The 72089-nt window shown below is 42.8% G+C and overlaps 2 protein-coding genes and 1 pseudogene across 4 annotated transcripts in view; all 3 read left to right on the forward strand.

Moving 5' to 3' along the window:
- Positions 1-176, forward strand: part of LOC147904594 (pentatricopeptide repeat-containing protein At2g33680-like) — a 5639-nt gene extending 5463 nt beyond the window's left edge. For all 3 annotated transcript variants that reach the window (XM_087387512.1, XM_087387520.1, XM_087387528.1), the window contains exon 3: positions 1-176. This exon is cut by the window's left edge and continues 4825 nt beyond it. The gene's annotated coding sequence lies outside the window, so the exon portion shown is untranslated.
- An 11392-nt stretch (positions 177-11568) lies between these two features.
- On the forward strand, positions 11569-36483 carry LOC147904595 (mitochondrial ATP-independent inner membrane protease subunit 2-like). Its single transcript, XM_087394906.1, has 5 exons — positions 11569-11718; positions 17555-17727; positions 18978-19161; positions 35717-35823; positions 35944-36483. Exons 1-5 carry the CDS (start codon positions 11647-11649, stop codon positions 36023-36025), a joined length of 618 nt encoding a protein of 205 aa, XP_087251032.1. The 5' UTR covers positions 11569-11646; the 3' UTR covers positions 36026-36483.
- A 29380-nt stretch (positions 36484-65863) lies between these two features.
- Positions 65864-69113, forward strand: LOC147904596 (ABC transporter B family member 19-like; annotated as a pseudogene).
- Positions 69114-72089: the final 2976 nt, after the last annotated feature.

The following is a 72089-nucleotide window of genomic DNA, read 5'->3' on the forward strand; positions in this document are numbered from 1 at the left end:
AAGTATAGGAAAGAACCACCTTGTGAAGAATCCCAACAAAGTAAGGGGATTTGGAAGTTCTCAAAGTTTGCTCAATGATCATTGCACAAGCATCTAGGTGACGACGAGAAATTATAGCAGCTAAATAATGGCACAAGGTTCTTTAAGCCTTTGTGTCAGTCAATTGGGTGGCTAAAAGATGTTTTTTCCTCATGTTGAGATGAATGACTATTGAGATCTCCAAGAAAACAAATGTACTCAAGGGATATTGCAAGTTATCAAAAAAATATCAAAGATGTCTTTGCTAAAAGTAATGACTATTAGACACTAGCCATTCACTGAGGTAGAATGTTTGTGCTAATGTATAGCATATTGTGCTAACATGAGGATATCCACGATCTTCTACTAAGGTACTAAAGGATTTTCCTTTCATATGCACCAAGGTAAGAAGTTTCCTTTTGAGACAAATTCCAAAAGAATACTTGTAGGTTTAGTAGTTGAACATGCATCTTAGTGGTACAGGGCATCCATACATATGAACCCAAGGGATAAAGTTTTGCTAAAGAAAGTGTTGAAAATAGGTGTTCATACTTGGAATATTCCTTGGTGTTAGGGAGACCAAGTTATATCCCTTTCTGGCAAAGATGACTATGAGTTTTCGGCTGAAATTGAAACATTGGGCCACACAACAAGCATTAGCACATTGTTAGATTTCTTACAATTACTCTAACCATGAGACAAAACCTCTGTGTAGAAAAACATGATGTTTTATAAAGCCTAAATGAGATGCTACATAAGAGTTAAGTACTAAACATGGAAATACGCAAATTCATTATTAATTGTGCTATCTCCTTTTCAAATCCTAGCATCAATCGGGTGCAACACCTCTCAAATACATGAGCATTATGAGCTTTAAATTTGTGGAAATCTTAAAGGTTCTCTATCTAGTATTTAACTTAAGGGTTCTCCTCTCTAGTATTTGTGGAAACTTTGAATGTTATCCTCTCTAGTATTTCTAGAAACTTCAAAGGTTCTCCTCTCTAGTATTTAGCTACACTTCCTAGTATTTAGGTTGCGTCCATCCATACAATCCAATTGCATCAATACCGGTACTTTGTTGTTCAGGTGGTGTCTATCCATATAAGCCAATTGCACTAATAGGGTACTTTTTTATTCAAGGTGTGTCCATCCATACAAGCCAATCACACTAATGGGATACTTTGGTGTTCAAGCTATGTCCATCCATACAAACCTTAAAGGTTTTCCTATGGGTGCAACATCACCTATTAGATGCTCTTAATCTTTTTTTAACATAACACTCTAAATGCCATTCTCAACCATGACTGGCTGAGATCAAACATTTCTTAGATCCTTCTTGGCTTTCCTTTTCTTGCTCTTGAGGTGATCTATGGCTGCTATGAGATGCATTAGGAGTTGTCTCCTTTCAAGCATTTTGCTTATCTTGGGAGTTGTTTGTCTCTTGAATATGCGTTCTCTCTAGCAATGTTTAGGTTTCTTGTTAACTACCTTGGTTAACATTGTCACATTTTCCACCTTCCTGTGTACTCTTGTAAATATGCGCAATGCACTCATGGATTTTATTAGGAGTTGCCTTGGAGCCATAGCAACCCAAGAGAACTATAAATACTAGGAACAAGAGCCTAGAAAAGATAGGAAGAGAATGAGAGCATAGGGTTGGCAATCCCTTCAAAAGGTGACATGTATAAAAGGCCAAAAGTTTGACTTTGGTCTTCAGTTGTTGGATGTAAGTTTTGAGGAATAGAAGCTCTCTCTTTCTCCAAGAGTTGTGTCTTGTGTTCTTGCTTCTTTCCCTTTGTGAATGCCACTCATCCCCATTCCCCTTCTCTTACCTCTTGCTTGCCATCCCCTCTCCCTTCTCCTCTCCCTTAATTCCTCCCTTCTCCCCTTGCTTCTCATGTGTATTCACACTCACAACAACTCTGGGAGCCATTTGAGTGACACTTATGGACCGTTCATGCTTGCATAGCTCCCACAAGAAGTAGCTTGCAGTAGGAGGCTCCATTGGCACCCTTCCAAGATCCCCATGACATATTGATGAGAGAAACCAGAGGACCATGGGTGACCTTTATGATAGGCCTCTAATACACAAACATACATCGAGCTAGACCGGAGTCTTCCTTGTTTATGAGAGCGTTCTTTGTGCTAGACCGGAGTCTTCCTTGTGTATGAGAGCGTCCTTTGATCATTGTTCTTATTTGCAAAAGCAAAAACTAATAGTGTGGGTTGTAGAAAGATGTGTTGATGAAATAGATGAGTTGTCGTCCCCTTTCTAGTGCACAAAGTAGGAGCACCACCATCTTCCAATCCCAAGGCACTCACAACTTCCTCTACTACTCAAAAAAAAAAAGGTCGTGTGTCATAGAGCTTGATCCAAAAGGCGGTTCCTGATGTAATGCTAAGGATCCTCATTTATCTTCATCAAGAATCTCAATTCAGGCACCTCTACCTCAATAGGTAGCAAGGGTTCAACTCTGTAGATAAGGTGGAAAGGAGAGAATATGGTTCTTCCTTTCATTGCAATCCTATAAGCCCATAGTGCACAAGGAAGCTCCAAATTCCATGTTTTCTCATGAGTTTGAGTCATCTTGCTAAGCATAATTTTAATTTACCGTTGAAATTTTCATTCATTCCATTGCATTGTGGATAGTAAAGCGTGGATACATGTGTTTGATTTTCAACTTTTCATATAAAAGATCCATCATCTCACTCCAAAATCCGGGTCCCCTATTTGTCAAGAGCTCCAATGGTACTCTAAAACAGTAGCAAACTTTGCTATACACGAACTTGCATACCTCCTTTGCATTCACTACTTTTACTGCGTTAGCTTCTACCCATCTGGATAAGTAATCAATGGCTGTAATTATGTAGCATTTCCCACGAGCTCTCATAGGCAATGGTCTAATGGCATGTATCCCCCACCTTTCAAAAAGGTTATAAGCAAGCATCTGACATCGAGAACAGGATCTACACCAATGTTGCACATACTTTTGAATAGAAGGCCACACAACCTTCCAACAATATTTTATGCAATATGATTTTAATAGCAAAATGTCCTCCACATACTCCCTCATGATTGGTTTCCAATACATGATAAATCTCATCTTTCCAAAGCACCCTTCTCAATACCAAATTTGGTCCTTTCATGAAAAGAGCATCATCGATAATACAAATTTTTTTCACAAATTGATACTTCTCTTGTTTTATCATACTTGAAGGTGCTCTTCCCATCATCAGAAATGCTTCCTCCCTGGCAAGATACTCCCTCCCACGATATAATGCTCCATCCACCTTGGCTTCAAATAACATCCCTACAATGGCTTGCTGAGCTACTTCATGTGCATCATGGTTCTGTTCTCTATTTTTGTGTTGAATGCTCCAAGCTTCCAAGCGTCCTAACATCCTATTTACCTCTCAAACCCAAGCTTTGAGATGCATATGCTTTGCTCGCCATACTCCTAATACCTACTTCACTATCAACAAAGCATCCCCTTTAATGATAAATCTTTGGATTCCAAGTTTGAGGCATACCTTGAGACTTTGACACAAAGCTAAATACTCTTCTTCATTGTTACTTTTGGGACCAAGTGGAAATCCCTGCGTTTGCATCTCCTTCCTACATAGAGCTCCCATAGATCATAGACTACCATCCCTCTAGAGTCATGATGATTGAAAACCTCCTCCAACACCCACATGCAAACGAGCCGTGTCAGCCTCCATTCTCCATTTTTGCCTCATCGTGCCATTGCCAAGCCATCACTTCTTACATAGCTTCATATCCCTCAAACCCTTTGTTTTCTTCACAATATAGAAGCCATGTGATAGATATGATAGGGCTAGGTTTTCACAAGGGCTAGGTTTTCACAAGGGACACATGGCATAGCTACTCCTTCACTACTCGACAGACATCTACATCAAGAATTAAATGCTTTAATGTCTCTTGATAGAATATTGATGTGGAAGTGAAATGTGGCAATTGTTGACATGAAAATCATAATGTGGAGGGCTATGAAGCGGAAGCCTATGTGGAGGTGGAAGAAGTTGGTGGAGTGGGTTGGGAAAATTAAGATATGTTTTTAGGGGGGAATGAAGTGGGCAGTCAATACTAGTGGAGGGGTGCAGCAAGTGGGACGTGTCAGGATGTGCAATGGAGTTAAAAATGGCTATAGTTATAGCAAATTCTTCTTTGGTTAGTTGTGTGGGCTAGGCCACATGCTCAGCTGAATCCTTCATCGAGCATGTGCTGCACTGGCTCCAGCACTTGATTGTATAGGATAAGGATACTCGAGGGATGATACTGAGTGACATTGTTTTGTAGCATATAGTTTCTAGTTCTTTTAACTTCCTCTCAATCGCATTCTCGCAGTCACTTGAGTTCTTTGGCCATGGAATGTGGATTGCAAGCCCACGACATGAGATTGCTTGGTTTAGTCAACTCTAGTATTCCTATTTCAATGGGAAAAACTAAGGGCTCTTGAATACATCGAAACTAACTCCTAAAATTGAGGATAATTGGGTGAAGTGGAAGGTGTCTAATGTCAATGTCCTCTAAAAATTGGAGGTCGCCACCACTGAAGAAATCCATTGCCAAAATTTGGTGTGCATGTTTAGAGGGGTGGTAGAGAATGTCTAGAATATAACTAGGCAACAGCTAGTTAGTAAGATCTATTGATACTAGGCAGAGGCTATCTTCAAAATGTTAAATAAAAGTTCCAAAGCTTAAGTGCTCTCTTTTGTTGTCCCCTCTATTCTCCCAAATAAAATGTGATTTTTTGCATTTTCTCCCCTTTGTCTTTTTGGTCGTGTGTTCTCATCTCCAATTTCTACTCCATGTTAACCTTAGCAATCCTTGTTCTATGTTTATGCCCATTCTTTTGCTCCATGTTGATTAGTGTGGCATACCCCTTTTATATCTTGTTTTACATAGAGAGCATTTTTCAAGCCATTTCATTAATGGTGTCCTTTAGCTTCTTAACCTATTGTAAAAGCATATTATTTTCATTCTACATCCTTACCATTGCCTCATACCTCTGCTGTTTAGATGTCATGTTTGAAAAATTCCCTAACCTTTTCATCACATCTTATGAGGAAATAAGGGGATTTTCAAGGGAACCTTTTAGGTTAGAGTTGAATAAAGGTGCAAGGCTAGTGTTTCAAAAGTTGAGAAATGAGACTCGAAGAAAAGCAAGTGCTCAAGGAAGAGGTAGAGAAACTTATGAAGGCGGATTTTATTTATCAGGTAGTGAATGCTGATTGGGGAAATCTAGCGGTAATTATTGTTTTTGGGCAAAGAGTAGTTATATTAACCTTGAAAATCTTTGTACATCATCAAAGTTTATCCATGGGAGTTCATGTAGTCCAACAGAGGATTTGGAGAGGGGGACTGAGTGGAAGGACTAGCAGCCACTTTGCTTTGGATAGTAGAGTGTTGAACCCTAACATGGGATGGAGGCTTCCTCTGAAGATACTGGGGTAGCTTGCCATGTTCTTCTACTAAGGTACATCTACTCTTGTGCTCTGCTAGGTCTGCACTCAACCTTGTGTGTTCAAGATTATCGGCATATATTTGAAATTCCACCTTCTTTTTTCATGTCCCACCATGTAGCAAACAAGGCATCAATATACATTTCAACATCATTAAACTGAAAATTGTTTCTAGAGATCCAGATAAACAATAAAGCATGTGCCCTTATTTGGAGCCAAAGCTCCGGCTTGGTTTTGAATGCATGCCCTAGTAATATCGCTTCCACTTGATTGGCTCACCACATTCAATCTGGATTACATGAAGGGTGTCAAGGAGATGTGCATCTGCTTTGGTAGAGGAGACATGCGTGTACTTGGGTACACAGATGCAGACTATGCAGGGCATGTGGATAGTAGGAGATCCACTTCTAGTTATGTGTTCACCTTTGCAGGTGGTGCAATTTCATGGATGTCTTGTGCACAGAAGTGCATTGCTTTGTCTACCACAGAGGCTGAGTATGTTGTAGCCACAATGGCTTGATCGGCTAGTGGGAGATTTGGGGATTCATACAGGTGTACCAACATTGCATAGTGATTCTATAAGTGCTATTCAGCTAGCACGGAATCCCATCTTTCATGCAAAGACCAAACACATTGAGGTCAGGTACCATTTCATCAGGGAGGTACTTGAGGACAAGCGCATAGAGCTTGTCAAGGTTCATACAGATGATAACCCTGCAGATATGCTGACGAAGAGTCTACCTAGTCAGCCGTTTGAGTATTGCCGTTGTGTGCCAAAGAAAACTGTTCATCAGTGAGTTGGGAGTTTTTGAAGATAGCTGAGACCCAAATGGAATCATTAGCCATAATGACTCCTTTACTAGAAAACTATAAAAGCACTTTTAGCTCCTCAAAAGCTCTCCAAATAGATTACCACAAGGAACTACCCTTAGTCTTACAGGGTTCAGGATTACAAACAACAAAAATTAAGGGATAGTTCTTCCATTTGGGGGCCTTAACTAGCCGAGTCTGTTTCATGTTCCTCAGCAAAAGTTGAGCCTAGCCACACTCTAGATTTAGAATAGCTTTAATGAACCAAGTTGCAGATATTGCAGATAGCTTTCTAGCTGCCATAGCATTATCTGTGACCCCTAGCCATCCTTCTTTTTTAGTCTTAGTACAATAATACCATCTTACTTTATAGATTTTTTATCTACCTCCCCATAGAAAAGACCTACAGACTCTAATAAATCTATCTAGACCAGACTTAGATGGAGCCCAACAAGAAAGGTAAAAAATAGAGATGGGATATATGCAATGGTTGAGAACCAATCCCCTTCCTGCCAAACTGGCCTGAAATCCCCTCCACTTGTCAACCCTCTTCAGAAACCTATCCATAAACCAATCCAAGTGGATGTCAAAACCCATTGGAATTCCCAAGAGCCTAAAAATTGTACGCTTTTTAATTCTGTGGCATCCCACATTCTGCAAATATAACTGCTCCTTACCACCGAGAGTGTCATACCCTATTTTTGTATGATTAATTCTAGAGCCTGATGCTTTACAGAAGATACAGTCTATTATGCAACTAACATCCTGCTAAGTATTTCTGGGGGTAAGGGTAGGGTCATCAGCAATTTGCTGACACACTAATTGCTTGCAAGTCATGAGTTCAATCCTTTAAGGTTACCTTCCTAAATCTGACTCGTAAGAAGCCACCCAAGAGAGTCAGCTGCTGCTATTGCAAAGAGGAGAGGGGCAAGAGGGCAATCTTGCTAGTTGACCTCTTCAAAAGAAAGGGGGCACTCATGTATCCATCGACACATACCTTGGCTAAATCATTAGTGAGTAGTAGCTTAACATAAGAAATAAAAGGAGAGACTAGACCCATGTCTTGCAAAGATTGTAAGAGAAAATCCCATTCCAACCTGTCATAGGTGTTGTCAAAATCTATCTTGAGGAATAATATATCTTGTTTAGTCTCCTTGGCATACTCACACCCCTCCCAAATATTTATAATTGCCTCCAAAAGGTGACATCCCTTTATAAAGCCTTTCTTTTCTTGAAGAATCCAGTCCATCTTTCTTTGAATCTTGAGAGCTAGAGCCTTAGCAAATATCTTGTAACTGCAGTTAAGCATTGTAAGAGGTCTCCAGTTTCTAAGCTCATCTTTGGAGCCTTCCTTGGGGATGAGCTTGATGATTCCTCAATTAACATGAGGGGGGAGAGCACTTTTTGTTGTACTTTCTTACCACAACAACAGCAAGTAAGGTCATACCAGGTCCCAAAATACCTTATACAATTCAATGGGAAGACCATCCTCTCCTGGTGTTTTACCATTTGCCATCACTGTGACTGCTTCCTTCAGCTCTTCAATGGTAAAAGGCTTCTCTAAATAGACCATGTCGGATCTCTCTAGTGCTTTGTCTCTTACAACTTGACATAACTCTCAAGCGCTCTGAACCTCTTCATCTTGAATTACTGCAGAAGAGAGGAGTGCGTGGAAGTGACTGTGTATCAACTTGATATTCTCCTTTGTGGATGAAACCAAAGTGCCATTAGCCTTTTTTAGAAGAGGGATGTCCTCATTGACTCTTTTTCTTCTGATAAGCTTGAAGGTTTCCTTTGTAGGCCTATCAATCTTACCTGCCCACCAATCTCTAAAGTACACCTTGGTGTCATTGAATCTAATTTATTCTTGTTTTTTGAGCTTTTTTTTGGCAGTTAACAAATCCCCTTGAGTATCTAGAATCACCTGATCTGGCCTGCTACTCTAAACGCTCAATTTTGTTCTAAATCAAATCCATTCTCTCAGTTCTTACTTTGTCTCTATGCTTTCTAGCTATCTTGAGAATTTTTTGAGTATTCTCAACTGCAACAGCCCAAGCATCTACAACAGACTTGCCCTCAGCAAAAGCATTTTCCCAAGCTGTCTTTATCGTGGCTTGAAAGCTCTTCAAAACAATTTTGGGTCAACTTTGAACCAAGAGGTTCCTCTGTGTCCAGACCCATAATCACAGCATAGAAAGATAGGCTTATGGTATGACAAAGCTAGGGAGGAGAGAGCCTTAGTCTTCAAAGAGCTAAGATTATTCAGAAGACCCTAGGAAAGTTAAAATTTGTCTAATATAGCTTCTCTCTAGTACTCACCCAATTCACTGTTCCACCAAGTGAGATCTCCATCTGGACATGCATCCACCATCTACCAATGCTCTTTGAGTTCCTCCCAAGCATCCAGTTCAGATCCTCTGATGACAGTGCCCTTTTCCAACCAGTCTATCCCTCTTCATCTCTATCATAAAAGAAGGCAATCTAAAGCTATCACTACCCAAGGGTTGATGGAACCTGGAAGAGGAGAAGAGATACCTCACTAGTTGAGGGCTAACTCTCTCTCCCCTACTTTTCTAACATTACAAGAGGTCAAGGCTTGTGGTATTATACTTCCCATGTGGAAGGCAAGGGAGGGACTGCTACTGGAGTCCTCTCTCACTAAAATGCTTTATCAAAGGGATTTGCAATAATCTCTATGTATGCAGTAGAAAGAAAGCTATTATGGGAATCTGGTGATAATTAAGCCAAAGAAGGATGGTATATGGTGGTGGGTGTGTGTGGAATGTAAGCCATTAATTGCAACAATTAAGAGGAATCACTATCCATTGTCTTTTCTTGATGAAATCTTAGATAAAGTTGCAGGCCATGAATGATATAGCATATGTGATGCATATTCAAGATGTTTTCGCTATTTCTCAAGAAGATCAAGAGAAGACAACATTTACTACACTCTGGGGCTGTTTCTATTTTAGATTCATACCATTTAATGTGACAATGGTCCATCTGTTTACCAACAGCATCCCAATGAGGTACTTGCTCCTTTTCTTGATCATTTTGTTAAGATGATATTTGTGTTTGTAGTTCAATGAAGGAGCATTGTGGAAAGATAGATTAGGTTCTCCAAAGGTTGGAATCAGGGATGGGCAGCTAAACCTGAAGAAATGTTTATTTGTTGCCTAGAATTCATCTTCTTGGGCATGTTGTGTCAAAGAATGGGATAGAGGCTGATCCAGACAAAGTGAAAGCACTAATTTTATTGCCCTCTCTTACTTCCACTAAGCAGCTCCATACATTCATTCAAAAGGTGAAATGTATGTCCAGGTTTATGCTTTATCCACTTCAATAGGTAGTCAAGAAGGATCCTCTTTAGTGGGATGAAGAGTGTGACGAGTTGTTTGTCAAAGAGACACTTGAGAGATTTCAAGTGTGAAAGATCCTAAGTTTGACAAAATATTCTATGTTAACCCTTCCATATGGTGAGATGCAATCGAGGCAATTCTCTTGCCACAACAAGGAAATGAATCCAGATATATGAGACGAGTGTACTATGCTAGTAACAACAACTGAGGCAAAAAGGAAGTACACAAAGGCAAAGTATTATCAAGTTTGGTTTATGCATGCATGAGATTTAGAGCTTATTTGCTGCCCAAACCATTTGTCGTATAGACCAGCTACACACTTTTACCCTTGCTTCTCAAAACTACTAATCTATCCAAAAGCATGATAAAGTGGATAATTGAGTTGCAAGAATTGGACTTCACATTCTTGATTGAGGAGTCCACCTAAGCTTTTATAGCTGTCTCACGTACAAGGAAGGCCCTATCTTGGTGAAGGAGGTCGAACAACAAAGTGGAAGCAAGGAGGTCACCCAACTCACAAATGCTCATGTTCTTCGGTTTGATGGTTCTTTCAAGAGGAGTCCTTAACAGCTACATCAACGAGTCTCCTCCTCATCCTTCACCATGCAGCTGCCATCACCATGCCTAAGCTTTCTTTTGTGTTTTCTCCTTTGATTGATGCACAATTGGTGCTTGTTGGCTTGCAATCATTGTTCTCTTCATGCTCTTTCTATGATTCCCTTCGCTATGAATTGCTTCATTCTTTACCTACTATTACTTTCTTTCCTTGCATGGGTCATCATCTTCACCATTGTATGTTTTCTCTTACATTTGTGTCGCCCACCACTAGTGATGATGTTGTTTTGAGGTAGCAACTCTCGTTTGTTACTATCATAGGAAGAACGTTCTTTTGTTGTATTGTCTTTCATTTTCATTGTTTGGCAGATCCTTGCCTACCCCTTGGCATTCCTCCTCACTCCTCCTCTTCCTCCTCCTCCTCCTCCCTCCTCTCTCCTTCTCCTACTACCACCTCGCCCCTGCCCTCCTCCTCCTCCTCTTCCTCCTCTTCCTCCGGGCCTTCTTCTCACCCTTGTTCTCTCCTCTTGAATGCCTAGCCCCATGAATCTAGGAAGGAGATCAACTCTCTACTCTTCAACCCTGAAACTCTTATCATCCTAAACCCTACAACTCTTGACCTTAAACCCCTAGTTAGATTTCTCAACCCTATCCTCCTAAACCCTACAATCCTCCTAACCCCTTGAACCCCTATGGAGGTGAGAACTTCCATCAAACCTTGTGATACATATTTCTTTCCCACGTCAACAATTGACATAAGGATTTTGAGGCTCAAGTAGTTTTCATGTGTGTCCAAAGGTTCTTAGGGATTCATTGTTAAGATAGTTTGAAGAGAGAGCTAAATTATCGACTTGGTCTAGTCAAGGGAAACCATTTCATCTTTCCAATCATTGAAGGGTAATTTTTTTCGTCCCCATGCACACACCCACACGACATATAATTGCTCGTGGCCGACACTGACAGGCAGCACGGGTCTGCCCGAGGGAATCGAACGCGGGAAGTGAGCTCAGGTGGACAAACACTAATTTCATCTTTTTAGTCATTGAAGGGTAAAGCTGGTGCTACAATCTGTCTTCTTCTCGCTCGTGGAGCACCTATAGGGCTACACCCACAAATTTTTGGTTTGTCCCCAAGCACACACCCACACACACATGACACACAGACAGGCGATACAGGAGGGAATCGAACGTGGGCAGAAAGCTGAGGCGGAGAAACGACCCAAAACATGTGAGCACGACTGCCCACCCCAAAATTTATTTATTAAAAAAAAAAAAAAAACATAAGCAACAGGTGAGTACAAGTATAAAAGGAAGAATTGAACAATAGTTTCTTTCCCGTGTCGGTGTATTGTGTATTGAGTTTCCCTCTGCTGGAGCAGCATCATCATCATCATCGTCGTCATCATCATCAGAAGAGCTGAATGGCGTCTTCCTTCTACTGGCTTCGCTACTTGTTCACCAAAGCAGGCGACTCTCTCTCCACCGGACTCAAGGTTAGCGGTTTCTCCTTCTCCTCCCCCCCGCCCCCCCCGGCCTAACTTTGACCTAAGAATATCGCTTGCCTCCCCGCATTTCCCGTTTCAGCGATCACCATAAGCTCATCCGTTGTTTTGCCGAGAAAATGACGATTTTTTACGCAAAAGCTTTCATTTCCAAACCCCCCTACCCATTTTTGTGAGGCAACCTTTTCAAGCGGTCGCTCAGGCACCATGTAGGGCTCCCAAGATCCTTTTCTGTGCGAGTCGTGATTTCAGTTTGGGCTTCTTCTCATCATTCACCGCTGCACGGTGCACGCTGCCAAATTTTTAACCGGGAATATTGAAATGATGACATTATGGCAGTGCTTGTTAATGTGCGTGTTTCAATCCCCCTTTTTGGCTATTCCTCCTCGTTTTGGTCTGACGGGAATTTTAATATAGTCACTGAACTCGTCCAAGGTAGTACTCTTTATGTACCTGCAATGCAATTATGCTAAATCCTATCATGAGTTAATAGGCAGGTAGAAATAGACTAATAAGCTCCACTTGTTCTATTGGAAACAGATGTCAACATCTCATTTTGTGGGCTTTGTTCCTCCTTATCTCGCAGTCCCAGATGTGTGCCTTTCTTTCCGCATCTGTTTTGGAGTCTGAAACACAGTTCACTCCTCCCCGAGGACTATTTTCACCACATTTTTTGAACTCGAATCCCAGTTATTTGTATGTTTTGGTTACCTCAAGCTTTGGTACGTCCCATTAATAACGATCTTTGTTTTTGGCCATATATATCCCTATTCCCTAAGACTCGCAGAAGATGCTCAATACATTCACATGTCGCTGGAAGGCTGGCTCGTTTCTTACAAAGACATGCATCGTGTGCATATAGTAGCAAGAGAAGAGTTTAGTTTGAAATTTGGCTCCAGCATTTGCATCCAATTTTGTGTTCGACGCCAATATTTCTCCTTATGTGGACCATCTCATCTAGGTCCAAGTGATGGAACAATGGTCCTGCTAATTCAGCTATTACCTTCGTGTATAGTCTGAGTAGGGCATCTCTCACTTCTTGTGGAATACTTAGCTTTGTTACTATGCCCCAAAACTTTTATCTTGGCATTGTGTCAAAAACCTTTTTGAAACCGGCAAAGCAACAATGTAAACTTTTGTTATTGCCATTATAAACTGAGGAGAGATTCTTCACTACTGGTGGAAATGCACAAGCTGCCTCCTCAACTTTGGATAATTGGATATTGTGTTTGGTCCTCTTTGCTAAATCATAGTAGCTAGTCCCTACTATGTTGTTAGAAAAGACTCAACAGAGGGTACGCACAGCGGAAGACTTATAGCTCACACTGTGTGCGTGTGGGGTGTGGAATCACAAACTTCTTTACTTAATGTGCGTCACATAGATTAGATGTGCAGACTCATCAATAGACAATGAACGAGCTAGATAGAGAAACCACCAAAATATATTTCCGTCCAAAACTATGGACATAATACAAAACATATAGATCCAGAGTCCCACCAATGGTGTGGTCCTCTGATCTTACCACAAGGTCCTTCTCCTATCAGCCAGTTATCTCTAGACTCAAGTCTGCGTGCTCCACCTCGAGCTTCTGAATCCGTCCAAATCCCTTCCACCTTACTGTCTTTGCACCAGCCTAGGTGGGCGGCTCTCTCAGCTCTTAGTCTGCAGCTCCTTGTGCTCCCTTCACCTCCTGAACATAGGCCCAAGGGAAGCTCCTTTGCTGCTCCTATCTGCTGGCTGTTTGCTGCTGCAAGTGATGATGATCTCAGCACCTTGCTGCCCTAGAAGACAGCCAAGGTCCAGCCCTTCCTGGCTAAGTCTGCAGCCCTTCAAGCACCCTCTCACCTCCTGGATATAGGTCCAGAGAATGGCTTCCTGCTGCTCCTTTCTGCCTCCTGGATTGCTGGCTGCTGGATAATGAAATGAGGCAAGTGCCTCTCCTTTTATAGGCCCAGGGGCCTGTCATAAAAACCGACCAGTCAGCTTCATACTGGCCGAGCAGTCTGCTGCTGGTCCAGCCCTTCAAGGGCTCTAAAACCGGGGCCTCTTGGCCCACACTTCTAGGGCCTTTGGCCCTCCAATTAAGGCAAGGGCCCAGTCCTATATAAGGCATGCCACTGCCCACTAGCAGCCCCATTTGCTGCTGCTGGAGACCCTATTGCAGGCACCATGTCCTTCCTGTACACATCTGTACTATTGCTGACGTCATTGTGCCTTTTACCTGGGACACCCTGCCATGTCTGCTGTTCCAGATCCACCTCTTCCAGGCCAGATCCTGATGCCGAATGCCTCGCCATTTGCTCCTGTTGTTGGCGCCATCTGTTGCAGCCACCTTGACTACAGGTGTGTTCCCTTTCTCTGGACATACCTTGCCCTAGGTCTCCCTCCCCCATGCTCTCCTCATTTGGGGGCTTACAGATGGGGAGGTGACCTTTCCAACATATGCATGATGGAGATTATGGTTTTCAACCTTGGGACTGTCATGAGATTGGAATTGCACTATGTGATGTGTTTTCAAGGACAATTTTGGACATGTTCTTGGATTCATCTAGATATAGATGTTGTGTTTGGTCCCTTGACAAGTGTGCAATGATAGAAGTAGGACTTCATTGAATTTGATGTTAAAGCTTGCAAAAGTACACAGCCCATGTGATAGGAAAGTATTTGGCATCTTTCAACCTCGAAAATGGGCAAACAATGAATGTCATAAGCAGCTCACTTTGTCTTTTAAGGCCCATACTCTACCTGACGTTGGGGCAAATTAATAGTTCTGTATGGATGCCAAGCTGGAGCCTCAGGATTCACCAAAAAGAGTGTAAGTGCAAAAGAGATTCATTATAGTAAAAGCTTGGGTTTAAGGTGCAAATAGTATACCCCATAATTAGCAGAAACATGTATGATACCTTTTGAAGGGGAAGCACTATGCCAACAAATTCAATACCTCAATTGGTTTGCACAATTGGATATGAAGGATATCATCTCATAAAGCAATGAAGGAATCAAACAAAGGGCTGCTACAAAGCAGGAGTAGAATGGGTAGAATACAAGCTTTGCAGGGATTCACAAGAGAAGATGTCATTTTACAAGAGACATCAACCCCATGCTAGTGTATGGAAGACAAGATTATCTTAAGGAGAATTGCTGCATATTGAACGGCAGCTCACATTCAAGTTTAGAACCAGCTCACATGAACCTGACGTGGAGATAGGCAGGTGGGAATGTATCTCTAGGGAAAAGAGGACCTGCAAGATATGTTTTGAGGACAACATAGAGGATGAAACTAATGCATGCTCCAGTACCAAGCATATTGGCACATCAGGGAGAAATGCGACATGCAAACACTAGTAGCGAGAGATCTACATAACCTTGCTAGATAGCCAGCCAAACAAGTGGGATCATACCTAAGAGCTGTTCTCGATCACCGCAAAAAGAGTCCTATACAGGGTACATGCAATAGCCAAGCTAGTTTTGGAAACACAAAATGTGACATAAAACAATTGCTGGGTTGCAATAATCAACAAGCTATTTCTGGTGTCCCATAGAACTTGTTGGGTTTACTGTAGATCCCATAGTTCCTGAAGGGTCCCAAGTGGTGCTGTGACCCCTTTGTGAGCCCTTGTCCAGGGACAGTCAGGCACAAGCTACGTAAGTCAGTCTCTCAGCCTTAGGTCAAGTTAGAAGATCAGTCCTTGTTCACTAGTACCCACTGGAGAACCGTAGGGTAGTGTTTCTGTCTTAGGTTTAGGGATAGGTTTAGGTCCAGCCTAGGATAGGAGCCCTTTTGGGCCCCCCTCAGGGCTGGAACAAGTGAAGAGAATGGCAGGGGAACGGCTGCCTTTATAGGCTACCCTGCACCCCTCCTTAGGGCTGGCATTTATGGGGCCAGCCAACCAGCCCCAAAAGCCCTATAAATAGGGGGCCTCCAGGCCCTATTTCCTCATTCAGTTCTCCCAGCACTTCAGCCTCCTACAGCTCCTCCTCAGCCCCCTCTGAACAGCCTGACACTCACCCCGAGTGGCCCTCTGACCAGCCTCAGCCTTTGGCATCAGTTCAGCCCTCTGGGAAGGTGTTCACGCAGCGCATCAGACGGGGAGTCGGGACAGCGAACGGAGTAAGGTTTGGGGTCTGTTTCAGCAGCTCTTTTCAGTTATCTCTTACAATTTTACACGGATCATTCTCAGCTCTTTATTTTAGTCACCTCTCAGCTCTCATAGGATCTATCACTCCTAGCTTTCACTCTCTCACTCACGCAGTAACCCTGCATCCCGGTGGACAGCACAAGCCTCTTCCTTGCCTTGCAGAAGTGTCCTACATCGTCAGTGTGGATAGTATCAAGGTCTCGGTATTGGTTGACATTGCCTCTCAGGTCTTTGGGTCTACTATATGTTTGCACAGTGAGCTCTTCAAAAGCGTGTTCCATGCTCTCTCGAAGAGTGTTCTTTGCATTTCTCAGTTCTCCAAGTATAAAGCAAATTCTCCCCTGATTGGGGGAGGGGGTCCTCAGTGGGTACAGGGACCCAATCGGTTGTCGACTCTACTCTCTCTCTACCCTCATCTCCTTTCTCTCTTTATGATAAACAACACTAATTCCTCGCTAAAGGTTTAAAGATGGTCTTGCTATGAATTACACGATCAGATTGCCGTTGCATGTTACACACACACACACGTGTGTGTGTGTGTGCTTTGCTTGCTAAGTATCTCTTCCTTTTGCTTTTCGTAAGTGTTTTTGTTTACCTCTTTTTTCTTCTCTTTCATTATCTCTTTTATTTTCTGTGTAGTTTTTTGATCTTTAGAACAACAAAAAATCTAAATTTGTATGATTGGACTTATTCTAATCTTACAAAGGTATATATACACACACACACACACACACACACACACACATACATATGTATATATATGCATTTACACACACACACACACACACACACACACACACACACACACATATAGATAGATAGATAGATAGATCCAGGACATCTTTGCAGCCCATTGGAGAGCCACCACAACGTTGGGTTTTGGATCTTGAGTTTCATTTTTGAGTTTGAGCTCTTTAGCTCTTTAGCTTAGCATAGCACTCAGTAGCCCACAAGGCTTGTATAAGTTTCTTCTCTTGATGTACTTTGTCCCATAGGCCCGTGAGGCCTTCCGAGGGCGGTAATATACCCCCCCCCCCCCCCTCTTTCCCGTCCCCCGCTAAAAAGCTTCTGAAGACATTAGATTGAATATTTTCCAATCATATGAATGTATGTATTATAGGGTTTCGTAAACCGTTGTTCTTTCTTGATTCTGCTTGTGGCATTTATTGCCTCTACATGTACAAAGTTTTTTTCTACGTCATCTCTAGATGTTGGGATCTTAGAGGATTCCTGAGAGGTGGGCGTGTTTTTGCAAGGCTTGCCTTGCATGTATTCACAGGGCGAGGCATTTGCTGGATGTATAGTTCCCCACCCTGGGGTTGTTGGCCCTTGTTTCAGACTTCCCTAGGCAGTGAGCTTGGGTAACTCTGAAAACAGGCTGATTGACAGCCAGTGTTTTCCTTTTTGTTTTCTTCAGCAATCAATGCCACACGAATTGCTCATTTTGTATGGTTGGTTTTTTAAGCATTAATAGAAAATTATTTTCTCTGGAAAAAAAGCTATTTTTCTACGTCAGGCTGTGTTTTTTGTTTTTTTCCCCCATCTTGTGTTTCCTCCCCTCCCCTTCACAAAGCCTGATGGTTAGGTAAAGGAAGCAAGTTACAGTTTGACACTACAAATGCATGTGGGATGTGCTAGTTTGTGGTTAGCGGCTGTCAGCCTGAGCTTGCCCTGATTTGATGCACAGAGTTACCAGGTTGGCCAAATCTCTGGGAAGGAACTTCGAGACAGGTTATGGAAAGACATTTTTCAAGAACGTATGACCTTTCCTAGAATGGTGAAAGGGGAAGAGATGGAACCTACATTCTCTGCGCAAGGAGAGGCCATACTTGTCCGGAAAATAGCTTCTCCCTGTTCTAGGTATGTATGATTTTACGGGTTTTTCTTCAGGAAACTGTGGGTTTTAGCATTACGTCTCGTGCTGCTTGCGACTCCCCTGATTTCTGGATGCTATATTCAATATTTCTCCACTTTTGTGTTTCCTTGAAAGTAGACTATTTTCTTCAGTGAATTGTGATAGACAAAGATCTCTTTTTTCTGTTGCACTCACAGTATTGACGAGATTGGTGTGCTCTGCCTTGAACCTAATCTTTAAATCCTTCTGGATTGACTGATTTGATTCATCATTTGTGGTTTGGGAAATTCGTGTTTGAGCTCGCGATACCGTATATTTAAGAAGGATGTAGTCACGAGGACAAGAAAGTAAAGAACGATTTGAACCATGTGGCTATGGCACATGCCTGATCAGGCTGCAAGATATCATTTTGACCTTCTTGTTGACCACTAGTAGTAACATGATTTTGTAGGCAGAATGGTGTGTTGAGATTTTTTCTTTGTTCATGATTCAGACAAACAACATTTCTACGAATTCAAAGGCTTATCGTGTATGGTTGCAGACAGATTGGATGGTTTGTGTTCCAGTTTTGTGTGCCTGATTGCATGCATGAATTTGCAAATGTGAATATTTTCAAAGGGAATTCAACCTCAGCAATATACTTGTGCTGCATTATCCTTCTGGAATGCTCTGGGCTGATACTTGCTTCTTTGAAGTGGTTGATCCATGCATGCCAAGCATAATGATTAAAAATTGGCCACACTCTTTACAACTCCACTTATGTACATACTCTTGAATATGAAAGTAAATCTTTGGTCAAAGTGACCACACTTAATCTGTCTCATACTGAGGTTTTGTCCCTGCTCCCTGTCATGATGATTGGGGGTGTGGTATATCAGCCCTGGAAATGACTTATCTTGAACCAAGCATTTGTTCCAAAATATGACTGAAATATCCAGATTTGGGGGTAAGCACTAGGTTTGCCAAAGAGACTCCGCGGGTCTTTAGAAACCCAGTATAGCTGCTTATGCTTGGGCATTGATGATGACATAAGTGTTGCTTTGCTTGCTAAGTATGTCTTCCTTTTGTTTTTCATAAAAGTTTTTGTTTACCTCTTTTTTCTTCTCTTTCATTTTCTCTTTTATTTTCTGTGTAGATTTTTGGTCTTTAGAACAACAAAAAATCTAAATTTGTATGATTGGACTTATTCTAGTCTTACAAAGGTATATATATTTCTTTAGTTTATGCGCAATTGAATCTGATTTGTCTTCAACAGATCCATTTTTGTAGGGGACGTGGTCATGCTCAAAGATCCTAGGGATCCACAGAATGAGCAAGTACGTAGAGTTGCAGCGATGGAGGGTGAGGAGATGGTGTCAACAGTTGAGACTGATATACCATTTGCATTAGAGCAAGGTTCTTGTTGGGTTGTCTGCGACAATGGGTCTGTACCACCTAAGGTAATTCGAAAGCTATGCTGCTTTGTGACCTTGGATGCTCTTAAATATTTTGCCATTGCATTTATGATCAAAGTTTATAAGTATATTGTGTAGTTTCAATTCTGCTTTTTCCAAATATAATAGTCTTTAGTCTTTGTGGCAAAATATCTATTCAAGGTAGGAGGGACATCGGGCTTATTTTAGTGGTGTGCATGTCTCTGGATTGTCTTACTGATATTCACAGTTTTGGATGAGAAAACAGAGAGAGAAGGTATGATGGCATAAGAGCCTATGGGCCAGGCAACTTCTAGCTACTGACAGTGGAAGAACTGCATAGACTCAAAGCAACTGAGACAGAGTAGGAGAGGGGGGGGGGGGGCGGGGGCGGGAGAGATTTATGCTTTTGATAATGAGTAGAATTCGGGATGACTGGCCAACAAGCACAGCCCTGAGGTATGCGAATGGGGCTCACACAAAATAATATGTTAGAAATTGTAACTGGCCCACCTCCATAGTGACTCCGGTAGATATTAGAACCGTATAGGATGAGAGTAACATGCCTATATATGAGGGTTGTGTGGTTTGTTTGGACATCAAACTATGGGCAAATGTAGGCCTCCATTGGGAGCAGACCAGGCCCTAGATTTGTTTTGTGTTTCTTGGGCCTCCCTGCTGCTGTATGTCAGAGATGGAGTGGAAATATGCGAAAGGTGTGGGATGATCCACAAAAGTGTCAAAAGTATGAATATCCACCTATAGATGCTGTCCGCATTGGATCATACACATTACTGTAAACTAAATGCAACTTGCAGGATGCACCAATGTCCATCTTGAGGGAAGGAAAACCGATGCATCTTTAGGATGAGTTTGGGCATTTCCTGGACTCATCTAGGTATATGCATTTTTCCAAGCAAGGATCCCTCACAAACATGTTTGGATATACTGCACACATCTTGGGGAGATCAACATTGTCAATGTAACCTGACCAAACTGCCATAGGTTAGATATCCAAAGCGCTCATGCCACAAGTGAGTATCTGCAATAATAGAATCCTCTACTGTAAGTGCTTGTGTGACTGTCTCTCAGGTCTGTAAATACCTCTATTCAAGATAATAACAGTGTTGCCATTTCTGAAATCATAAAGATACAAGGTTAACCATAAAAAATAACTCTATATGGAAATGTAGTAATAGCTGAAATGGATATGAGATCCTTTTTAATTCCTAGAACATTACAACATCATGAACAGTCACGGGATGCTGAAGTAAGCCCAAGTTTGCCAGTACCTTTCGTGGCATAAGAAGCATTATTGACACAAGTCAGTGCCCCCCTTGGGTGCATCATTCAAAGAAAGAAACAACTCCATAACAACTTTTTGCATGGAGTTATGTGCTTAGAAGCACCAATATCAAAGTACCTATTACCTAGTACGAAATGCAGCATTAAAAAGTACGAAAACAAGAGAGTTCTGAGAGCTGCTGCTCCTCCCCGCTCCCTTGCTGCCCCCTCTCCTTCAGCCCCTCCCTCAGCCCCCTCCCCCTCCCTCGCCCTCAGTCCCTCCCCCTCCCCCTCCCCCTCCCCCTCCCTCAGCCTCTCCCTTCCTTCCCCTCCTCTCCCTCTCAGCCTGCCCCCTCTCCTCTCACCCCGCTTCCTCCCCTCTCAGCCCGCTCCCCCCCCTCCTCTCCCTTCCCTCTCAGCCCGCTCCCTCCCCTCTCAGCCCGCTCCTCCGTCCCTGCTCCCCCGCTCCCTCTACCCCACTCCCCTCACCCGCGCCTCTACCCTTCCCCCCGCCTCTACCCTCCCCCTACCCTTCCCCCGCCTCTACCCTTCCCGCCGCCTCAACACACCTCAGATCACCTTTGTCGCCTCTCATGATTGCCATACTGAAAGCATGGGCCAGTTTCAGGAGCACTCTTTGGAGGATTCCTCCTTCCTCTCGTGAAGAGATTGATAGGCAACCGATCATGTGGAATGATAGTATATTGGATGATCATGGCAGACCACTTGGTGCCTCACTCTACATGCAGTGGTCCAAGTGTGAGAGAGGATCCGCATCATCTTTGGGGTCATGGAAAGCTTTCCGCAGGCTTCTAGAGGAGACCAAATCTTTGTTGACAAGACACCTCAGAGGGAGTGCAGGGAGGATCTTGCAGATTGAGGCAGCCCTTCTAGCAAATTGAGTAGACATAGATGATATGCCACTCACTTGCTCCATTTGGGCAGATACTGTTACGAGAGGTGGTGTTCCTCTTCAAGTGTTGGCCTTTCGAGATGCACATGAGGATGCTTTAGTCTTTAGTGTGCATGATGGTGGCAGATTGCTCAGGTCCACAGAGGACATCTTGCTTGAGTCTGCTTTTCAACCTATCAGGGTTGTAGGTCTTTTAGTGCAGGGATCAGATTTAGAGTGGTTCCTCGACCTAAATCCTCGGCTACTCTCCACCGGATCTTGGAGTCTTTGGCTCTACGGGGGAGTTCCCATTAGGTATTTGCAGTGGGACCCTGGAGAGTGGGAGTGGATTGACGCAAGGCATCAAGAGAAGAGCATCCCCTTCTTTTGTTACACGGTCAGTAATGCTAGGAGATTCCAGCTCAGTAGTAGAGGTTGGAGACCTTCTAGAGTTCCTCATTGGGAGACATTTGATATCACTGCGGATTTGTAGAGGTGCTTCTGGAAGAGACTCTGGAAATCCCACAGGAATAGAAAGATCACTCTCTTCTTTTGGCTTTCTATCCATGGTGGGATTGTAGTGAATCTTTAGAGATCCAAGTTCGGAGCCGATCCTACTTGCCTCGTTGCCTCTCTGCTTTGGAGACTATTTAGCATTGTAGACAGGCGAGGATGATTTGGATGGGGGTAGCCAGGATTTTCAGTCACTTTGTCCACTCCCCATTCTTTATGACATGGGGCTCAGTGGCTTGGCTTTCTCTTACAAGGCCTTAGGTATTCTATGAGAGACTTGACTCCTCTCGGGCCATCTCGATTCGACGTCATCAGGTTGAGTCCTGTTCATTGGATGTGATACCACACCTTTCTTTTGCAGCTGTACATGTCTCTGTGGATACCTCTTGGGAGATTCTAGCGAGCATAGCATCCTGGCATATCTGGAGAGCAAGATGCACAGAGGCATTGGAGGGAACTCAGGTTCATCCCTTGCACACATTGGCTAGTATCTGGATAGACACTGTACATACCTTGATGGTTGTATGGATGAGTATGCAGGGAGACTCCCGTGCAGCCTCAGCTAGGAGGGCTTCTTTCTTCAGGGAATGGAAGGATTCTCCTTTCTTCTCTGAGACTCCTACAGGGTTGAGGTGGCACTTTCAGCCTCAGCCTTGGTTGTTTTCCACCTCACTTTGAGGGGGTTTATTTATCCTCATGATTTCATGATGTATTCCGCTTAGAGCTTGCTCTCGCGGGTTTTTTCTCTTACTTAATAGAAGTCTATTTCTTGGGAAAAAAAAAAAGTACGAAATGCATTAGTGACAGCTATGCATGAAACTGGGCAACAACAGAAGCCCAATCATGAAGAGCATTATTTGGTGATTTATCCTTCTCACCTGAATATATAGTATCAGTAATTGCAAGCAGTTGTAGCTTGAATGAAGAGATTTTGGACTACTTTTTGATTAGCCTTCTCCTTTAGTGCTAGCCTTCGTCATGGCTGAGTCTGCCCTTCACCTCCGGAGTGCCGACAGAAACTTAGTACGAAGACTTTGTATAAATGGATTCTCAAGTATGTGTGGGTGTGTGGATTTGTATGTGTGAGCATTTTTTTATACTATGGTCCACAGCCACTGTTCAGTGTTGGGTGCTGATGACGTCAGTGGGGATGTCATAGTAGCTATTCCCTTCTACTTTATGGAGTTTATGGTTTTCAACCTTATGAGTGACTATCATGATATTGAAACTGCACTTTAGTGCTAGCCTTTGTCATGGCTGAGTCTGCCCTTCACCTCCAGAGTGCCGACAGAAACTCAGTATGAAGACTTTGTATAAATGGATGCTCAAGTATGTGTGGGTGTGTGGATTTGTATGTGTGAGGGCATTTTTTAATACTATGGTCTACACCCACTGTTGGGCGCTGATGACGTCAGTGTGGATATCATAGTAGCTATTCCCTGCTGTGCGTGATGGAGTTTATGGTTTTCAACCTATGAGTGACTATTATGAGATTGAAACTGCAATATGTTGTGCTTTTAGAGGATGAGTTTGGGAATGTTCTTGGATTCATCTAGGTATATATCAGTAATTGCAAGGGTAGATTGCTGTTGCTTCCTACATTCAGAAATGTCATGTCTCATTGTTTTGCAATAGTTGCATCTTTTCTTTTTCTTATCTGCATATCTATTGCCATCAAAATTGTTATCGGAATTATTCTTGGGTTTCCCACACGAATTTGCTATCTTTCCATTACCCTTATGATGGGTAGCAAATACTTGATCAGGATATGATGGTGGCGGCCAGTTGTGGGTCGACAGCAACTGTTGCTGAGGGAAAAGTTCCCTTAAATGTGGTGGCTGTTTGCACAGCAGGTGATGGGGAGAAGGAAGGAGAAGAGAGGAGAGGGGGAAAGAGAGAGGAAGAGAGAGAAGGATGAGGGGATAGATCAAAGCTACGCTGTGCATCTGTAGACTGCATAAAAGCATCCTTCTTCAAAAGTTCTGTCAGAGGGGCTGCCCTCTTGGCAAACTTGCGAGTAAAGTGCCTGTAGAAGGAACCAAGACCTAGAAATCCCCTCAATTGAGTAGGGTTGCGTGGCTGCGGCCAATCGTCAATGCATTTCACCTTTGCAGGATCCACTCGAATGCCATCCTTGCTCACAATGTGACCAAGATACTCAACCTCTTGTGCCATAAAAGTGCATTTGCTGGCTTTAGCATAAAGCTGATGCAACCTCAAAATTTCCAGCACTTGCTTAACATGTCTGATGTGCTCGTGCTTATCCTTGTTGTAAATGAGGATGTCTTCAAAAAATACCAGCACATGTATGTAAAGGAGAGGCTGCAAAATCTTGTTCATGAGTGCCGGAAGGTAGGTGGTGCATTGGTCAATCCAAAAGGCATCACCTTGAACTCATACAGTCCCCTTTTTGTGCGAAAGGCTATCTTGTGCTTATCCCCAGCTTTCATTCTAATATGATGATAGCCGAACCTCAAATCAATCTTAGTGAAAAACTGAGCACCCTTGAGTTCATCCAACAGGTCATCTATCCTGGGGATTGGAAACCTGTTCTTGATGGTGACCTTATTCAAGTCTCTGTAGTCAATGCACATACGGTAAGAACCGTCCTTTTTCACCAGGAGCACAGGGGAAGTGCTATGAGTGATGAAACTCTTCTGAAGTAAGTCTCTCACTTGAGTTGCCACTTTCTCCCGTTCTACCTTAGAGAGTCGGTATGGGGCCAGGACTATGGCATGATCCACATCTCTTCTCGGGGGCAACTGTGATGGCAAATCAGCAAACACATCTGCAAAATCTGAGAGCAATCTCTGCATATCACAATCATCAACACGGGGAGTGCCACCCTCCTTAGTTACTGACACATTTAATGCATATATGGCGCTGCCCCTCTTGAGCTCTTTGGCTAACTGCCTTGCTGAAATGACCTGCAATTTAGTAGCTGCAATACCATGCAATGTAACTGATCCATCCCTGTGGACAAAGCTGAGTGTTAAGGCATTGAAATCCAATTGGAAAGGTCACCTCCCCATCTATAAGCCCCCAAATGAGGAGTGCATGGGGGAGGGAGACCTAGGGCAGGATGTGCCCAAGAGAGAAGAAAGAGAGGGGGCTGCCAAATGGGCAGCACCTCACAGGATTGCGACCTGCAGATGGCGTCAGCATGGCAAGCCATATGGCGAGGGTAGTGGGCAGGTGAAGGGCCTGCAACAGACCCTGATGATGGCGCGGTACAGGGGGGTCAGGACAGCAGGATGTACGGGGCAGTACGGTGCAGGACACGTGGCTGGGCAGAGCCTGGCAGAGGGCAGAACCAGCAGGCCTGGTGGAGCAGCAAATTGGGGCTGTCAGTGGGCAGTAGGCATGCCTTATATAGGCTGGGCCCCTGCCTTGATTGGAGGGCCAAAGGCCCTAGAAGTGTGGGGCAAAAGGCCCCGGTTTTGGAGCCCTTAAAGGGCTGGTTGGGCTGAGCCAACCAGGTCAGTTGGGCCAGCCAACCTGGTCTGTCCAGTCGGCCAGATTGGGACAGACTGGTCGGTATTTTTGCCATGCCTTGGGGCCTATAAATGCAGAGGCTCTTGCCTCATTTCAGCATCCAGCAAGTGCAGCTTCCAGCAGAGCAGAAAGGAGCAGCACCAGTGTTGCTGTAGACTTAGCTCAAGTGTGAGGCTGAGACCTTGGCTGTCTTCTAGGGCAGCAAGGAGCTGAGGTCAAAGGACGGAAAGTCTACAGAAGCTCGAGGTGGAGCATGCGGGCTCGAGTCTAGAGATAGCCAGCTGATAGGAGAAGGACCTTGTGGTAAGATTAGAGGACCACACCATTGGTGGGACTCTGGATCTATCTCTCTTGTATTGTGTCCATAGTTTTGGACGGAAATATATATTTTTGGTGGTTTCTCTATCTGGCCGGTTCATTGTCTATTGATGAGTCTGCACATCTATTGAATGCACATAAGTAAAGAAGTTTGTGATTCCACACCCACACCACACTGTGTGAGCTCCTGGGCATTACTATAAGTCTTCCACTGCGTGTACCCTTTGTTGGGTCATTTCTAACATGGTATCAGAGCCCAAGTAGGAGGCTCGCAGGTGTGGGAGCCTGAAGGCAGGGACCTTGCTGAAGGACGACCCTGATTCAGAAGCTCTTGGGAATCGACTTCCACGACTGGAGGATTGTGCCCTTGCGAGAAGGAGGGTGACTCAGGTTCAGTTAGGTGCGTTCAGAATTTTGGTCTACTAAAATTGAGTTTGGTTGACTTTGCTGTGTGGTATAAACAACAGAGATGTCGACCTCTACAGCCTCTTCAGCCCCTGCTTTCCCTTTCTCCTCCCCCAATTTTCTCTCTTTCACTATCTCTAACTTTGGAGAGTCTGGGAAACTGGACGGGACTAATTACCCGATCTGGAAAGTGAAGATCCGGAGTCATTTAGTGGCTCACAAGTTGTGGAAGCTGACCACGGGAGTGGAGTCGAAGCCGGAGGACATGGTGGACAGGAAAGGGGAGATAGACATGGCAGTAGACAGAGAGGAGCTTGAAGCTTGGGAAGACAGAGCATGCCCTGGCAATAATCATAGGGACTACGGCGGACTCCGTTCTTCCACATATCCAGCTGGTCGAGACGTCAGTAGAAGCGTGGGCCACCCTGAAGGATTTGTACGAGACAGACAACACCTCCCGGATTGTGCTTCTTTAGCATCAACTCTACAATCTTGATATGGAAGAAGGAGATATGGTACATAGCCATTTGACGAAGGTCAAGGTGGTGAGGGATCAGCTGGCAGCAGTTGGTCAGAAGACAGACTCATGCCATTTGGCCTTGATGGTACTGAGGAGACTGCCTCGGAGTTTCAAGAGCTTTGTTATGGCTGTGATAGCAGGATAGGGACCAAACCTCTGACGTTTGAGGAGTTGGGTCCGTTACTACTACAGGAGGAAGCTCGGGAGAAGCTCTACAACGAGGACAAAGACGACAAGGCGATGCTGGCGAAGGATTCCGCTAGCAAAGGAAAGGGCAAGTCTAACGGCGGCAAGTCCAAGAAAGACGACTCTGACGACAAGGGGACTTCTAAGAGAAAACAGAAGAAGTGCTTCTACTGTGATACGCCAGGACATTTTGCAAAGGACTGCAGAAAGAAAAAGGCGGATCAGAAAAACAAAAAGGAGTCTGACTCAGATTCAGAGGGAGAGGCCAAAGCAAATGTGGTAATCAAAGAGTTGTTCCTGGTGACATCGAAGGGGAAGTATTGTTGCTTCTTCAAATCTCGGACGTAGATTGCTAGAAGGTGATGGACAAAGAGTACTGAAGCCAGAAGAGTACCTGCTTGAGAACCTAGCGAGAGTTCATGGTCCAGGTTATCTGGAAATATTCATTGGTTGCAGACCTTGCTAAAGGAAGGACGGGTTGAAACAGACCCTCAGAGCATGGTGCCTGGAAGACTCCAGGTTGTTCACTCATTATGAGGGGGACGACTGGAAGATCGTGACGGATGGATTGCTCGAGTTCAGAGGCGGGAACGTGACTAAAGGAGGTGGTACCAGGAGGTGCTACCAAAGATGGACCTATGTACCAGGATGGTGTGTAGAAGCGGAACCGGACCTGGTGGAGCAGGAGCCACTGGATGAAAAGCCAGGAAAAGATTTCAACACCGAAAGGTTCTAGAGGACTACGACAAGGGAGTTACTGGAGCATCGTCATCGACGTGTTGGCATTGGGCCGAGATGTGTCGGCGAGAGGGGGTGTTGGAAAGGTCACCTCCCCATCTGTAAGCCCCAAAATGAGGAGTGCCTGGGGGAGGGAGACCTAGGGCAGGATGTGCCCAAGAGAGAAGAAAGAGAGGGGGCTGCCACATGGGCAGCACCTCACAGGATTGCGACCTGCAGATGGCGTCAGCATGGCAAGCCATATGGCGAGGGTAGTGGGCAGGTGAAGGGCCTGCAACAGACCCTGATGATGGCGCGGTACAGGCGGGTCAGGACAACAGGATGTACGGGGCAGTACGGCGCAGGACACGTGGCTGGGCAGAGCCTGGCAGAGGGCAGAACCAGCAGGCCTGGTGGAGCAGCAAATTGGGGCTGTCAGTGGGCAGTAGGCGTGCCTTATATATGCTGGGCCCCTGCCTTGATTGGAGGGCCAAGGGCCCTAGAAGTGTGGGGCAAAAGGCCCCGGTTTTGGAGCCCTTAAAGGGCTGGTTGGGCTGAGCCAACCAGGTCAGTTGGGCCAGCCAACCTGGTCTGTCCAGTCGGCCAGATTGGGACAGACTGGTCGGTATTTTTGCCATGCCTTGGGGCCTATAAATGCAGAGGCTCTTGCCTCATTTCAGTATCCAGCAAGTGCAGCTTCCAGCAGAGCAGAAAGGAGCAGCAGAGCACAACCCTTGGGGCCTACATCCAGAAGCTGAAGGAGTACCAGTGTTGCTGCAGACTTAGCTCAAGTGTGAGGCTGAGACCTTGGCTGTCTTCTAGGGCAGCAAGGAGCTGAGGTCAAAGGACGGAAAGTCTACAGAAGCTCGAGGTGGAGCACACGGGCTCGAGTCTAGAGATAGCCAGCTGATAGGAGAAGGACCTTGTGGTAAGATTAGAGGACCACACCATTGGTGGGACTTTGGATCTCTCTCTCTTGTATTGTGTCCATAGTTTTGGACGGAAATATATATTTTTGGTGGTTTCTCTATCTGGCCGGTTCATTGCCTATTGATGAGTCTGCACATCTATTGAATGCACATAAATAAAGAAGTTTGTGATTCCACACCCACACCACACTGTGTGAGCTCCTGGGCATTACTATAAGTCTTCCGCTGCGTGTACCCTCTGTTGGGTCATTTTTAACAAATCCATGCTGATTTTGCCCAGTGATTGCAACCAATCACAGCCCAAGACAACATCTATTGGGCCCATGTCAAGTGCCAAGAGATCACCTGCAAATGTATGGTCATCAGAGAACTTAATCCTTGCGTCTTGGCAACAAGATCTACTGATCATATGCTGTCCATTGGCCACTTCTACTCTCAACCCATGGTCTATCTCAGTAGCAATCAGTCCCACTCTCTGTAAGGTCTTGCAGTTAACAAAACTGTGCGTGCTATTGCTGTCCACCAACACATGCAAAATTCTGCCATTAATCATCCTTGTTAATTTGATAGTATCAGCACTTTTGGCATCCATCAGGGCATGCATGGAAATAGTATAAAGTGTTGGCTGGGCATCCCAATAAACCTCTTCCTCTTCACAGGAGCATTACCACCTGCATCTTCACATGCATAAAAAGGCATCGCAACGTGATGCTCCACAGAAAAGAGTGTGGGCCTACGGCCTTACGTGCCACTAGTGGGCAGAATCTCATACGAATGCGAAGCATGAGTGTCATGCGCAGTAGCACCACCAGGATCAAAAGGAAAGTCGGTGCCCTTCGTGGCTCCAGTGTTAGGAGCCTCATTTTCATCATGTGTATTTTCCATCTCATCCTGAGACGTATCCAAAGAACTTGGGGCATCAAACAATTCCTCGTCATCTGAGAGGTCAATGATCATGCTAAGTTTGGCAGTACCACTGTTGTGCATCTTGCACACATTCGTGTGCTCAGGAGTCCATTTCTCGCCACATTTAAAATATAAGTTGGCCTTCTTTCTGCTGTCCATTATTGCCAGTGTATGTTGTTTTATCTCAGCCTGCTCATTTCCAGCAGTAGGCTTGCCTCCAGGCTTGACATCAGGATACTTGTAAGGCTTGGCATACGGCATCTTACTACCCGAGACAGTAGGAAAGCGAGGAAATGGTGCTGCTGCAGATTTCTTATCAGTCCACTCAGCAAACTTAGGCTTCGACTCAGCGTCATACCTTGTAGCATGCGAGCTGCCCATGGCATTTCTGTGCTTTCCAGCATATTTAGGCTCGAATACTTCTGGAAGTTGAGCTGCCCTCTCAATTGTTTGAAGAACTTAACCCATGGATGAAACGCAACAGCTTTCCCTTTTCAGATACGTGGTGCACAAACAGGGAAAGCTTCCAAAAGCGTTGCAAGTACTCTTGGACCGTACCGGTCTGTGACAAGGCATAAAAATTCAGCCAAGTATTGATCCAATACAAGTGGAGATACAAATGTAGTGACCATCAATTCTTTGAAACCCTTCCAAGTGGTTGGTTTCTGAGGCGAATCCCTCATGTATCGCCACCATGTGTGGGCATAGTCTTGCATATTGATGCGCTCCTCCTTAGACTTGGGGTAGAAGCGGGAATAGTCTTCCAGCTTCGTGAGCCACTCCTCCAACTCATTGGGAGTGCGAGTGTCCCCTTTAAACTTATGCACTGTGAGTTTGTCCTTGATATCCTTGGCTGCATAATGATTGTGTGTGTAACCTCTAGAAGTGCGGGCATCATCACGCTTTAGGTTCACATAATTGGAGAAGGGCATCTCAAGTTTGATGGCCTTAGGTAGGGCCCTGTATGAACGCAAAGAATCTGCCAACATGTCATCAAAAGTGGCTTGCTGCCCACCACCAACCCCCTGCTGCGTAGAAGCTGCTGCCATTTGATGCATTGGTTGCGTCTGGCTATATGTGCTCGCTGGCGGAGCGATAGGTGCATGAACCCCGAGCTGGGTCTCTCTGCCAAATGCATCTTTTCGTAATTATGGCATACCAAAGGGCTGAGAAGAGGATTGACCTCTCTCCTAGGGGTGTGGGCTGCCATATAAACGCAAACCAGCTCCAGGCATACTCGCTGGTGCGGTGAAAGGAGCACTAGCCGGATGCACACCAACGGGTCGGCCTAAAAGAGACGGCTCAACTTGCATAGATGCAGAAAGTTGAGAGCCAAAAGATGGCCTGATATCCTGCAAGAAGGTGCTTTGTGGCACAGAAAACGCATCATCTATGTCTAGATAATCCCCAAGCTGGGGTACATGCAATGGTCCAGAAGACTGAAGCTCATAGGCACGACGGGCATTTGCCATAAAACCCCTGCGTGGAGTAGACAAAACATCCTGAGTATCTAAATGGTCCCCTTGCTGGGGTGCGCGATGCTTACCCTTAACCTGCATAGCAATGGTAGATGTGATCTGCTGTCCCATTTGGACAAGAGCTGTATCTTGCATAGCCATGGTTGTGGTAAGCTGTTGGCTGAACTCTTGTCCTATCTGGCGGAAAGCACCTTGGAGCATAGAGGAAAGGGCATCCAAAAACTGCGTCTGCGCTGCCTGCACTTCTTGGGATGTAGGAGAGAGAGGCTGAGTGAAAGGAACCTCTGCACCACTAGTGGATGCAGCCATTGTGGCAGGCACTTGCTCAAACTCAGCAGTCTCATCAGTGTCATGCAATATATCACGAGGGGCGCGCTTCAGTGCCATGGTGATTGGCCCTGGAGAGAGGAGCTCGAAAATGTCGACGGACAGGGTTGGAAGAAAGGTCGTCGAAGAAGCTTCGAAATGGAGCCAAAATGGCTCTAAACAGGTTGTGAAAGGCCCCTAAAAAGAAGTTGAAAAGTGGACTTTTTCCTTTTTTTTTTGGGTTTTTTGGGTGGCTTGTGGGGTCCCTAAGTCACCTAGGACAGTTAGTACAATTCTAACCTAAGACCTTTAGGACTGTTAGGGCACTCTCTTAGACCAACCTGACCTAGCCTTTAACCTTAGTTAGTACTAACCTAACTTACACTCAAACTAACTAAACCTAACCTAGCTAACCAGACCTACTAACTCCAACTAACTAGACCTAACTGACCTACTAATTACTTAACCCAAACCTCTAACGTAGTTAACCTAAACCCCTGCTAACGTGCAGACCTTAGCAATTGCTAAGGTTCTGTAGCCGCGCAGTGCTAATGCAAGGCGGCGTCGCCAGGTGTGGGGTGGCAAAAAAGTCATGGCGAGGGCACGCGGGGTGGGTTGCAAGGTGACAACGATGGCGACATGATAGCAGCGTGGGTAACTGAAATGGCAGGGCGGGCTAGGCGACGGAGAAACTGGATTCGAGGTGGCAGCAATGGCGTAGCAACGTTGGTAACACACTCTCTGGGAATAGACGGGTTTAGCAGGGCGGCACGAGCAAGGTGTCGATGAGCCAATACTCCTTCCGCCTTCGCCTTGTCGGCTTTCTCCCTTTAGCAAGCACCAGCTCATTAGCTACGGTGAATTCTAGGGAGTCTTGGCTAACGAGCTAGTTTGTTTGCAAAGAATAGCTGATGGCCGACGTGTCCGACGTACGAAGGGGTGTTGTCCCTTGGGTCTCCACTCATTCAATGACTTGACGATGATGTTGCTTGAAGCCACTCATCTGCCTAAGAATTGTCTTGGCGCACGAAAAGGGTGAAGGAGGAAACAGAGGTGCTAGTGTTGGTGCTCTGATACCAATGTAGTGAAGGCGGAAGGGACAGATTTGGAGATGGGGAGAGAATAGCAGAAGAAAGGAAGGAGAAGAGAGGAGAGGGGGAAAGAGAGAGGAAGAGAGAGAAGGATGAGGGGATAGAGAGATAGAGAGAGGGAGGAGAGAGAGAGTGTGAGTTTAGGCAGCAGGAAGCAGGAAGGAGGAGGGAGAGTAGATAGGATTAGATGTTCACATCAAAAGGTACATAGTAGGGGGTGGATGGAGACTTATATAGTCCCTCCACATTTTCCACCTAAAGGGTCTCTAACTTGGCCTCTTTTTCCCCTTCATTACAGTTCTCCTACAATATGGCAATGGCTGTTTGCAGCTAAGCACTGCCTGAGAAGGGCAGAAACACCAAAATAACAGCGACTGAAGAGAGAGAACAGAGCCAGCCAATAAACGGCCAAAAGATGGCGGCAGCTGAAGCTGAATGTTGACCAGCTCTTGGGAAGATGTCGATATACCACTGTTAGGAAACAGTGGTATTAGAGCTACTTTGCTGTATTCTCCAGTGCTACTGCGCTTAACTATTTTGGTCAACCAAAGTAGGAAACAGTGGTTGACTAAAGTAGCTTTGGAGTATACAGCAGAAGACAAATATTCGTAGATTGCAAAGGAAAGTACAAGCCATAATAATGACTAACCCTAGGACGAGGGTTTAGACTAAGAGTCCTATAAGTCATACTTTGACTAATTGGACAAAGTGTGGTGATGGAGAGGAAACAAAATCAGTTGTCTTAGTGCGTAATCAACATGTTTCGTTGAGCTACCCATTGTTACCACCCATGCCACCTCTCCCTTCATCAACTAGATTAGCCATGGCTTGAGCTACCCATGCAACTTCTCCCTTATCCGAATGACCATCAACCATATTAGCCATGGAAATTTTCATCTATAGAACTCAGATACTCTTTGAGAAGACTCATAGTTGCATCAATCAATGACCATGATTGGAGTGCCAATCTTGCAAGGTTATTACTGTTGGAGATATCATAGCGAAAGAGTGTGGTGATGTGATGTGTTAGTGTGTAGTACTAGGTGATCTAGGACTAGTTCATGTGTGTGACTGCCACGTGTCATTATGGGAATTATCCCATATGCACTAGGTGCAAGTGTGTGAGTGAGTAGCCTATATAAGGCTTGTACTTCTCATGATTATGAATAAGATAGCCTTTCATTATGTTTTCATTCATGTATCATTTCCTCACACCCTAACCTTTTCTCCGTAATTTTCCCCAAACCTTTCTTCCTGCAGCCACCTCATCCCTGCACATTTCTGCCTCAGGTCCAGCCTCATTTTGTCTCCTCTCAGCTGCTTTCTACCCTTTTAGGGTTTTTGCACAATTGCCATCTTTGCTGCCCATTCCGCCTCTGTTTGCAGCCTGTTTTCTCTCCTTTCTGCACGCGTAGCCTCTCCACTGCCTCCCCTTCATAGACGCCTCTGTTCAGGTCTGTCAGGAGCAGCATGTGTGGAAATTCGAGCCATTTCAGAGCATCTTCATCCCCGTTTTTAGGGTTTCCAGGCCACTGCAGCAGAGCAGCCCATCCACGTGCGTTGGTTGCAGATTTTCGACCTATTTGGAGGCATTTTCGACCAGCTTTGCAGCTCCTGCTTGCATTTTCAAGGTGTTCTAGGGTTGCTATTGCAGAACCGCCTACAACTGAAGCATTTTCAAGCAATTCCTTGGCCTCCAGCACATCTACATCCGCCGTTTTTGCATCAGAGACCTGCTACAGCATTCAGAGCTGTTCCAAGGAGCCGCCTTTCACATTGTTGACCTGTTTTTGCACTTTGGAGTTTCTAGGTGAGCCGTTTTTAGGGTTTTGGACCTGCTGCAGCACCTTGGGCAGTTATCACGCCCCAAGTGCTCACCTCGTGGTTTATCTCTGCTTTTCGGGGCATATACCTACGGCTTTCTGATTTGGAGCACCACTAGGCCTCTCTTTCTGTCCTCTTGCATATGTGGAGCCTCCAACGTCATGCTGGCCACGCTTGTTCAAGCCTTTCTTGAACTGCCTTGCATTTGTGAAGGCTGCTGATGCATTTCAAAGCCCTAGACCAGCCTCTTCATTTGCTGGTTATCCATTTGGCGTTTACTAGTGTGAAGTTGATTAACAAACTACTTCATCAACTTGACCTCACTACTTCAGCCAGGGAGAACAAGAATATTTATGCTACATCTATTGGACCTGAGCAGAAAGCTTCATCTATTGTGTTGCTTGATCTATTCCTCTCTGAGGAGGAAGATGATGCTTAGTTCTATGTGTGTTTGTGTTGAGTCAAATAAAGGTTCTCAGCCTTGAGTTAACCCTCTAAACTGAATGTATTTGGAGTCAATAAGAGGTACTCTGCCTTGGGTTGTCCCATAAAAATGAATGTAATGTCTTTTACTTTGGTTTGATGGTATTGACCACCCAGTTCAGAGTAAGGGGAGGTGATGACTGATGGTTTTCCCTTGGCGGTCGCAAGCTGACTGAGAAGTCACTATCACATGGAATAGTTGGACTTGCTCTTTGCAGTATTGCGTGGAGGGGTGATTGGTCTACTCTTGCGTGTTGAGTCTCACACTCTTTGCTCTGAAGGGGGGTGTTGGAGATATCATAGCCAAAGAGTGTGGTGATGCGATGTGTTAGTGTGTAGTACTAGGTGATCTAGGACTAGTTCATGTGTGTGAGTGCCACGTGTCATTATGGGAATTATCCCATATGCACTAGGTGCAAGTGTGTGAGTGAGTAGCCTATATAAGGGTTGTACTTCTCATGATTATGAATGAGATAGCCTTTCATTATGTTTTCATTCATGTATCATTTCCTCACACCCTAACCTTTTCTGTGTCTCTCTCCACCATGTTTCTAACAATTGCTGAGTATTAGACGCGAGAAAAACAGTCCATCAAGATTTATAAAAAGATTGCATTCAAATTTTGGAATTTTGAGAAACGAACATCACATTAGGAAGACAATCAGATGCACAGTTTGTGTTTTACATGAAATTGTTCTTTTGCCAAATTTAAAAAGGTGATAAGTATTCCAACAGGCATGTTTGCTCCATGACTCTACTGACTGCAACAATTGTTTTTTCTTAATTTCTCCGATGGTTGAAAGATGGTAAGCTAGATCAAACTTTGACCTACAAGTCACCCTCCCTCCTCACCCTAACTATAACTAAAAGTCCTAGGCGTACAAGGCTATACCAGGGCTAGGTCTAACACCTTATCCCATCCTTCCTTGTGGTAACATGCCACCCCTCCAAAGCCCCTTCCTCCTATATACTCCTTTTTATTCCAGACTGTAGTCTTAGTGAAGCCAATGATCCCTGGGGTTGCATTACCTCTATGCTCCAATGTCTCTAGAGCTATGTACATATCTGTGTCATCAAGGATTTCTTCCCAAATTCTGAAGGGTCCTGTGTCCCTATATGCTGTCCTCTTCCTCTCTTTTGTATGTCTATGAACATTGCTGAGGTAAATGTGAGAGAGAGAGAGAGAGAGAGAGAGAGAGAGAGAGAGATTGATTTTCGAGTCTGTTTCATGACAGAAAGCTGGGGACAGCAGGACATTTGGGCCACTGTCCATGGACAATATCGTTGGTAGAGTGATATATGCTTGTCGCTCATCATATGACCATGGACATGTGACAAACAGGTGAAGAATTGAATCTGTTATTTGCAAGCTTGACTAACGTCCTAATCTAAAAATTGTAGGTCATGCTCCCAATGGTTTTGTCTTGTTCTCCTTTTTTAATATGTGGACGAATGACCGCAGTGAAGAGGCAATGCGACAGGACTCACCTATTTTAGCAGTTGAGCTTGATGTGGATGAACTATCACGAAATGCCAAGACGTAGGGTGTACTTTTGGGGGCTTGTAAGAAAAATCTGAGCTGTTCTTGTAAAAGGGGCAATGAAAATTATATGTGCTTTTGCAAAGGGCCAGCTTTGTGTTTAAAGCAAGTTCTTTATTGCTTAGAACTATTAAACAGGTAAGGCACTGCACCCACTGCTTGAACCTGTTGGCCTAATGAAGCTGACTGGTTTAAGGAACTTGGATTCTCTCTGGCTGTGCTATGAGTTCGTAAATCGTTCACTTCCTTCATCCAGGAGAATATTCTTCTATCCCTTTCATGTGTGGCTTTAAATTAGGTAGTTAAATTTGGGCCTTCAAGGGGCTGATGCTTTTGTATGTAGTAAATACAAGAGGAAACTGCAGCAAAAGCATTTGTTTGCATTATTGAAGTCCTAAGAAAAAGATGGATTTTGTAAATATGAAAGTTTTATGGAACCCTCCTTTTGAAGCCATCCTATTTGCATACATTATATTATCTGGAATGTTGTCTTCTGGTGAAGGTGATCATTGTCTTTTGGTGAAAACACGATTGCCTTTTGTGTTTGAACTGGAATGATGGAACTTAGTATTGCATGCTCTTCATGAAAGGCTGGTTATTCTTTGTGCTTGAGCCGTATATTGCAGGCAATTTTTTCCATATAAATTAGTTCTGCATGCTCTTTTAGGGATCACTACCTCCCTGTTTCTTTCTTGCTCTTTGTATACTTTGTCTTCATCATGGCTGAGTCTACCCTTCACCTCCGGAGTGCCGACAGAAACTCAGTATGAAGACTTTGTATAAATGGATACTCAAGTATGTGTGGGTGTGTGGATTTGTATGTGTGAGCATATTTTTATACTATGGCTTAACCCCACTGTTGGGCGCTGATGCCGTCAGTGGGGATGTCATAGTAGCTAGTCCTTGAAATGTGTGATGGAGTTTATGGTTTTCAACCTTGTGACTATCATGAGATTGAAACTGCACTATGTTGCGTAGGAGTTTGGGAATGTTCCTGGATTCATCTAGGTATATCTGTTCATGTAAATGAGTTCTGTGTGCTCTTGCAGTCATCCCTACCCCCGTCTCGTCGTCCCTCATACAAACACTTGCATTGCACCCACACCATGGCCAGCCATAGGTGAGTTAGCTTTCTACTGGTGGGGTTAGTCATGGTTGAGTTTTCCCTCGTTGCACAGGGAATGACAAAATGTGGTCCATTGCAATATGTGTTGCTATATGTTGTATGAATTCTTCGAAACATACTTGGTAGTGTTTGTCTATTGGCAGATAACTTCATGCGTATGTTTTGAAGTTTGTAATCTTTAAGTTCACGAATATAGGTTCTCATTGTATATTCATTTAGTCAATTTTGCTATTGCCATGGGGGCTTTGTGATTAGGACCTTGTCCAATTGTAAAAGCTATACTACAGATGCCAAAATATACATTGGATTTTTTAACTTAGGAAAAAGAAGGAAAAGCATTGAAATTTGGAATTGCAGGAGCTTTGAAGCAATGTGGAAACTGCTAAAGGTGAGATGTTGGACTCAAGTTGATGGAATTATCTAGACATTGAAACTATGTTTATGGACCCTATGGAACCTTTCTTGTCCACTCTACTAGTTGAAGTGGAGGATGCGTCAAGAAATGAAGAGCTAGAACGTGCAAAGGTAGCGAGGCTGAAGAGCTGGGTTTTGTAGTTGTCATTGGGGGATTACCTACTAAGTTTTTCTTCCAGGCTGTTAAGAAAAAACATCTGGTGGAGAGAATTGAGAAGGTGGTGGATAAGGAAGGTAATATGGTTTCTGAGTTTTGGCACGTAGCTGATGTATTTAGGAAGGAGTTATCTTTCATTGTGGATTCAGAAGGCGTTTAGGATGAGGAATGGATGGCTTAGGTGTAGGAGATGCTAGGGGAAATTGATCAGAGAGTCCTTCTTTTTCAAAGGGCAGGGTTGGAACAGCCATTTTTCGAAAAGGAGCTGTGGAGGCCTTAGATAGGCTGGAAACTGATAAACCTCCAGAACTGGATGGTTTGATTGCTGAGTTTTTCGTGGCATTATGGATTGTGATAAAGAGGGATTATATGGAGGTGGCCAATTGGGCAATGCAGGGAGGTGCCTTATCAAAAGATGTAAATGCGGGCTTAATGAAGTTGTTCTCTAAGAGACAAAATTGGCTGAAGGTTAGGGACTGAGCATCACTATGTTGAGTACATCTTATAAGATAATGCTAAGGCTTTGGCACTAAGGATTAGGGAAATTTGTGCTAAGGTAGTAGATCAACAGTAGAATGGGGTTGTTAAGGCTAGAGACATATTTGAAAATATCTTGAATGTCTTAGGTTCTCTGGATTTTGCTGCTGTGTCAGGGCAGAGCTGCTTGTTGCTAGGGTTTGATTTTGATCAGGCTTATGATAGAGTTAGGCGGGACTTTATTCTGGATAAGCTGGCGTTTGGACCCGGGTTCTGTAGGATGTTGGGTGCCTTGTTCAAGAATGCAGCTGCAATTCTTTGTTTGAATGTGGGCTGGTTGGCAGGTGTGATCTTAGGAGATCTGTGAGGCAGGGATGTCCATTGGCTCGTCTGCTATTTTCTATTTGCACTGTTCTGCTGGTTTATATGATTAAAAAAGTGCTGGCTTTAGGTGAGATTAAAGGAGTGAGGTTGCATTCAGGAAATCAGATTTTTCCTCAATTGTTCTGTTGATGATATGTTGGCATTGTCCTTGTTAAATAAGGAGAGTGAAAAACTTGTTTGAGGTCCTGAGAAAATTTTGTCTGATCTCTGGCTCGGTCTGCAATTGAGAAAAGACTTTTGGAGTCAGATAGGATCCGTGCCCTTTGCCTGAGTGGTTGCTTGAGTTACTAGTGAAATGGATGGAAAGAGGGGTCATAATCAGATATTTGGGGGCCCCTTTCGAAATGGGGGTCACCCTGAGGCAGGGATTTGACTGGTTTAAGGAGAGAATCAAAGACGATTAGAACATGGCATGGGACAACCATGGGATGGAATGCAAGAGTGCTCATAGTATAGCATGTTCTTTCAGCTTCTACTACTTATTTGGCCTTGATTTGGAGGGGTTTAAGAGGGTGCATTGGCTTGAGGTTGAGAAGATGCTTATGGGTTTCATTTGGGTGGAGGACAGACCTAGGAAATGACATTATGTGCTGTGGGATGCAGTGAAGATGCTGAAAGAGAATGGCAGGTTGGGGGTACCTGATATGGATGCAAGAACTTGGCCTTGCTGGCTAAATTGCTGCCGAGGGAATGTGGAGCTCCTTGGGTGGAATGTCTGAGATGGTTTGTAGAATAGGCGAAGAGTAAGAATGTGGGAATCAGAGAGATTTGTCTTGGTATGGTAAGGCATTGTCTTGGTATCCTGTTAAAATTTGTGGATCAGATTTGTTTGCTGGTCTAGTTAATGCCTAGAAATTCTGTGGTAGACTAACGAGGTGGAATAGGAGGTCTGGGTTGAGGGGCGGTGCAATCTTTTATGAATCAATATGGTGGATCTGGACAGTCTATCAAGATAAAGCGTTGGCATGGCTGGATATGCCGACTACTAGTTTGGCTCAGAAGAAAGGATTGCAATATTGGTGGCAGATGTGGGATGGTGGAGGGCTTTTTGGAGGTCGATTCTATGGGTAAGAGATTAATACGGGTTAGAAGTTGGCTTAGTTCGGAAATGTGCCTGAGGGATGGCCCACCAATCCAATGATCTCCTTGGATTGCAGGGTTGATCAGTAGATGGTGGGTAATGTGGCATTGAGGAAGCTGACAACTGAAAGGTGTATAGGTCATTACTGGAGGACCCAAATCTGTGGGATAAACTGTATGAGAAATGGGGATTGAGAAGGTTGCCAAAGTGGTGACGGGCAAGGTTTGAGGGGACATGGAAGGGTCCTCTGGTTGGCAGGGCGTCTTTTTTCTTGTGGAAAGTTATGCATAAATGGATACCCCGAAGTGGAAGAATGAAGAAGTGGGCTTTAACGAATCCATCGTGTCTGGTATGTGGGCGATATATGGAAGATATTATGCACCTGATGTTGGCACGTGCAATAATGAGGAGAATTTGACACGTGCAATAACAAGGAGAATTTGGTGTGTGATGGCTATGGGATTAGAAAAGTGGGATTGATGTTGGTAGTTTGTTCATGCTATTGGTTTTTTATTTGTATGGAGTGTGAACATCGAGTTAGCCTTCAAAGTTTGGTTTGGGATGTGGGCTATGGGGGAAATGCTATTGTTGCTCTTTCTAAGTCTATCTTGATGGATTTGAGTCGGGTGGCTGAAAAGAGAGATGGATTAGTGGGGATGTGTCTGAAGGATCTTAGTTTGTCTCCAGGTAGGAGTTAGGTTTTACCTATATTGTGAAGGTCATGGGGCACTTTGCACACTTCCATGCCAATTTTTATAATATTTTTCCATTTTGTAGTTGGCGGGTTCTTGTTTCAAAAAAACACTCCTATAATAAACTAGGAAACCCTAGCTTCATGCTACTCCTCTCGCACAGGTAGTAGCAATGGTAGTAATTCCCTATAAACAAATGGCTCTCATACTAAAGATACATCAGCTACATGATAGGGGTAAAAAAAGCATTGAAACCACCCATTCCTTATTCTTCCAATGATGAGGAAGGGATGCAAAATGTCAAAGTATCCTGGAGGGAGTCGTGCTCTACATTTTGTGCCGTCCAATGTAATTTCATAGTCTAGGAGGATTTTGCTAAAGTTGCCTTGGAGGCGTATTGGCCCAAGAGGAATGTAAAACTAGGAACAATAGAGTAGCAAAGAGGTAGAAATGGAAGAGAGAATAGGGTTGGCCCTCCCTTCAAAAGGTGGCATGTATAAAAGGACACAAGTCAAACTTTGTTCTTTATGGAGCTCCTCAATAAACATGGTCACTCGGTTGTCTCGGTGATCAAACTTTGCTTCTTATTGCATGGTGTTGATCTCATTGAATTGTTCCACCTAGGGTGGCACTTAGCCTTATACATAATTGCTCAAGACATTTACTACTCAACTAGTCTCAATGTTAATGTTACTCGAGCCCTATTGCATTTGGCTACATGAGAGGCATTTCTTGGAGAAAAAAAACAAGTCGAGAAATTTTTGTGAGGGAGTTTTAAGTGGCATGTTTGGATGTACCTCAATTGAGGGTGCTGATGCCTCTTACAACTTTATCAACAACACTTCTTCCTTGAGGGGTGGCTCAAGGCCATTTGGTTGCTCATTTTGTATGTACAGTCTTCATTTTGTTGATGATTTTACCTGAAGATGCCTCATGGTGCTCCTCTTGTTGATTTTGGAGTGGAGTTGGGGTCTTCTATTGGGCTTGTTGCTTGGCTTGTTGCTCCTATGGATGCATCTCCTTGGTCGGCTTATGGCTCGAGGGAGTTTCAAGTGGCATGTTTGGATGTACCTCAATTGAGGGTGCTGATGCCTCTTACTACTTTATCAACAACACTTCTTCCTTGAGGGGTGGCTCAAGGCCATTTGGTTGCTCATTTTGTATGTACAATCTTCATTTTGTTGATGATTTTACCTGAAGATGTCTCATGGTGCTCCTCTTGTTGATTTTGGAGTGGAGTTGGGGTCTTCTATTGGGCTTGTTGCTCCTATGGATGCATCTCCTTGGTCGGCTTATGGCTCAATCTAGTACTTTGATGGATAGTCATGATAGCATCTTGCATCTTGCATCTTGTTTGGGCTACATGGCTTTGAGATCAATTATTGTGCCGATGTAGAGGGGACGGTTGTGAGTGCCTAATGCACCACTTGGTCCATGAGCTTTTGCTATAGAATGCAAACATGAGCGCTAAGTTTGCAATGAGCTTTTGCATACCCCTTGAGTTGCATCAAGAAATTGGACTAGAAAGGCATCATCTAGTTGATAGTCTGCCCGGACTTTGCCACAATCATCTTGGCCAAAGGCCCTTGAAATGGTTCTCGTACTCTTATGTAGACTGATGTACTCAAATAAGAATATTGAAATATGGATGTCTAGCATGCAATCAATGAGGTATCCTTGGGATGACATGTAGCTTCTAGGATGGAGAACTCATCAAGTATGCTAAATAGGGTTGGAATGCTTGTTCTTTGTGAGAAGTAGTTGAAACACTTCCTCGTTTAACTCCTTACTAAGCTTCACCTTCCTCCCTTAAACAAACATAGTGGTATCAGTGTCATTGTAGCTATTGATTAGTGCTTCTGCATCCTTTGTGTTGAAGTATGGTTCCCATTGAAGGTGTGCAAGTGCCTCTAGCCCATTGCTTCTTAGCCTTCACTTTTTGGAATATGTTTGATTAGGTGAGGAGGTAGAATGTGTAACCATATGTACTTCTTTTGTGTTGTGGAGGCAAGGCATCTGTATGAAGAGGCCATGATAGATAACGGAAGAGATTTCTTGAAGCATGCAAAGATGGAGTGGAGTTGTGTGATGAAATGATAGGGAGATGTGGCAATAAAAGCACATGTATGGGTAGCAGTGAGTTGTTGAGTTGTTTTTTTGAGCACTACTATCAATTGCTAGAGACGACAAATGAATCCATAAGTGATTTGTAGCATCATTACAAGATGTGGTTATTCTAAACTTGAACTCCCATATGTGCAAAGTTTGCATGCCATTGGACCATGATTGGGCAATGCGGTAGGTAGCTGCATGATGTGGCTTCACCTTGCTACCATTGAGGAGTTGAGGGATCTAGTTGAGCTATAAGTCAACCAATTGTATTATGCCATTGGTCAAAATCTCGATCAAGTTGAAGGGTCGGCTCCAATGGAGTTTCAGATTGGGCTTCTAGGGACCAAATTTTGAATTGTATCGCAACATAATCATACTTTCTTAAATCTTAGGGGTGATGTGCCAATGATGCCACACTTTTCTTCTTTGTTGAACTGCTTGTTGAGACCAAACTACTTGGGCTCAGAATCCGATAAGCTCAACCAACTGATTTAGGTGTTGTTGAATAGACCTTGGCTCCTCGAGTTGGTGGTTATTTGTGATTCATAGACTTGGGACCAAGAATTCCAAAGGCACAACGGCCGTTGCCATGTGGAAAGGGGTAAGGATGGTTATGACCTTGCCATCTTATGCATTCAACTTAAAATCCCAATCGTATCATTGGTGTTCACTGTCTTTGTAAGTATGGTTTTCAACACCTTGTTTGTCGCCTCAAATAATATGTCATTGCCAATTGGTGCATAGCCATCAACTCCTTGACCAAGACGTTAAACACTTGGTTCCTTGGGACTCGATCGAGCACCTAAATCTACAAATGAAGAATTTATAAATTTACTCACCAAGCATCCAAACCTACAAATGAAGAATTTATAAATTTACTCACCAAGCATCCAAACCTACAAATGAAGATTTCATAGATCCACTTGAATGTGCTCTAAGCTAACTTATCCCTCAATGCCTTGGCTTCTTCTGAGGTTGCATAATCCATGGCTACAAGAATACACTTATTCTGAGTGAACCAAGCCACTTGCTTAAATGGATCCATGTAGTCTCGGTAACACCTTTAGAATGCCTCCTGAGGTAAGCTTCAATTAGGGGAAATTTGAACTAAAAAATGGTCTCTTGGATTAGTTCCTTAAAAATCTTGTTTAAGCTCTCAGTCAATGAGGGATCAAGCATTAAAAGAATGGAGGGTTTCCCCCCCCTCTCGAATTTACCTAAAGAGATACAGTAATTTATTTAAATGTCATCACTCTTTAGCTAAAGAGATAGAATGGTATCACTAGAATAGTTGAAGCGGTATGCCACACATTGTAGTTGGAGGGCTAGTAAAGGGTGTTAAATGTGGTAATTCATGCTTGTGAACTTGAGGAGGAAGTGTATTCTAGAAAATCATTGCCACCCTTATGTAGATGCAAAATCAAGGCAAACTATGGGTGTTGGAAAGGCAAAGTGTGTGTGTGTGTGTGGGGGGGTTAATATCTACCTCCCTTCCTCCCAACCTGTGGCATGTGCCACAAGTTGGGAGGGGAGGAGATTTTCAATAATTAATCTACCCCCCTCCCTCCCAACGTGTGGCAGGTGCCTAGGTTGGGAAGGGGGGTGGGGCTTTTAATTAATTAATCTAGCCCCCTCCCTCCCAACTTGCGATGCGCGCACTAGGTTTCGAGGGAGGCCCCCCTTTAATTTAACTAAATCTTTACCCCTCCTCCCAACCTACTGCGTGCGCAGCAAGTTGGGAGGGGGTGCTTGCTGCCCATGCCGCCACGCCACCCTCGTCACCCACGCAACCCTCATCGCCCACACAAGCCTCGTCGCCCTTGTGGCTCCCCATGCCACGCTGCTCTGAGTAGTTGCCTACCACCACCGCAAGGAGGGAGGAGAAGGAGAAGGAGGGAGAGGAGGAGGAGGAGGGAGAGGAGGTGGCGGTAGCCGATGTCGACAAAGGAGGGGCGATGGCAAAGGAGGAGCGGTGGTAGCCCGAAGAAGGGGTGGCGGACGGAAGGGAGGAGGAGTGAAGACGGGAGGAGAGGAGGCGTGGAGTAGGTGACGGCTTGAAGGAGGGGGAGGAGAGAAGGAAAGAGGAGAAGGGAGGAGGAGGGGAGGCAGGAGAGGAGGAGCAAAGGAGGGAGAGAGGGAAGAGGAGGGAGGGAGGGATTACCAAGGAGGAGGAGGAGGTTGTTCGTGGAGATTTGAAGAGAATGAGGGAGGAGTATTATATAGAACAAGATAAAAGATAATTAGGGTTAGGGCACGATTAGGGATTTTTTGAGGATAAGTATAAGTATCACAATCTTCATCAGTTTTCCTCATTCCTCAACTCTTCATTGCTCTCTCTTCATTTCAACCTGTTGCTCAAATTCACCAAATTTTCCAAATGTCGCAACAGGTGAATGTCTTCCCAAACTGTTGCATACGCAACACCTTCCAACCTATTGCGCTTTTTGCTTTTATTTTAAAATTTGAACTCTCTTCCAACCTATAACCTGTTGCCCTTTTGGCTTTTATTTTGATTTCTCAACTCTCTTCTAACCTATTGGTACAACAACAAACTAAAATAAAATAAAATAAAATAAAATAAAATAAAATAATCAAATTAACTTTTTAAAATTATATTATTACAATTGAAATACTATTATATAATATAATAAATATTAATACTAAAAATTAATAATAATCTAATATTATAAATAATATTATATATGATTAATATTAAAAATATTAAAAATATAATATAGTATAATAATATTTTAATATAATAAATAATATTATATATATATTTTAAAATAATAATTTATTCATATACATAGACTTTTTAAAAAAAATATAAATATAAATCTAAATATTATTTTAATTAAAAATTATAATAATCAAACTTCCTTTTGGGTGCATCCAACCTATTGCTCAAATCATATTCTTTAGTGATTTGGGTTCAACCTATTGCTTGAGCAACAGGTTGGGGTGCATCCAACCTGTTGCTCAAATCACTATAAAATATTGATTTGAGTAACAGGTTAGGTGCACCCCCAACCTGTTGTGTTAGGTGCACCCCAACCAATAGGCTGTGTGCACCTCAACCTGTTGGTTGAGAAAATTGAAAAATTTCTCAACTTGTTGCTTTAGCAACAGGTTGTGTGCAACACAATCTGTTGCTTAAATCAAGATATTTTACAGATTATTGCTTGCATTTTAGGGTTTTCTCACAACCTGTTGCTTAAATCAAGATATTTTATAAATTATTGCTTGCATTTTAGGGTTTGGCTAGGGTTTAAGATTTAGGATTTAAGGTCTAGGTCTTAAGTTCTAGGTTTTAGGGTTTAGGGGCAAGGGTTAAGGGTCTAGGGTTAAGGGTTTAGGTTCTAGGGTCTAGGGTTTAGGGTTTAGGGTCTAGGGTATAGGGTTTAAGGTTTAGGGTTTAGGTTCTAAAGGTCTAGGGTTTAGGGTTTTAAAGGGTTTAAGATCTAGGTTTTAGGATTTACGATCTAGGGTCCAAGGTTTAAGATCTAGGGTTTAGAGTCTAGAGTTTAGGAGGGTTAAGGAACAGTTTTGTTCTTAATTTCACCATGATAGTTCAATTAGAACATACATTTCCAATGATCATACAAGACCTTCAAACTGTTTTTGTAAGATAGTAAAGGTAACTGTTTTGGTAAGGTAGTAAAGGTAGAGCTAAATATTTAAGCTATTTTAAGATGTCTAGTCCTAGTCCTACTCCTACCTAGGTTTGCATAATTCATTAACTGAAAAGACCTTAAGGATAATATAGCATTTAGCATAATTTTCTCCAATGCTTAGGTCAATGTAATGACATTTTCATTACTTGTGAGATTAAAACTTGGAACTTAATATGAGCTTAGGATCTATGAGTGTGTCAATGATGATGGGGATGTCTATGTCCACTTGAGTGATGGATAATGTGTACATTATCTATAAAATAAAGTACATAGGACCATTCGTCATGTTTATCATTTGACTTTTTAGCTTGAACATACTCCACTAGTACATAGGACCATTCGTCATGTCTACCATTTGACTTTTTATCTTGAACATGCTGTAGTGGAGCTATAGGTCAGTTTTGTTAATAGTTTTAGACACACACACTCTCTCTCTCTCAAGTTTCAAAGAAAAGAGAGAGATGGATGCATTGATTTAAGGAAATATTTTTCTCATTGAGTGAAGGCACTACTTAGGCTTCATTGAAATTTAAAATTTAGTCAATTTAGTAAAAAGCATATCAATGTTGAGATATATATATATATATATATATAGATAGATAGATAGATAGAGAGAGAGAGAGAGAGAGAGAGAGAGAGAGAGAGAGAGAGAGAGAGAGAGAGAGAGAGAGAGAGCAATGTTACAAAACACATTTTTTCCATTTGGAAGAATTGCTAAGTCTTAATCGAGATCCAATTTGAAAGAAGTTAAAGGCCACCTTCATACCTGAGGCAGGTCTCTAACCCATCATACATCATAGACTAGTCATGTTACCCGTTATAATAAAGTATAATAATATTTTAATATAATAAACATCATTATATATAATTTAAAAAAGTAAAATTTATTTTTATTCATATTCATAAACTATTTATTTTATTAAAAAAACATAAATATTCTTTTTATTAAAAAATGCTAATAATCAAACCCCCAATTGGGGTGCACCCAGCCTATTGCTCAAATCAGTATTTTTAGTAATTTGAGGAGAAGGTTGGGTTCACCCCCAAGAACACCAGGTTGTGTGCACTCCAACGTGTTGCTCAAAGCAGTAATTTTTACTCATTTGAGAAACAGGTGGGATGCACCCCCAACCTGTTGCTCAAATCAGTATTTTTTACTGATCGGAGAAACAGGTGGGATGTACCCCCAACATGTTGTTCAAATCAGTATTTTTTACTGATTGGAGAAACAGGTGGGATGCACCGTTGGGGGTGCACCAATGTGTGCACTCCAACTTGTTGCCCAAATTAGTTTTTTTTTGTTGATTTGAGCAATAGGTTGGGTGCACCCCCAATAACACTAGATTGTGTGCATTGAAACGTATTCCTCAAATCAGTATTTTTTACTATCAAGCAACAGGTTGGGGGTGCACCAATGTGTGCACTCCAACTTGTTGCCCAAATCAGTTTTTTTTGTTGATTTGAGCAATAGGTTGGGTGCACCCCCAATAACACTAGATTGTGTGCATTGAAACCTATTCCTCAAATCAGTATTTTTTACTAATTTGAGCAACAGGTGGGATGCACCCCCAACTTGTTGCTTAAATCAATATTTTTTATTGAGTTGAGCAACACATTGGGAGCACTCCAACTTGCTACCTAAATCAAAATATTTTACATATTATTGCTTGCATTTTAGGGTTTGGCTAGGGTTTAAGATTTAGGATCTAGGGTTTAAGGTCTAGGAGCAAGGGTTAAGGGTCTAGGGTTAAGGGTGTAGGGTCTAGGGTCTAGGGTTTAGGGTTTAAAGGTTTTAAGACCTAGGACGATTTATGATCTAGGGTCTAAGATTTACGATCTAGGTTAAAGTTAGAGTTTAGGAGGGTTAAGGAATGGTTTTGTTCTTGATTTGATATAAGATTGAACATTTCTAGGGTTAAATATTATAAATTAGAGATTTGTTGGGTTTTTTTGTAGTTGATAGTCTTAATATTTTCTTGCATTTACAGATATTCACCCTAACAGAGGGTTTAGACGTGGTGTTATCTGAGAAGAATGAAGTAGTAGCCTTTGGAAAAATACATAGTCTTGATCATATGAACTTGTGTCATTTTCAATATTGAAGTGAGGAAAGATGCGTAGTGATAATCACCAATGTGATCAATCCTGAAGTATAGTTAAAATATCCACTTGGAGACTTTGAAACATTGGGTGATATCTTACAATGTGACATTTTTGATATGCAAGCACAAAGAACTCTTTGGAATTGAGATGAAATTGTGCCAAAGACATACTTTCAAGATATCAATAAAACTTATTTCCCAAGGGAAAAATTTGATATGTTGTCCTCCTCCGAAGAAATGTTAGTGGTTGGCAAATTCAAGGGCTATTCTCAAATACGACAAAAGAGCTGCTCTTCTTTTTTTTTCTTCCAATTTCTCTCTACTGCTTTGGCCTTGGCGTCCCACACTTTGGCTTCTCTACTGGTAAAGTCAGTGGGAACTGCATTAGGATCACGAGGCCCATCATCCTCATTAGATTCCCTAGCAATTGAATTTTCCTGTGCAATAGGTCTTTTTTTCACACTGGTGTTATCATGAGCATTTTCATCGCCAGGCATAGGAGGACCAGTATATTCCTTCCCATAGACCTCCTTAAACCATTCCTCATCTTTTTCCTCATCCTTTGAATCAGCCATTGATGAAACCACAAAATCCTGCTTCCTAAATTTGATAGGTGATAGAAGCGGTGGATGAAGCTCTAATTATATCAGATATAATGGTATGCGAGGGGATGGATGGGAGAATATGTCAAGCGATGGAAGAGTGCATATGCTCGTATCCATCTCATCTCCTTTTATACTTGCTAGAACCTTGTGGGCTACAAGTGATGTTGTGTTGTAGTTATTGAGATTGTGGATGATTTTGGTATACATAATAGTTAGAGACAACCTTGTGACTTGCAAATACTTTCAAGGCAACTTTGAAAGCAACATCGGAAAGTTGGAAAGAATAATCGAATATGCACAATTGAAGTATATATTTTCAAGCCTTAAGGGTTGATCTAGCTTTTATGTGCACTAATTCATGTCAATATATTTCAATATTTATGTATTAACTTTACAAGTCCACCTAATCCACTGAAACCACTTAAATCACTTAGTCCACTTAAATCATCTAGTCCACTTAAATCACTTAAATCACTTAGTCCACTTAAATCACTTAAGTCACTTAAGTCACTTATATCACTTAGTCCACTTGAATCACTTAACTCACTTATATCACTTGAACCATCATTGCATAAGAAGTTAGAGAATGATAAAAATTGTACAATGAAACAAGTGCACTTGACCCAAATCATTATATTCGAAGTAGAGTATTACAAAGTTATATGTAAAGTTTACAATGTACATAATTATGCAGTAGGATCCACATCTGCCGTTCCCTGAGTGCTTGGTCCTGCACCTTGCAAATCTATATTAGTGAGGTCCTCAAAATAAAAAATGTCGATATCCTCAGTTGCATCCAAATCTCCAAAGGCATCTTGATGGACCTGTGGGGGTTAAAGGTCACTGTGCCTTGACCCCGGTTATGTACAATACTCAAACACATATATAAATGAATGAAAAAGAAGATTAGGGTGGTTCTGCACCCACCAAAACTTGTGTGGCTCTCTGTCTCTCTCTCTCGCTCTCTCTCCCTCTTCCGTTCTTGCTTCCGTTGAGAGCACTCTCAACTGGTATCAGAGCCCGGGTGATCTAGCTGAGCGTGCGTGAATGCTTGAAGCTCAGCAGCTCTGTGGGAGGAAGGAGAAGCTTTGTGGGAAGCTTTGTGGGTGACTTTACTTGCATCCGAGTGTGCAGAGACCTTGGAGGAACATTTGGAAAAGTCACTTTGGCTTTGCGAAGTGGTTTTGAGAGCCTGTTAAGAGCTTTCAAAGAAAAAGTCGTTTCTTGAGCTTTTCCCTGTTCCGTTCGATGACAGAGACTCCGTATTGACTTGTAGAGGCAACTATTGCTTGCTTTTGGTGTCCACATTACTTCAGGAGCTTGGAAACACCTTCATTCTTGAATCTGGGATCATTTCATTGGATTTCTGACTCACTGTGTTAGTTCCTGCGTTTTTTGCCCGGGTGTTGGAACTCAAGTTTGGAGCAACCATTTGCAGATCTGTCAGTTCCGGTGGACTCAGGAGGTCCTAAAACTTCTATGTTGCTCATCATTCGCACTCCGGTGGAGTTTACAGATAGCTCTGTTTCCAAAAACGTTTTTCAGTCCGTGTGTTGGACCCAGTGATTGAGGCCACGGTTTCCAAAACCGTCTGTCCCATTGCGTTCCGGACGCCCAAAAACCCCTACCTATCAGTTCTTGCGTGATTCGGTGGAGGATTTTCAGAGTTATAAATCTCTGTGTATTCGATTTCGTCTCTCTATTATGCATTTTTCATGCTAAGGTTTTGAAACCTTAGATTTATGCCACATGGTAGTATGTAAGGAAGTTCACTCTTTGCAGAGGCATTTTTTAAACTTCATATGTAAGAAGCACCCTGTGGTTCTCAGTTGATGTTTTTTAATTTCTCTATCTCCTATAGTATTGTGATATATAATGTAATATGTTGTACCATGCATTTCCATGTTTCCTATTGTTATGATTCCGCATTTCAGTTATCTATCAATAAAAATCTTAAGCTCCTTCTCGATAGTTATCTGGTGATAAAAAAAGATTTTCGATATTGTTAATAAAGCTACTAAAGCATTGTGCCAATTGTGTCATAGGCTCATCTTGTTAAACCTTGAGTATTATTCTAGAAGATACTTAGGTAGGCCAAGCATATGCAATGGCGCCCATGTTTTGAAGCATCTCAGTTTCTATTTTCAGTAGCGCTCATTACCGTGGGACTATGATTTCTTGAGCATACCTTATGCAGATCACTCTGGTTGCAGTTTGAGCCGTGTGCGCTCATTCGTGGTATGCATTGGGTTGCAATGGATGATTTATAGGCCATTTGGATGCATTGCGGTCCTTGTTGGATGCGCTGATAGGCCCAAATTGCCTTGTGGGATGCTATTTTTTATGGACGCTTTGCACATGGATGCTATTTTATGCTGAGGGACAGCTTTGAAACATTGCAGGTGATGCACTGATAGTGCTATGCTCTCTTGGATGAGACATTATTGATGCATATGCCAGTGGACAGTGTTTATGCTTGAGTCATTTGGCACTTATTGGCATTTTCTTTTGGGCCAGGAGTTTCCTACTCTGATCACACGTGATGCGCATACCAAGAATATGACCTGCAAGTCCCAAATCCTTCATATTAAAGGCCTCATGCAACTTGGCCTTTAATGCATCTAGCTCATAAGTATTCTTGCTAGCCAATAGCATATCATCCACATATAGTGCCAAGATTATCAGGCTATTATCCTTAGCCCTTTTAGTGTAGAGGCAGTGATCAATTTCACTCCTTCTAAAACCCTGGGACCGAATGAAAGCATCAAACTTCTGATACCATTCTCTAGGCACTTGCTCAAGACCATAGAGACTCTTCTTCAGCTTGCAAACTAAATGCTCTTTGCCCTTTTCTTCAAAGCCTTCCGGCTGCACCATGTAAATTTCCTCATGCAAATCCCCATGCAAGAAAGCTGTCTTGACATCCATCTGCATAAGCTCCATATCCTCTACTGCCACTAGTCCAAGCATGCATCTAAGTGTGGTCATCTTCAGAACCGGAGAGAATATCTCATCAAAGTCCACACCCTTCTCTTGCTTGAACCCTTTAGCAACCAAACGGGCCTTGTACCTAGGCACATCATCACCTGTGACCTTCATTTTGTAGACCCATTTACATGGCAATGCTTTCTTTCCATGTGGCCAGGAAACCAAGTCCCAAGTCTTATTCTTCATAAGTGAACTCATCTCTGATTGCATAGCATACTCCCACTTGCCTTGATCTTCACGCATCATAGCCTCTCTGTAGCAAGAAGGCTCCCCGCAATCAGTAAGCATCACATAGTCTATCCCTGGAACAAACTTATCAGGCAGTCTAGACACTCTAGATGATCTTCTCAAAGGCATTTCAACTTGCTGTCCCACTTGTATATCAGCCACATTTGGCTCATCATTTCCACTAATAGATGATCCATCATCTACCCTTGATTGTATACCTGTGGGAGTACTTGGTGGTACCATTTCTTGCACATTTGGTGCATGGACAGCTTGCTGTCTATCAACATATGTAGGTGGATTCACATCCTGAAAAGTGATTCTCTTCATTTCCACATCCCTCATGGGTGCCTTATGCATCTTCTTCTCATTGAAGACCACATCATGGCTGCATATGATCTTCTTTGCTTCTGGATCCCAGAGATGATAGCCCATCTCTCCACTTTCACCATAACCCAGAAAGATGCATTTCCTAGACTTAGGATCTAGCTTCTTTCGAAGCTCTTTTGGCACATGTGCATATGCCTCACACCCAAATATACGGAAATGAGAGTAAGAGGGCTTCTTGCCACTCCATGCCTCTTTAGGAATACCACCATCCAAACTCTTACTAGGTGATCTATTGATCACATGCACTGCAGTCTTCATTCCCTCAGCCCAAAAACCACTAGAAAGACTTGCATTGGAAAGCATGCATTGCAACCTTTCTTGAATGGTACGGTTCATCTTTTTTGCAGCTGGATTTTGCTCTGGAGTATGAGGGGATGTGAGCTCCCTCTTAATCCCACGTGTATCACAGAAATGCTGAAAGTCATGAGAGAGATACTCTCTACCATTGTCAATCCGTAGGCATTTAAGCGTTCTACCTGACTGATTCTCAACCAAGGCCAGCCATTTCTGAAATACCTGGAACACATCACTCTTCCGAGCTATAGCATAAGCCCACACTTTCCTAGTTGCATCATCAATGAATGTCACATAGTATTCAGCCCCGCCTAATGACCATGTAGGCATGGGAGCACATACGTCTGAATGCACCAAATCAAGCTTTTCAAACTCTTTCTTTCCCCTTCTTTTATGGGCTGATTTAGTCTGCTTCCCATAGAGACAGTGCTCACAAAATTCAAAATCAGAGAAACTCAAATGCGGTACATAACCCAAACGGCATAAGAGTTTCATTCCATTCTGGCTCATGTGCCCCAACCTGCAATGCCACAAAGAAGTGCTTGGCTGCTCGGTTATTGCAACAACATGATCAAATACCCCTGATACATGTAAGGGATACAAAGTCCCACACTTGGCACCCCTGGCCAAAAGCATAGAGCCCTTCTGAATTTTCCAACTCTGAAAGCCAAAAGTGGTGTGAAAACCAGTATCATCTACCTGACCCGCTGAAATAAGACTCTTGGTCAGCTTAGGCACATGTCTCACATGTTTCAAAACAAATGCAGACCCATTTACAAAAGAAAACTTTATGTCACCTGCTCCCACTATGTCACATGCATAGTCATTTCCAAGATGCACACAACCTGTCTTTCCACTGTCATAAGTGGAGAACCATTCCCTATGGGGAGTAACATGGAATGAAGCACTAGAATCCAAAATCCAATCCAGGGAATATGCATCATCTGAAGTGGTAAGCAACTCCGCAGATAAACTAGACATGAAGAGAACGTCATTGTCACTATCATGTGTGACTGCATTGATCTCCTCGATCTTCACTTTTCCTTTGTCCTCCCTTGGACTCTCTTCCTTTTGATTTGCACCCCAATTTGCATTCTTTTTCTTATCCTTTTGCTCTCTTTTCAGCTTGTAGCAATCCTTTTTCATATGGCCCTTCTTGCCACAGTGGTAACACTCAATGTTCCGTGCCTTGGATTTGCTACGAGACTTCCCTCTTTCTTAGGACTTCCCCCTGAACTGTGATCTACCCCTTTGCACATTAAGGCTGCATCCTGCTTGTTGCCATCCATAGACTTCCGTCTAATCTCCTCGGCCAACAAGCTACCCACAACATCATCAAATTTCAGTACTCCACTAGGTGCAGAGTTACTGACAGCTGTACGGAAGGTATCCCATGAGGATGGCAATGAACATAAGAGAAATATTGCCTTAGTCTCCACATCAAAATTCATTTTCTGAGCCTGAAGCTGGCTGAAAATAATATTGAATTCATTCAAGTGAGAAGCAATGGAGACCCCTTCCTTCATCTGCAGCTCAAACAACCTCTTCATGAGGTAAACTTTATTAGAGGCAATTTCCTTCTCATAAGTGGCACACAGTTTCTTCCACAAATCTTCCATAGTCTGCTCATTTACTACTGTGAAATAAACTGACTCTAGAAGATGAAGTCTAATAGTAGACTTTGCTAATGCATCCAACTCATTCCAATCATCCTCAGACATATTTGCAGGCTTAGCTTCAATCCCTGCCAAGGGTTTATTTTGCTTCTTTTGAATAAGCACATTCCTTATTTGTTCTTTCCACAAAGAAAAGTTTGTCCCATCAAACTTTTTAATGCTGAAAAATTCCTTTTCAGACATGGAAGAGGATGCCATGATGCAAATGAAACAAAATCCCAAATGCTAGTACCTGCAAGAGAGAATCACACCAAATACCAGGTGCACCCAAATGTGTATGTCACAATAGACTGAAATATCACCAAAACTCAAAGGTCAAAGCATCAAAAGATGCATCTGACTCATGTGCATATACTATGCATCCATATGAGCAAATCTAGCCCAAAAGAAAATGCCAATAAGTGCCAAATGACTCAAGCATAAACACCATCCACTGGCATATGCATCAATAATATCTCATCCAAGAGAGCATAGCACTATCAGTGCATCACCTGCAATGTGTCAAAGCTATCCCTCAGCATTAAATAGCATCCATGTGCAAAGCGTCCATAAAAAATAGCATCCCACAAGGCAATTTGGGCCTATCAGCGCATTTAATAAGGACAGTAATGCATCCAAATGGCCTATAAATCATCCACTGCAACCCAATGCACACCACGAATGAGCACTGCAACCAGAGTGATCTGCATAAGGTATGCTCAAGAAATCATAGTCCCACGGTAATGACCGCTACTGAAAATAGAACCTGAGATGCCTCAAAACATGGGCGCCATTGCATAATCGGAATTAGCAAGAAAATCTGCAAATATCTCTCTTCTGCCAGAACTCCAAAATCCCAACCGATGAGTGAGAAATGGGAGTCAACACTTATCCACTGCCATGTGGCATAAATCTAAGGTTTCAAAACCTTAGAATGAAAAATGCATAACAGAGAGACGAAATCGAATACACAGAGATCTATAACTCTAAAAATCCTCCACCGAATTGCACAAAAACTGACAGGTAGAGGTTTTTGGGCATCCGGAATGCAATGGGACAGACGGTTTTGGAAACCGTGGTCTCAATCACTGGGTCCAACACACGGACTAAAAAACGTTTTTGGAAACAGAGCTATTTGTAAACTCCACCGGAGTGTGAATGATGAGCAACATAGAGTTTTAGGACCTCCTGAGTCCACCAGAACTAACAGATCTGCAAATGGTTGCTCCAAACTTGAGTTCCAACACCCAGGCAAAAAACGCAAAAACTGACACAATGAGTTAGAAATCCAATAAAATGATCCCAGATTCAAGAATGAAGGTGTTTCCAAGCTCTTGAAGTGAAGTGGACACCAAAAGCAAGTAATAATTGCCTCTACAAGTCAATACAGAGTCTCTGTCATCGAACAGAATAGGAAAAAGCTCAAAAAACGACTTTTTCTTTGAAAACACTTAACAGGCTCTCAAAACCACTTCGCAAAACCAAAGTAACTTTTCCAAAGGTTCCTCCAAGGTCTCTGCACACTCGGATGCAAGTGAAGTCGCCCATAAAGCTTCCCACAGAGCTTCTCCTTCCTTCCACAGAGCTGCTGAGCTTCAAGCATTCACGCATGCTCAGCTAGATCACCCGGGCTCTGATACCAGTTGAGAGTGCTCTCAACGGAAGCAAGAACGGAAGAAGGAGAGAGAGAGAGAGAGACATAGAGCCACACAAGTTTTGGTGGGTGCAGAACCACCCTAATCTTCTTTTTCATTCATTTATATATGTGTTTGAGTATTGTACATAACCGGGGTAAAGGCACAGTGACCTTTAACCCCCACAAAACTTAGATTAATTTTTGCTTCAAAGGGTTTTGGTTTTTTTTTTTTTGGGGGGGGGGAGAATTAATAAATTGAATATGATTGAAAGTGTAGAATTTTGTGTTTCTTTAATGGATGAAGAGAACCACCTTGAATTGTCAAAGGTCAGGATAGTGGTTGCCACTATTGTTAGATAGCAAGGAGTCTTTGATGAAGACCAAAGAGAAGAGTAAGATCATGTGCAAGTGAGGAGGCAGCCTTAAGCCACAACTTGGAAACCAACACAACCGAGGCAAACTTCCACTCCACTGACAACCATAGACAAGAAACAATGCCTATTGCCAATGGTAGCTTCATTGTACAATGCCAAGTTAGAGCCATGCGTGACTTGAAGGATGACATTCTCTTTTATGGCTTTTTATAACATGATTAGGTTTCTTTAACATATATATTAATGCAAAGTTTTCCTTATATATAAAAGTGTATAAGGTTTTATCAATAGATATATACATACACATATATGTAGATATATATATGTGTATACATATATACATACATACATACACATATATGTAGATATATGTATATGTGTGTGTGTGTGTGTGTATATATATATATATATATATATATATAATTATAGTAATTATTATTATTATTATTATGATGAAGAGGCCCTTTAATAAATTTAGAAGCCACTAATCATTTGTAGAAGTTTTTTTAAGTATTCTCCTAACTAAATTCTATAATGAACTAATATTTTACCTTTTGCATTCATCCAACATCCCTCGTCTCTAATTATAAGCCAAAAATCATTCCAAAAGAAAGAATAGAAGAAAGACCATAGCTAGAAAGATCAAAATTTCATTCACACAAAAATGAAGGAAAAATCATAGCTAGAAATACTTTGTACTAAGTAAGAGTTTTATCCAGCTCACTGATGCACGATAAAATAGGTTGTCACACAAAATGAATTGAGGAATGGCACTACCACCATCATATGGAGAATGGAATTATATTGTGCCAATCTCCATGTGGGTTTGTGAAGAATGGAACCAATTCCATTCTCCACAAACCCACATGGAGATTGGCACTCGTGGGACTATGGAGAATGGCACTCATGCCATGCTCCATGTGGGACTATGGAGAATGGCACTCATGCCAATCTTCATGTGAATCTGGCAATGTGAGTTTGGAAATGGTTGGACTCACATGGAGCTTGGCACTAGTGCCATTCTTGACAAGCCCACATGGAGATTGGAACCATTTCCAGGCTGGATCCTTGGCATACACGCAATTCTCACATGACTTTGTTTTGATAGATTTAGTGTAGGCCCTAACAGTGGTAGCTCTAGTACAATGTTCTCATGGGTAGACACTCTTGTCGGTACATGGGTAAGCCTCTTGCACAGAGCATGAGACTGCCTCCATCATGGAGTTATTCTCATCACACAACTGATGATACACCAGTCATGACTCTGAACAAGATCCGTGAGTGGAAAGAGAACCTACAAGGAGATTGGCACCAATGTCACTCTCCACAAACCCACATGGAGATTTGCACTAGTGCCACTCTGCATGCGGGATTGTGGAGAATGGCACTAGTGCCATTGTCCACGTGATCTTGGCAAAGCTCAAAGTTCAAAATTCAAACCGATAATTTAGGAGAATAATTCATGGTTTCATGAAATCTTTTTAAGAGCCATTTCTGGCATGGATTCTATGATTGGCACCAGTGCCATTCTCTACAATATTGACAACAATGCCACTCTCCATGTGGGATTATGGAGAATGGCACGGATGTTTCAAATTTAAAAATTCAATCCAAGATAATTTAGGAAAATAATTCATGCTTTCATGAAATTTTTTAAAAACATCCGTTCCTCACTTGGATTTTGGAGATTAGCACCAATGCCACTCTCTACAAACCCACATGGTGATTGGCACTGGTGCATTCTCCATGTGAGATTGTAGAGAATGGCACTCGTGCCAATCTCCATGTCAGTTTGTGGACAATGGCACCATTGCCATTCTCCACAAATCCAGATGGAGAAAGGGACCAGCGCCATTCTCCATGTGGGATTATGGAGAATGGCACTTGTGCCAATCTCCATTGGAGTCTCACAATTTTTAGACTCACATAGAGATTGATACTATTGCCATTCTCCCACAAACCCACATAGAGATTGGCACAAGTGCCATTCTTCATAAACCCACAAGGAGATTGGCACCAGTGCCATTTTCCACACACCCACATCGAGATTGGCACTAGTGCCATTCTCCATGTGAGATTGTGGAGAATGGAATTGGCACCAATCTCCATGTGAGCCTGGCAAAGTTAAAATTCAAAAGATAATTTAGAATAATAATTCATGCTTTCATGAAAAGAAAATTAAGAGCCATTCATTTCATGGATTCTGGAGATTGGCATGAGTGCCATTCTCTTCAAACCCTCATGGAGATTGGCACTAGCACCATTCTCCATGTGAGAGTTAGAAGAATGGCACTATTGCCAATCTCCATGTGGGTTTATCAGTTAAGGATTTTGTGCATATCAGTTCAGCTTGTTTGAGATTGTCTAATGAATTTATTTGGTTGTGATTTATTCATAATGTAATTTTATGTAATTCAGGCAACATCTTCTGGAGAAACCTATCAAAATTCAAACATATATAGGCTTCGAATAATGACGATTCTCAAACATACATGATGATTCTCACCTCTCTTTTCCCCTCTTTCAAAGCAACAAAGAAGTCATGTCACTAATCCTACAGCTTAGAATACCTGTAAGACATTGACCAAGCGTAGAATCCTATAGCTTGACATTGAGCAAACATTTACAAACTCCTGCATTCTTTGAATTAGAGTGACAGAAGTCTATATATGTTTGCTCAATGGTAGGCTATTGAAGCTTCACATGGAAAAAAAGAGAGAAGGAAAGAGTGAAGAAAAGAGAGGAGAAAAAAGAGAGAAAAAGAGAGGAGAAAAAGGAGAAAAGAGAGGAGAAAAAAGACAGAAAAAGAGAGGAGACAAGAGAGAAAAAGAGAGAAAGTGAAAAGAGAAAAAGTAGGGATAAAAGAGAAAAAAAGAGAAGGAAAGAGAGGAGAAAAGAGAGGAAAATAGAGGAAAAAAGAGGAGAAAAAAGAGAGAAAAAAAGAGGAGATAAGAGAGAAAAAGAGAGAAGAAAGAGAGGATAAAAGAGAGAATGATAAAAGAGAGTCACAATTCAAACATACATAGGCTTCGAATTATGATGATTCTCAAACATACATGATGATTCTCAAAACAAACAATATTCAAATAATGGATCAAATTAATGCGGGAGCTAACCTCATTAAGGTTGAGACACTTGTATCCAACCACCCATACTTTGCTTGCAGATTCAAGATTAAGAGACAAGCCTGTAGTTTAGACATCCTAGCACCCTCGTACAATTGTGTTGATTGCAACTCTCACATATCGACCTTAGACTCTGACATCACGTGTACATGTGATGTAGTGCCCCTGAAAATAGAATCCATCATGTCCACCATACCCTCATCATCATCTGGCACATTTGAGAGACTATAGTCTTGCTCAAAGTGTGAAGGTATATGCGCACCCTCACCACCCTCCTCATCCTGTCTCAAGATTTCATGTAAATATAGGATCTTGTCTCAAGGTTTCGTGTCATAATGGTATCCAATATTAATCACGAACTTAAATAGCATTGACTTACCGATGATCCAGCACCACATGCAACACCAACGGTGGGTACTGGTTTGGGCTCCTCCCCATACATCCGCAAGTGGCGCATATGACAATACGACGTTGATGTCGTACTTCTCGCTTGCAATGAGTGCAATGACAATACAATCTCTCCGTAAGCCACTCTGCGCTCTCGGGCGTTGGCGCATCATCTGATGAGCTTCCACTCGTCCCTTCCATTTGCACACTTCCAAAATCACAACATGAGCTGCAAGGAAATCTATTAAGATCCAAAAAATAGCCACCCATGAGCTCCTTTTCTCTCTTCTGACAATAAGTGCCCTGAACCGTTGCTATATAGGGACGCTTTGCCCTATTTCATCGCTATATTTCTCTTTTTGGTATTTCTCTTCCTCCTCTTTCTCCTTGTTTGTAGGCTTATGCTTTCTCCTTGTTTGTAGGCTTATGCTTGTCTCCTCAATCCAATCCTTTGAGAAGTTGCTTCTCTAAACTCCTCCTTCCTCTAACTAGTTATCTGAAAAATGGTATGTTTCCTCTTTTTTGTAGGGCCAGCCCACGAAACACCGAGCGGGACTTTTCCAGGTAAGAAAGTGCTTCCTCTTTTTTCCTTTTGTTATTTTCGTTATTTGCATTGGCCTACAGCTAGCTTATGCACTAGCTATAGTGATGGGCGTAAGAACCTTCTCTTCTTTTCCTTTCTCTTTCCCCCCCTCTTTCCCTCATATGCTCATGCATAAGCATAAGCATAATATTTCTCTCTTTTTCTCTTCTGCATATGTTTTTCCTTCTCTTATGCTTATGCTCTTTTCCCCTCTTCTTTTTTCCTTCTTTGAATCTCTTTTTCCCTCTTCCTTCTCTTATTTTTCACTCTCTTTTTTCCTCTCTTTTTCTCCTCTTTTCATAAGCATATGTATTTGCCTATGCTTATGCTTATGCATGAGCATATGCTCATATGCTCATGCATAAGTCTTTAGCTTATGCTTTTTCTCTTTTTCTCTTATGCTCATATGCTCATGCATAAGCATAAGCAGAAGCATATGATTTCTTTCTTTTTCTTTTATGCTTATGCTCTTTTTCCCTCTTCCTTCTCTTATGCTTATGCTCTTTTCCTCTCTTCTTTTTCCCCTCTTCCTTCTCTTCTTTTTCCCTCTTCTTTTTCCTCTCTTTCAATCTCTTTTCCCCTCTTTCAATCTCTTTTCCCCTCTTTCAAACATACGCTTTCTCTCTTTTTCTCTTATGCATATGTTTTTTCTTCTCTTATGCTTATGCTTATGCTTATCCATGAGCATATGTCTCCTTCTCCTTTCCTTCTCTTCTTTTTTCCTCTCTTTTCATAAGCATATGCCTATGCCTATGCCTATGCTTATGCTTATGCTTATGCATGAGCATATGCTCATATGCTTTCTCTCTTTTTTCTCTTATGCATATTTGGTTCTTTTCCCCTCTTTCAATATCTTTTCCCCTTTTCTTTCTCTTCTTTTTCCCTCTCCTTCTCTTATGCTTCTCCTTCTCTTTTGCTTCTCTTATGCTTCTCCTTCTCTTATGCATATGCTTTCCGCTTCTTACCCACTCTTGTTTTTTGTTTTTGTGTTTGTGTCTACGTTTGTCCAATTTCCCCGAATTAGACATGGGATCACGTCGCACGTCTGACGAGTACCAAAACCCTGGTAGGAGGAGACATCATGATCTCTATTCTCCAAAGAACTTTGATTCCACTCAAGCGACACCTCAGGGGCCTACCCCTACGACTATCCCTAGCTCTCGGATGTAGCACTGTGACTACCCCTCCGGGAACTCCTTTGCTAGCAGCCCATGGCTTTGTTGGGAGTCCTGACGAGTTTGTCGCACAGATGACTGATGTGGAGGTAGCGAGATTCTTCTCTCTGCTATCCTAGAGGACCTCAGCAAATCTCTCTCCTACACTGACGGCTGGACCTACTATCTAGCCGTCCCCTCTAGCCCTTCGACTAAGGGGTCATCACCTGGGCGTGCCCATCATAAGGGAAGGAAGAGTAGGAGGGGTCGTTTATGTTGTGCTGACTTGGGAGATGTAGACGAGTCAGCACACTCACATCCCTACAGGTCTCCACTTGGTCTCGAGACCCAGTACCAGTCAGGTCCCTTGCCCTCTCCTACTCCCATTGCTACTCCTCGCTCCAAAAGCACTCGCACAAACACCACTTGCTCTGACTCTGCCACTACCATGAGTCCTCCCTACCTGATCGAGGACTTGTCCTATCAAATCATGGCTGCAAGAGAGATAATAGAAGATAAAAAGAGCACAGCAGTGATGTCCACCATGAGGCGGTTGATGAGCCACCACTTCAGGAGCGGCATAGCTATTGATTGGCGGTACCAAGATGACCAAAAAAAGCAGGCAACCATCGATGAATTGAAAAGAAAATACCCTAACCCCCTAAATTGGGAGTTCAATGAGAATTACATGCGAGAGCGCATGGGTTTGGTCTTGAAGCATCATAGGTCAACCTTGTGTACTTCCATTGCAAAGGGGAAGGCTAAACCCAGCTGGGTAGATAAAGCTGATTGGAAGTTTTTCAAGAAGAAGAATAGGGACCATCTCGAAATGTTCAAGGGTCAGACGAGGGCTGCGAGGAGACGGTTGGACTCGTAGGTACTTTGCACTTTGGTGCAGGCGGACGGTTGGCATTTGAGGCAACCGTGGAAAGTCTACTTCTTCTCATTTAATGTATTGTTCTATTTGTTTTACTACATATTGCATGCACTTTATCTAACTCTCGTAAATTGGGCCCACAACAAGCTACGATGGGTCGCCTTCTTACAGACACAGAGATGAGACGCGCGTTTTGCATAGGAACAAAGCCGTGGTTTATTGAGCAGGAGGCACTGGGAGCAACGGTCGATTGGACTGAGGTGGCTGCTTGCACAGTATAAGTCTACTCCTACTTGAAATTTCACTTTTTAAACTATTTTATTCTTTAAGTTCTACTCTAATTTCCAATTAATATGGTTTCACTCTTAGAATCAAAGCTTGAACATCCCATCAGCGAAGGTGAGCGGTGATGATGAGGGATTATGCTTACACGGCTTTGACGAGGCCCAAGGATCAGGCACAGCTCATGAGGGCTAGGGATCAGATGTAGCTCACAAGGGCCAAGGATCAGGCCAGCAAGATGAGGACGAGGACGACGACGATGATTCGGATGAGCAGTAGTAGTACTAATAGTATTAGTAGTACTTTGCATATACTTTGCCATATATATGCTTTTGTATATCGGCTCGTTTGAGCGATTTTGTATCACCCTTTTCGAAAGGGTAATTTTGTAACAAACAATATTGTATATCTTCGACATGTATATGCTTCTGTTGCTCGGTTCATTTGAGTGAATTTGTATCACCTTTTCCACAAGGAAAATTTTGTAATAAAAAACATTCTTTTGTAATTACTAAATAAAAAGAATTAGTGGGGCAAAACAGGGCTTGCTGTGGCCCTGTTTAGCCCCACTAATGTTTTTTTGAGCTTCTGTTAATCGTTGTTATATAGCGACGTTTACCAGTGTTGCTATATAGTGACGTTTATTAGTGTCGCTATATAGCAACGCTTATGTAGCGAGCATTCTTTTTCGATGCTTATCACGACGTAAATAACGACCTTTATGCCCGTCAAAAAAAAAAATTTAGTGTAAAAAAAGTCGGTATTTCCATCGAAAAAGGACTTATGCCTTGGAGTGAAAGGCTTGATTAATTCGCCAAGATTTGAAACTTTTATGAGAAAAAATGTAAAGTTTCTCCAGGATTTACAAAATTTTCTTTAAAATTCAAAAGAAAATATATAAAATTATAATATGTTATACTATTCTGAAACAAAAAGACTAGCTTGATAAACTTTTGCCAAGATTTTATAATAATATATAATTATATCTTTGATAAAAACATCCCTGCTTTGGAGTGTTTTCAGTTGGCCTAAGACCTCTCTAAACCGTGTTGGTGATGCTTTAGATGAACCAGTATCTCAAGGAGCTGCACAAATGGAGCCTAAGAAACCTTAATGCCAGTTTCTATGATTAGAAACTGACAACGGAATTCAAGAATTTCGAAAGGAGAAAAAGATTGTCTTGTGGGATGAGAGAAAAACAAAGACCATGGGGGAGGGGATGATCAGGATTGCATTTTCTCCAGATTCCATAGCTCCACTGTCCAAGGAGTCTAGGCTCCACCTGATGAATGAAATGCTCCAGTTGATGAATGAAATGAGCCGCTACACAATAACGCACATGCAAACAAAATTCTGCATGCATCAATCGAATACTACCACATGTCACTTTGCATTCACTTGTACGACACGTGCACCAATCCAGCAGTTTGCCAAAATCAAACCAAGAAAAATAGAAGGAAATTAGTTTTCCTTTCCTAACGCCAATGCTAACTAAGGCCTTTCTCATGGCAGGCCAACAATTCAACATTTTGCCAAAATCAAACCGAGAAAAATCGAAGAAAATTAGTTTTCCTTTCCTATCGCCAATGCTAACTAAGGCCTTTCTCATAGCAGGCCAAAAAAGATATGCACTTGTCAGCTTGGGACTATTTGTTTTGAGAGCTGGCTTTGCTTGGGCTGTTGTGATAGATCATATATTGTGCTTGGGCCCTTTTGCTTACGTTAATCGTGTCTCACTCTCGTCTCACTGGCCCCCCACAAATACTAATACCTATTTTCCAACACCTAATAATTATTCGAGCTATTGTGATATGGTTGGTAATAAAATACTTCGTTAAAAGAGAGAAAAAAAAAGCTATGAAAAGCTCAACAGATCAAGCTTTCTCAGAACAGAAATGGCTGAAGCTGCTAAATGGGCCGTAGAGACTGAAATGAGGAGATGGAGGGAGAAGGAACTCCAGCAGCAACAACCCAAAGTTCCCATTACAACAACTCAGGAAAATTCTATGGATATGAAAGGTAACTTTCCTCCCTTGATTGCCTCCCACATTCCACAACCTGAGTCCTTAGGCCAACTGCTAAACATAAAGATTCCAGCAATGGAGAAGGCCAGTCACTCAACAGATCAAGCTTTGGTCCAGAAAAAAAAGAAGCTTCTCCCTTCACTTGTATCACTTCTAGGCAAGAAGAAGAATCACACAACAATCAATCCGTCTACCAGTATTCTTGCAGCATGAAGTGGAGGTAGAAAAGCAACAACAACCAGTCCCTCAAGAAAATTTTCTTGCAGCATGAAGTAGAGCAAGAAAAGACAAAAACCACCACCAATCCCTCATGTTTTCTTGCAGCATGAAGTGAAGAGAGTCCACTTGCACGATTGTCCCAGATTCTACCATGCTCACTTTTGTCAAAAGGAATTGAAGTGCTTTCGTAGGAGCAATGTTGCTGATTGTCAGAAAATAGAAGACCACAAGCTTCAGCTTGTTAATCGATGGAGATGCGATATGCAACAGGCATGGGCTCGCAACGCACAGGCATGGGATTGAGGAGGAGATGCGATATGCAACAGGCATGGGCTCGCAACGCACAGGCATGGGATTGAGGAATGGGAATCCCCTGAGCCATTCCTTGCAACAATACAGAATAGTATCAAAAACTCTATTAGCCAATAAGAAATGGCTGGTTTTTTTTCTTAAAAAAATTTAAAGATTTTTCTCTCTCAACCACACATGACTACTAAGGCATACTTAGTTTTCGTGATGGAAAACTTTTGTATAATCATTTTTCTCGCAAAAGAAAGACTTTGACAAGTCCCGACATGGGTCTCCGTCGGACCGTCGGACCCCCAATTCGAGATCGCTTCTTCATCAAGCAAACTTCTTCACCACGTTTCCAATAATTTCGTTCAACATTTCCTTTAATTGACGCTTGCAGACGCACATCTATTCCGGATCATCAACGCTCCTGCTCCTGTTGCTGCACACTGCACAGCTACGCCCCAGTTGACCTTCATACCTGTGGTTGTAGCGGGCAACTCCATTCCAAACCATGGGCTCCCCTGTTAAATTCCATTCCGACAAAGAGGTCGATATACATGCGCCCCTGGTGCCTAAGAATTCTGTAAGACAAAAACCCGAACCGCCTGTGCCAATCGAAGAACCTCCCACTGCTGGCAAGACGCTGGGGAAAGGCCTCATTGCTGCAAAGAAACAAGAACAATAAGCTGTGGGCTTCTTCAAGTTGTTCTCGTTTGCAGACCATGTGGACTATTTGTTGATGGCATTGGGAACCGTCGGCGCCCTGGGTCATGGCATGGCCCTTTCCATGTTTTTCTATTTCTTCGGAAAGCTCCTAAACGGCTTCGGTCAACTCCTAAATGAGCCTGATAAGAGCGCGTATGAAGTAGGAAAGGTGTGGTTCCAAATGCCTGCAATCTTTTGAGCGCATGGCGATTATTACGCGGTGAAACTGTGTTTCTGATCTGTTACTGCGTGCTTATGGGTGCAGTACGCTCTTTACTTCTTGGTCTCAAGCTGGATAGGTAAATATGCTTGTACTACCGAAGCGAGAATTGATTCGTTAATAATTATATCCTGCTAGCAAACAGTGATGGTTAAGCAGCTACGCATTTCTTTGTACATTGCTTTTTCTTTATGTGCAGAGATCGCTTGTTGGATGCACACAGGCCAACGGCAGGCAAGTAGGATACGTCTGAAGTACTTAGAAGCCATATTAAACCAGGACGTCGGTTTCTTTGATACTGAAGCCCGCACAGGAGTTTTCACTGAAGCCCGCACAGGAGTTTTCGTTGAAAATATTTCTAAAGATCCTCTGATGGTGCAAGATGCAATCAGTGAAAAGGTGATTTCCTATCCGCACTTCTAGTCTGGAGTATTTGAAGCAGAATCTTAACAGTATTTGGGTTACATAGACCTGAAACGGTATAGTTACAGGTTGGAAACTTCGTGCATTTCATGGCAACCTTCCTTGGAGGCTTTGGGGTGGGGTTTTCTGCAGTATGGAAAATTTGCGCAGTAAACGAGGCCGTGGTTCCAGCAATAACATTTGCGGGAGGCTTGTACACGCATACTGTAACGCGCTTAACGACCAGAAGCCAAGATGCATATGCGGCAGCTGGGACGATCGCAGAACAGGTGCACTCACATTCCCTACCTGCTGAAATTCAAAGGTTCCATGACTGATAAGAGACTCATGAGCTACGATCTTTGTCTTCTGGATGGTTTGTTCGTCTCAGATACGGACCGTCTATTCTTTTGCTGGAGAGGAGAAAGCTACTAAAGATTTCTCAAAATCTTTGAAATTGACGCTAACATTGGGTTATAAAGAAGGAATCGCAAAGGGCTTGGGTATGGGAGTCACACACTCTATTGTTTTCTTCTCATTGGCGTTCGTTTTCTGGTACGGAGTCCTCGTCCGTCGCGGAGAGGCAAACGCTGGAAATGCTATCACGGCTATGTTCTCTGCTATCCTCGGCGGCATTAAGGACTGAACAAGCTTCCTTTCGTGTTTTCTCTGCTGAAGCCAGAAAGTGGTCCCGGATTGTCTTCCTCAAAGATCTTTAAGGAAGGCTTTGAGCAGTGTTACGGCATTCGGTAGAGGAAGGGCAGCGGCCTACAACATTTTTGAGATGCTCAAAAAGCCTGCCAAGATGGACCGTAATAATGCCAATGGCTCGACGCTTTCCGAATTGCAAGGTGACATAGAACTACGCAATGTGGCGTTTAATTACCCTTCCCGCCCGGATGCAAGAATTTTTGAGGACTTCAATTTGGCCATACCGTCGGGGAAGACTGTTGCACTAGTTGGCAGCAGTTGGTCGGGCAAGAGCACAGTTATATCCCTGATAGAACGATTTTATGATCCCGACGCAGGTCACAGATTCACCTTCTAGTGTGACTAAACAAGTGCATTTTGGTTTGAAAATAAAATTTCGTGCGCTTTAATCCCTTCTACATCCTCTGTCGCGACCAGGTCAAGTTCTGCTCGACGGGATCGACAAATTCGACATCCGAACTTTGCAATTGAGATGGCTGCGCGAACAGATAGGCTTAGTAAATCAGGAGCCTGCGTTGTTTGCAACTTCTATTCTAGAGAATCTACTTTACGGTAAGGCAGGCGCTACAATACAAGAGGTGGAAGCAGCAGCTAGGGCCGCCAACGCACATACATTTATCAGTGACTTGCCCAATGACTATTAACACTCTGGGACGCTAACGTTTCCTGATACTGCCAATGGTGGAATTTCAGAGCAATTACTTTCGGTTGATAAAGTTAGAAGGACAATTTGGCACGGATGCCATCGTGTCTGGGTCCATCTCTGGGTTCTCCGGTGACCTCACGTCTGCGCATTCCCTCTCCTCCATGATCGCCGACGACTCCCTCAGTAACATCCGCACCGTTGCTGCCTTTCAACGCCGAATCCAAAATCCTCTCCCTCTTCTCTTCCGCCCTGCATCGCCCTGCCCAGCCGCCAGCGTAGCCTCCTCCGGGGAAATATCTCGGGCTTTTTCTATGGCCTCTCCCAGATGTGTATGTACTCCAGCTATGGCCTCGTCCTCTGGTACGGGTCCACCCTCGTCAAGAACGGCACTGCAGAGTTCGGCGCCGTCATCAAAGTGTTCATGGTGCTCATGACAACAGCCGCCGCCGTAGCACAGACCCTATCGGTGACGCCTGACCTCATGAAGGCTTGCGATGCACTGAAGTCCGTCTTCCAGATCATCGACCACAAAACGCAGATCGACCCCGACGACCCCAACGCCGAGAAAGCGGAGCAGGTGCGAGGTCATGACATCGAGCTGCAGGATGTGGAGTTTGCGTATCAGACGAGGCCAGACGTGACGATCTTCAAGGGGCGATGTTTGGAGGTGAAGGCAGGGGAGAGCGTGGCGCTGGTGGGAGCGAGCGGGTCGGGAAAGAGCTCGATCGGGGGGCTGAAGGAGAGATTCGACGATCCGGCAGGGGGGAGGGTGATGATTGATGGGAGGGACATTCGGCGATGGAAGTTGCGGTGGCTGAGGCAACACGAAGGGCTGGTGGAGGAGGAAGCAGCGTTGTTTACAACGACGATCTACGAAAACAAAAGCTATGGGAGAGGGGAGGGAGCAAAGCAAGGGGAGGTGGAGGAAGGAGGGAGGGTGGCGAATGCGCACAATTTTATAAGCAATCTACCAGAGGGGTATGCGACGGAAGTGGGCAATTTTCGGGAGGGCAAAAGCAAAGGGTTGCCATAGCCAGGGCAGTGTTGAAGGATCCAGCAATTCTCATCACTTCCTAGCTATCTGCATCAATGATTTACTTTTCCCATTCTCAAATTCTCTTCCATCATCAATCATTTGCTTTTACCATTGTCAAATTCTCTTCCATCACTTGTTTTGGACACACTTGTTCCTTTCTTCACATCTCAACGCCTCATGAGGTAACAAATCCACATTTGAAATTAGAGCTCTATCATTGCTATCCTAACCTTTTTCATTTTCTTGCAAGGGTAAGTATAATAAAGCTAGGGGGACATTTTTCAAAACATACTTTGTAACTAATTATGATTATGAGACTCTAGTTCAAAATAAAAATTCACTCTTGCCATTTTGTTCAAAGGCGCTCTTTCCCTTTCTAAATATTTCTCTTTCTTTAATAAAATTGTGCTTTTACACACAAAAAATTGTGTCCATTGGGTCATTGTTTGCTTGGGTGTAGCTAATTTTGGTGAGGTTTTGGGAATTTTCTGCATATAGGCATCTTGCATGATCCATAACTTATGCATTACTCAACGAAATTTGGCAAACTTTATCTTCAAGTTATAGTACAGAAACATGAGAGCAAAAAATTATGGAATAAGGATTTGGAACGAGACCATTAAAGCATTACAAGTGGTATGTTGCATGTGAAGCATGCATCCTGAAGACTATAGGATATAGTAATTTATTAAAAAATATCAAAGATTTTGTCCTATACATACATGCAACCAAGTAATCATTCAAAAGTACACTACATGAGCTTCTCCTCAACCCAAGGACACACCTAAATGAGAACATTAGGCATGGGTTCATAGACCCCCAATGTTGTGCTAAAATGATGTATAACCATTTGAGGGCATGCTCCATAACTTTTTTTTAATTTGTTGAAAACCAAAACGGATTGAGGATTCAGAATCTAAACTAGTGGGACTATTGCATGGTGGTCTTAAAAAATTGATAGTTGTTAGTATTGGTATCTAGATTTACCCTAAAATGGAAAACATTAATAAAGTGCAGTTTGTGCATGTGCAAAGATCTTTTAATAAATCCAAGACTATTTACAATTTTGAATCGTTTCTTTTTCCATACACTTTTGCTATATGGCTCATAAGCATGCCAAAGGTTATCGCATTTCATAATACATAGCATCAAACCTGATAGTGTGCCCTTTGGTTTGTGTTTTGAAGCATTTTAGGCCACATTACACTTGTTTGGGATATCCAATTCTACTGACATGTATTACCGAAGGGGGCAAAAACCGACGGTTGAAAATTTTGCTACTCCTGCAAATTTCAAATTTTCACACCTCTCGCTTATCAAATCTTGGAAGATTAAGTACCTGCGTCCTACAAATGCCCTGCAATCCGCACGGACCTCAACATGACCTTGTGCAGACTTTGATTTGCCATTGTCATATATTGGGTGAGTTGTCTTCTATTCTTTGCTTGCCTCACTAGCTAGCTTCTCTAGGTCTATTCTGGATTGGTCATAGCCATGGCGTCAATGGCAACATACAGCTCGCCATGCCTTGCAAGAGAAGCAGACAGAGGTTATGAGATAGGAAAGCTGAAAAGCCAGGTCAAGGCACAATGAACAGACACATGCTAGATGCAATATGCTAGATGTAATGCAGGGTTAGTGGTGCCTAAACATTAGAAAAAAGGGAAACTCATTTTGGGACCTTTTAGCCTGGAAGGAAAATAGCCGTCCACCAATCAATTCATTGAGGATACTTGAGCTACTTTATTATATTTGACGGATGGTGTAGAATTCGATACTTTTGACATCATCGGCATGGCCGAAGCAGGCCAAAATCCTCGGCCCTAGCCAATTTGTCAAATCGCTTTCTTCAGTACACTTTTTTTGCGAAGCCTTTTTGGCCTTTTTTGGGCCTTCGGGTGCTCGTTTTCAGTGTTTAAAATGTCGTCCCGAGGGTTTTGGCCCGCTTTGAACACATAGGTGATGTTAGAAGTACCAAATTCCACATCGTGCATTAGTGGAGTTATGTCGTATTTTAGTGTTTTAGAGAAAAAAAATGAAGAAATTGTGAATTTCTCTCAGGGTCCCAAAATGAGCTTCCTTTTTTCCTAATGCTAGCGCAGTGGTTGTTTGTGATTGAGCTTTGGGATAGTTTACTTGTTTCATTTCTTAAACCAGACTTGGTCTAAATGTGATTTTCCTAAACTAGATCGGTGGTTGGAACATCATGCAACCGTAGGCTGGTTCAGCTCAATCACCAGTTATGTGATTGTCCTGAACTAGCGTGGTTGAACAGACATTAGCTGTTGTCTAGCTCGGTGACGTGGTTGAGCAGAAATTAAGAGCAATATATTTTGTAATAGAATAGCAATATATTATTATTTTGCTAAACCATCTTGGTGGTTGAAACATCATGCAATTGTGGCTGCTTCAGCTCAATCTCCAATTATCTAATTATCCTGAACTAGCGTGTTGAACAGACATTAGTTATTGACTAGCTCGGTGGTTGAAACTATTATTTTTCTTACTACTTAAATTTGTTAAATTTAATTTTCTGCTATTCGAGTCATATATCACTATTTCTAGACCAGGATGGCTTGGACTTAATGTGATTGTCCTAAACTAGCCTGGTGCTAGTTCAAGACAAATGGTTCAAGACAAACAATAAGTAATTACTGACATAAATCGTGATTGAAATTATGAAATTCAAAAATGAAAAGAAATATATTGTTATTTTCTAATTGTGAAATTCAGAAATGAAAAGTAATATACTTGTGATTGTCTAATATGTGAAGTTGAGACCGTCAGGCTAAACCAGCCCGGTTGTTGAAATTGTGATAGTGTCCTAAACCATCTCGGTGGTTGAAATTATGACTGTCCTAAATGTGTCCTAAACCATCCCAGTGGTTGACTATCCTAAACATGTCCTAAACTAGCCCAATGATTGAAATTGTGACTATCCTAAACAAGCTCGAGTGTGGTGGTTGAAAATTATTTTGCTTCATTATATACTTTAGTTAGACTGTGTTTTGTGTTGT

Source organism: Dipteris shenzhenensis, chromosome 2 (genome assembly GCF_047967505.1).
Source record: "Dipteris shenzhenensis isolate YYH24624 ecotype China chromosome 2, Dip_SZ_1.0, whole genome shotgun sequence".
Taxonomy (NCBI): Eukaryota; Viridiplantae; Streptophyta; class Polypodiopsida; order Gleicheniales; family Dipteridaceae; genus Dipteris; species Dipteris shenzhenensis.

Coding starts and splice junctions, on each gene's coding strand:
- LOC147904595 (XM_087394906.1), top strand. CDS start 11,647: ATGGCGTCTTCCTTCTACTGGCTTCGCTACTTGTTCACCAAAGCAGGC. Junction 11,719..17,554: donor CTCTCTCCACCGGACTCAAG/GTTAGCGGTTTC, acceptor TTTGATGCACAG/AGTTACCAGGTTGGCCAAAT. Junction 19,162..35,716: donor ATGGGTCTGTACCACCTAAG/GTAATTCGAAAG, acceptor GTTTCATGACAG/AAAGCTGGGGACAGCAGGAC.